Here is a 71,291-nt window from a genome sequence, read left to right as displayed (position 1 = left end):
CATGCACAACCTTGCACTTTCCAACAGCACCACTCACCTCACCATACATGCATGCTAGCTCGTCATGACGTACGCCGGCCCCACCAACGAGCGCCAGGCAGCGAGCCATCGCGCGATATATCGTTTGATACATATGACTTCAGCTTGTGTATTTTAATTGCTAGCTATAATTAACCGACCGTCCGAGTTTCACCACCCCGGCGAGGTCGATCTCGAGGGACCTCCCTTCCTGCCGCTCCTCTTCTCCTGAACCACGGGCCAGTGGAAAAGCACCTGATCGAACCATTGGATCCTAGAAGGGCCCATTTCCTGATTGCAAGCACGGCCTGGCTAAGCTAGGCCCATTGGATCCACATACGCTGGGCCGGATTGAACATAAGCTGGTATGCACTACTCCCTCTATCTACTTTTTATAATCATATTTCATATTGGCACACAGACCAAGGATAAGTAATTCTACTTATCATCCATTTAAACATGCTACTAGTCATTCCTTGTAAACAAGCAATTCATTAATATTTACATTTCTCAATACCCATGTAGCCAATCATGTGTGGAAGAATAGAGAGTCACGCATTAAATCCGAGAAAGTCATTAAGATGATAAGTTGTTGGATTGAAATATGACTATCAAAAATAAATTTTTCAGATTTGGAAATATGACTATCAAAAGTAGATGGAGGGAGTATTAACTAGTCCAACATTAGTACGAAAAAAAGTACATCTGACGTTCATCATCTTGGCACCGAATTACAAAATCATTTCCCATGTCCTCCTCTGTTCCCCATATGATGGAGTGTGCGAGATTGATGGGAGAAAGCGGCGCGAGCGGCGGCCGGCGGATAAAGCAGCGCGGGCGGAGATACTCCTTCCTCCTCTCCAGCTCCCTCCTCTTCCCCCTCCGGTCCGTCTCTTTCTCTCTATCTCTTCCCCTTCACCGCCAAGTGCTTGTCGCCCCCTCCCCCCCAATTTCGTCGCATCGAGCAAGGTAGCTGCTCCCTCCTCTTCCTTTCTCCTCGCCGTCCTCGACCTCGCCTCCAACCGCCTCTCCAACTCCCTCCCACCATCCACCTCCTTAGATCCGGCGACAAACGACGGCTATGACGCGCCGCAGCGGGCTCACTTCCCTAGATCGTGCACAAGATTCACGTCGTGCAGTAGCTGGCGGGCGTGGCGTCAGCGACGGCTAGCTCTAGCTTGAGATGTGCCGGTCCGGTGAAGAAGACGGAAGCGGCGGTGGACGCGGTGGCTTTGGCACGAGCGTGGATGTGACGCCGGAGAGAAAGTTCCGCGGGGTGAGGAAGCGGCCGTGGGGAAAGTACGGGGCGGAGATCCACGTCTCACAGCAGAGCGCGCACATGTGGCTCGGCACGTTCGACACCGCCGAGGAGGCCACGCGGGTGTACGACCACGCCGCGCTCCGCTTGCGTGGGCCGTCGGGCATGACCAACTGATGAGTGCTGATGAGTGCCAGTTGATAAAATCGCCTCCTGGCCGGCTCTTCCGTTCCGTGTCGCGGAAGGAGGTTAAATACTGCAGTGTATGCATGTTTTCTCCTTCGGTCCCCTGATCGATCTCAGGCCTTCTTTAGTTCCCCAGTAAACTTTTCCCAAAAACATCACATCGAATTTTTATATATGTATAGAGCATTAAATATAAATAAAAAGAAAAACTAATTGCACAGTTTGCATGTAAATCGCGAGATGAAACTTTTGAGCCTAATTAGTCCATGATTAGCCATAAAAGTGCTACAGTAACCCACACGTACTAATGATAGATTAATTAGGCTCAAAAAATTCGTCTCATGGTTTTCAGGTGATTTATGAAATTAGTTTTTTTCATTCGTATCCGAAAACCCCTTCCGACATCCGGTATGACACCTAAAAATTTTCATTTCACAGACTAAACAAGGCCTCAATATGCTTCTATCTCAATGCCCGCGTTCGTTCTGCCTCTGCGTGGGCAATCTATACGTATATGTGCGTCATCGACTGAACTATTCAGCCGCTGACACTCGGGACTCATCTTTTCGCTAATGTTTATGCTTATCATCTAAAATTGAATTCAAAACTTTAAATTTGGACAGCGGTGTATATACCCATTAGGAAGGATGGGTCGACTGACCTAGCTATGACCCGTGTTGTCCCACACCCCAAGACCCCCACCCTCTTATAGTAGTAATAGGCCATCAAAATTAGATATAACAAGGTGTGATGCCCAATAGATTAGTCCGTCTCTTCACAACACATGCACACCGCAAACAATGATCGAGGCAGTTATACGATTGAACTATAAATATGACATGTGTTGTGTTCGATTACTCTTATCGAGTGAACATCTCCGTTCTCCATCCTATCTATATTTTAAAGCTGCGTCCGCCACTGAATTTGGAGCTGATTTTTGGGTTTTTGCATCGAAATTTATTTTTCAGCATTTGCTTTTAGATCGTTAAGAACACGTATATAAAAGTTTTATTTATAAGTTACTTTTCGTTTACAAATATGCCGTTTAACTTATCTCTTCTCTATCTCTACTATTATAAAAATTGAAGATGTTTTTGCCGAGATTTTGGTACGTCATCTATGTATGAGTCGGTTTTTAAGTTCGTTTGTTTTTGAAAATACATATTTTTATAAACTTGATCATACTGGAAGAAATTTAAGAAAACAAAAACACCTAACGTTCTGAACGGAGGTAGTGAGCTGTGCTCGTAGTGCAATACTATTTCGATTACAATGTATATTGGCATAGATAACCAAACAATAAACAAACAGTGCTGTGCTTGGAAAAAAAAAGAGAAATATAAGTCAGATAGTAATAAACTATACCTTGTGTAATTCTATTTTTGAAACGGATAATATACCTTGTATAATCCAACTCTGATTTCTGAAACGAACTACAGTCGATTTCAAAACTACGATTCAAACATTAAACCGATCCTAAACAAATAAGCATAGTAATCATTCACTTTTGATAATACCGAAGGAATCATATAAGAAGAAATCTGTTTTAAAAAACTCGCATGCTACTTGAGACGATTGGACTGCAGCTCATGATTTTCTAAAAATATATATATACAAGCAAACTCTCACAGTGAATTTCATCTTAACTAAACCATATAATAATAATAAGAGTAAAATAAATTTCACCCGTTGCAACGCACAGACATTTTTTTTCTATTCTACATATAAGTAAAACAATGGAGCTGTCGATCCCGTGGAGACGGGCAGCGAAATGAGTCTATATTTAAAAATTACACATGCACTTAACTTAGGTTCCGAAATTTTTTAATTAAATCAATACCAAATTTTAGTAGTAGCCCGCACAGTGCCTTTCTTTCTTGGTTTCATTCAACATTTAATTTTGGAAATTATTCTTTTATCTTAAGGCTTGATCATTTTGTTGCCATTTATTCAACCTACTGAATTTCTTTACAAATTTAGAAGTGCAGTCGTTCTCCTTCCGTCTATTTCTTTCCATCTGCTCGTTCTTGTGGACTCCCTGTCCCCCAATAAATCAAACCCTACCTTCCCAATATAGAATTAGGGAGAAAGATAATCGACCAAAATATCCCTAATTAACAGAGAAGTTATATTGGTGTATGGTTAGATGAGGGTATTGATAGAAGAATAAAATTTCTCGATCTACATACGATGCTAGATAAGATAAGAAGGTAGGAGTTGATTTATTTGGAGATAAATTTAAACTTTAGAATTGGATTTATTTTGGGACGGAAGAAGTATGGAATAGGATCCAATATTTCATCCTCAATGCACGTACCCAATTAATCCCTAGTTATATGGGCAGCCTAGTCCATGCTTTATAAAAGATCCATCACCCTGCCAATCCATAATTATATGGACCAGTGAAAATAAATAGTGGGAAGGTAGTGTGGCATAGAGGGGAAGTGAAAGGGAGGGCAGCGATCACCTATGACTTTTGCTCCGGACAGCCAAATACACAAGCAAGGAGGACGGAGTCACTAGGTCCAATGGCCCCAACCTCCTTGCTAGCAGATTGAATGGCAACAATAGCACAACGCTCACGAAGGTAGCTGGTGGTCTCAAGTGTTGCAACAACGACAATTGACGGTGGTGTGTGAGGAAGGAGGACGAGGAGTTGAGAAAGAGAGGCAGAGGAGGGTGAGGGAGAGGGATGGGTGAGGAGAATGAGGAGGAAGGTGTGTGCGTTGCTGAAGAGATCAAGCTGGGGATGAGGCATGGAGCTGGCCGGTATATCAAGTACTTTACGAGGTGGTCTTTCTCAACACCAGCCTAAATTAATATATAAAAATTTTAACTATAAATTAATTTTTATTTCTTAATAAGATGTTTTGGCTTATTAGGGAATATAGGCAACCGATGAGACTCAAACTATCCGTCGTGTAAACATTAGTACCTTAATTAACACAAGTAAAATAAAAAATGTTCCTAGGCCTGCCTGCCCTGGTCCTACATGGAGAGCATATTAGGTGCTACTAAATAGTATAGTACATCCACAATCTCAAGGAGTACGTCCACAATGTCAAAAGAATAATGAAAAATAAATAAATTCTGAGATGTCGAAAACTATAACTTGTACCAGTACAACCGTAACATAATTAGCTCAAGATGTGATGTATACCGGGATAAACAAATGACAGATCTCATGTGAACAATAGAGTGGCCTCTTTAAGTACTTTGCCGCACAAATTTGTTTTTTTTTTATTTTCATTGTGTACAGTTTATATTGAGCTGACCTTTTCTTGTAGTGGTACATGTTGCCTACAACTATCTCAGAAAATTTTGTGATTTTTTTCATACACTTTGATGTTAGTAGCATGATAGCTGAGCACTGTTCTGTAGCACCGAATATTCTCTCCAGCGCCCTGCCGTCTGCACCTGGGACATTCGAGAAACTTCGTGAAGCTTGCTTTCAGGAGAGAGAATCATTGTCGGCTAAAACTATAAGAGCAAGTGTAATAGCACACTATAAACCAGTTATAAATATATTTTAAAGAGAAAAAAGAAGAGAGAAAAAAATAACAGGCTACAAATCTGTAGCCAGTGACAACACGGACTTCAAGACGTAATGTGTGTATAATATGTGAGACTAGGTATTAATAGTTTAGTAAGCAATTTATTGTATGAATTAGTTCTTATATTGACTATAGATGATTTAAATCCAGCAGTTGGCTGTACTATTAAACTTGCTCTAAATTAATCAAACCGTCCTAGCTACTGGTGACGTATGCTGCCTGCGTGGACAACTCATCATCATCATCATCTCTTTTAAGCTTGTGTGAACAAGCCGGCGGGCAACGCAAATTAAGCAACGCAAAGCTAAGCTAAGCTTAAGCTGCGTGGGCGGGCAGTAATAATATTATAAATCGGATCTTGCGTGGACATCGTCATCGCTAGCTTCTTTCTCCATCTTGGCCGCCCGATGGATCAATCCGTCGGTCGAATATGCTTTTTTGTTCCGGTGGATCGGCGGCCGCGTGCGCTCTTCTGCCTCTGCGTGGTTTATACGTTCGTCGACCGACCGAACTAACGTATGTGCATGCAGATCCTGTTTAGACTCTAACTTTTTTCTTTAAACATTCAATTTTTCCGTCGCATCGAACTTTTCTATACATATAATTTTTCAATTTTTCCGTCATATCATTCTAATTTCTTCAAACTTTCAATTTTAATGTGGAACTAAACACAACCCTAATATAAGCCCCCTAAGTTTATGGGAGATAAAATAAATTAAGTACAATAAGAAAACTATTAACATATTATTGATTAAATTTTAATTATTTTAAACTTTTTTTTGGAAGAGAAGAAATATATTACTCGACCAAAGAGTCTTCTTGAACTAACTAACTGTGAAATAAAATTACAAGTTTCTCCTAACCAAAATTCAGATAAAAGTCCAGGGCAAGCTTTATTAGCTAAAACATGGCTTGTTTGGTTCTAGGACCAAGGTATCTTCTTTATAACTATTTCCCTTTCTCGGTGTTTAACCTCCTTAACAATGTAAGCTAGTGCGGAAAGATCTTTCTCTTTAGATTGTATGAGCTGAGCCGCTATCAAACCATCAGTTTGTACTTTAATTATTTTAAACTTAAAGAATAGATAGAGTAACTTCTTTATAGAAAATTTTCGCACGAAATATAACATTTAGCAGTTTAAAAAAGCGTGATAATGAGAACCGAAAACAAAGATAAAATCTGTGTCTTAAGAAAAAAGGTAGATTAAAATATAAATATATCACAAAACTACATATTTAGACTAAATTTATCATAAAACTACATTTTAATATCGTATCACAAAATTACGGCTTTTTTTTGAAACACGCAAAATTACAGCTTTAGTAATAATATTATTATAGAACTATGTATTTTAGAGTTTAGGTCGAGTATTATTGATATTCTTTTAAGTTATAAAGTAGTAGTTTTGTGATAAGATTGATGTTTAATTAATATCTATTTTATGATTACATTTCTTAAATCTTTAGTGTTATAATAGACTGATAAAATTATTTGTAGTTTATGCGAAATTTACTCCTCCATATAATTTTTTCTTGCAATTGTAGCTCACCAAATTTTGCTTTAATTGCGTCGTCGCCACAATAGTCCCATTGGAAAAATAACTAACCCATTCAGCATATGGTTAATTTTTTTAAAAATGTTTTGTAATACAAATATATATATAAATTTAATATTTATAAATCAATAACTACTCCCTCTGGCCCATAATATAGCTTTTGTCCAGAGAAGCTAATTGGCACGCGTGTGTTAGCGGCACGTGTTTTATACCCACAAGACCAACACCGCTACGCCTTATCTTTTTTCCCGGCTTGACGATATTATCGTAACTAACCGTTCTTAGATAATGACTCTAATTAGCTAATGACAGTAATTAAGGTAAGATTTGTTTTTTCAAAAGTTGTTTTTACTGATAGATTGAATGAAATCTATACATGAAAGAAACCTTTAAATAAATTTAAAACTTTCTATGAAAAAATTAAAAGCCATAACTAAACTCAAAACTTCAACTCGAAATTTGAATTTTTAAGTTAAATTTGAAAACTTTCAACTTTTCATCTAAAGTTTAAAAAACCTTTCAAATCAAATTGGAAACTTTTAACTCAGATTTGAAAACTTTCAACTCTAGATTTGAAACTTTTAATTCAGACTGGAAAACTTTCAACTCAAATTTAAAAACTTTCAACGTAGATTTGAAAACTTTCAACTCTAGATTTGAAACTTTCAATTCAGACTGGAAAACTTTCAACTCAAATTTAAAAACTTTCAGCGTAGATATGAAAACTTTCAACTCTAGATTTGAAACTTTCAAGTCAAGATTTGAAAACTTTCAACTTAGATTTGAAAACTTTCAACTCTTGAATTGAAACTTTCAATTCAGACCGGAAAACTTCCAAGTCAAGATTTGAAAACTTTCAACTCTATATTTGAAACTTTTAATTTAGACTTAAAAAAACTTTCAACTCAAATTTAGAAACTTTCAACTCAAATTTGAAAACTTTCAACTCAGAGATTTGAAAAACACGTGTGCTGAAGATTAAAAGAAATCGGAAAAAACACTTAAAAAAAGAAAAATGCGCAGAGGAAATATAGTGCTAAAATAGAAAAAAACTGCATTGCTGGGGGAGAGGGTGCCAGCTGGCGTGTGTGCATCTTGCGCGCACGCGAGATATCAATCCCCGCATCTCTTTATAGTTGTACCATTATAATATTCCTATATCCTATCAAGTAATAGGTGAGTACTCCTAAATGAGTAACTAATCAAGCTTAAGGATTAAGCTACTGCATTATGTACTCGAATTAAGTGAGCAGATCAACCCCGAGCTTTACTTATGCTGTGGCTTGGCGCGCAAGGAGAACGTGTTGGTCATGCGCCAGCGCCAGTGTTACGCAACCGCTTGTTCTCCGCGGCTTAAGGCGGCGCGCGCAAACCTATAAATAAACAGGAAGACTCGCGCCGCCACCATTCCACCAAAGAAAGCAGCGCAGTGAGACAGACGGATTCGAATTGACGATCCATCCTTTCTTCCTCACCGATGAAGGTGAAGAGCGACAAGGATGCGCCGGCGCCGGCGGAGATCCGCGGCCACCCGTTCCACCCGGCGCACAAGCTGAAACTGATCACCGCCGACGACGCGGGGGCGGGGAGGTTCGTGTGCGACGGCTGCAAGGAGCTCGGCGGCGCCGGCTGCGCGCGGTACGAGTGCGAGGAGGCCGGGTGCGACTTCGACCTCCACGCGCCGTGCGCGCTGGCGCCGGACGTCCTGCCGGCGGGGCGCGCGCTGTTCAAGGGTGGAGCCGCGTCGTTCGTGCTCCTCCACGAGCCCCCGCCGACTGCGGCGCCCGACGACGGCGACGTCAGGGTCTGCGACGCGTGCGGCGACGACGTGCGCGGCTTCGTCTACCACTGCTTCGACCGCGACCTCGACCTCCACCCCTGCTGCGCGCACCTGCCGGGCCGCGTCGCTCTCGGCGGGGCCGCGTTCGAGCTCTCCTCCGGCGGCACGGCTCCCCGGCGGTGCCTCCTCTGCACGGAGGAGGGGAGCCGCCCCCACCTCCGCCGCAACTACTGGACGTACAGCTCCGACGACCTCGACGGCGAGGCCGTGCACCTGCACGTGGCGTGCGTGAAGAGGATGGCCTGCGAGAGCTCTAGCGCCGGCAGCAGCAGCAGCCACCGCACCGACGGCGGCGGCGGCGGCCGGAACATGCCGGTGATCAGGGCTCCGGTTCAGGCGGCGGCGGCTCTGCGGAAGAAGAACGGGAGGCCTAGGAGCAAGCTCAAGAAGCTCCTCAAGATCGTCGTGTTCGTCCTCCGCGTCATCGCCGGCGTGTTGTTCGGTGACCCGACGGCGATGGCCGTGGCGGTGGTGGGGTTAGTCTTCCCCAACGGTTAGGGATCATGGTCGGCAATAGGAGTACTAGGGGTTTGATTTGTTGAATAATCCCCTAAACTTTTTGAGTTTAGGATGCGTTTTTGTTTAAATTTGATTGATTGGGCGCATGGCCATGTTTGGAGAAGCCAGCGTCAGTTTAGATGCGTGTCGTCGACGTTGAGCTCGTCGCGCGCAAATAGGTTTTTAGCTAGGGATTTACATTTTGTATAGCAGTTTTGTTGGTATAATTTGTGAGAGGAATAAAATCAGAAATGCTGCGCGGTTCTTGCAGCACAAAATTGTGTGTCAATTTGTCCAGTTTCAGGGGATCTCTCGCTCCGTTTCACTGCACTCTGGTTTGCTCTGTTTTCCTCTGTTTAACTTTAGCCCATCTGTGCGCTGCTCTGTTTTTCCTCTGTTTTATTTAGGCCCATCTGTTCGCTGCTCTGTTTTCCTCTGCTTCTCTCTCTCTCTCTCTCTCTCCCTCTCTTTTATAATAAGTTCACTTCAGGTACCCCAATCTACCATCGAGTATAAAATTTGTCACTAAACCGCAATATGTGACGCGTTCCTCAACTTCTAAAACCAGTACAAATAAGATCCTAAGATGGTTTAGATAGTGGTTTCGGCTGACGTGACGCTTACGTGGCATTAACATGATACTTCAAGTTAGAAAATACCGTGAGACGCACGTATCAGTAACTATTTAATTAAAAATAAAAAAATTATAGTGAGACCCACGTCATCACCCTGTTTCCCTCCTGGCTACGTTTGCTCCTCTCTATCACCCTGTTTCCCTCTTGTCTCTGTTTGCTCCTCGTCGTCACTTCTCTCACACGGTCTGCACCGCTGTCACAGTCACTCTAACCGTATCAAAATTGTCTCCTTCTTGCGGCGATGTCGGTTATCCGAACAAGCTCTCGTGTTGCGCCCGCCGCCGCCACTTCCAGCACTCGTACGTGCTGCAATCAACAAACTTACCCACTGTTCACCAACTACTACAGCGATGGGGACCCGGCGGAGGGCCAGCGCCCACATGTGCGACTGGTGCCTCAGCGACGCCACCGTCGTTGTCGGCAACAAGCCAACAAAGGGGACATCTACGACGCCCATCGGGAATGAGGAATCGTTCTCTATGGAGTATCGAGGAAGGAGAGAGGCGGCGTCGACCGGTGGTGGCGAGCAGGAGGGCAGAGGTCCCCAAGAAAGAAGGGAGAGAAGAGGGAAAAAAACAAGAGTGATGACGTGGATTTCACAGCGGATAGTCGCGGATATATGAGTTTTATGGTTTCTTGGGACTATAAGTGCCACATCAATCAAAACCACTATCCAAACATCTTGTAATCTTATTTGTACTGAATTTAGGAGTTGAGAGACACGGCATATATGTTATTGCAGTTTAGGGTTGAATTTCACACTTGGTGACATATGAAGGGACCTAACGTGAACTTTTCTTTTTTTTTTTCTTTTACCCATTTGTGCTCGCGTCCAGGCGTAGCCGTGTAGGGCGCCAAGTTCAGGTCCAACACGGCCTACCAACGAATTTATGGATCGGGCCAGTGGATAAATGGGCCGAACCTAACTAAATATCATTCCGAATAAACTAATCTTAGACCTAGCTTGGTGTAGCATAGCACCATGAGAGATTACCAACGATTTGCTCGCGCCGTCGCCGCCGTCGCCGCCGCCGCCGGGCGGCACCTACCCGACGACGCCGTCATATCAGACATCTCGCGCAGCCTGTCGTCCAGAGCAGCGCACCGCCTCGCCGCCGCGTGCCCGCGGTGGCGAGCGATCCTGTCGCAGCCGACGTTCCTCTGCCGCCACCTCTCCCCGCGGCCACTCGCCGGCGAACGCCCCCGCGCCCTCATCGTCCAGCCGCGGAAGCTCGGGTTCACCCACCTCAGCCTCGTCGCCGTCGACCCCGCCGACGAGCTCGCCGTCCACGTCCCCGTCCGGAACAAGTACAAGCGGCCCACTCGCTTGAATCACGAGAGCCACCGCCGCAGCTTCATCCCGAATGCCTCAGCTGCCGACGAACCGCTGCCGGAGCCGGAGCCCGATCGATTTGCCGATCATCTGGCACCGGGGTTGGAAGTCGTGGACGCCGACGACGACGACGACCACGTCGCCTTCTTCGAGCGCACCGTCCCGGCGCTCGACATCTCCATCGTCGCGGCGCACGGCCGTCTCCTGCTGGCCCGCGGCCGGAGCAGCTACTACGTCTGCGACCCGGCGGCCAACCGCTGGGTCGAGCTCCCGCCGTCCACTCTCCCGCCGGAACACGGCATCAACTCCGGCCTTCACTACGACGACCTCGACGACGATGCGTCGTCGGGGACGGGGAGGCTAGACTTCACGGTGGTGCTCATCGGCTGCAGGCACCGGCGCGTGGTCGTCGAGACCTTCACGTCGGCGACCGGCAGGTGGGAGACGAAGGAGCTGCCCGAACAGGGGACCCAGGGCTTGGCACGCAGCGTCGGCGGCGGCCCCGCGTCCCCGGGCATCCACGTCGGCGGGTGCTTCTACTGGCTGACCCACCGCCGCAACCGCGGCCGCATCCTCCGCTACGACGTCGCCGGCGGCCGCGTCACCGTGGTCCGCGAGCCCGCGAGGGCGGAAGGGTCCATCGGGCGGGCGGAGCGGTCGCTGGGCTCGACCGGCGGGCGCCTCCGGATGTGCGCGTTCGACGTCCGCGACGACAGCGACGAGAGCGGCAGCCCGTATCCGCACGACGGCGGCGTGGGCGTGCACGGCGTGTGGGTGATGACGACGGACGACGGCGTCGCCGCTCCGGCGTGGCGGCGCGTGCACGAGGCGACAGTGGACGACGTCGGCTTCTACTACTTCCACATGCTGTTCGAGCGCGAGAGGCCGGTGGACTTCGCCGGCGCGTGCGGCGACTTCGTCGTGCTGGACGACAGCGGCTACAAGCTATGGCGCTACGACTACCTCGAGAGCGGCGACAATCGCAGGGTGGAGCTCTGGAACCTCAACAACCCTAAGGACGACAATCTCCGCGATCTCTACGAACGCAACCAGGTCTCCTACGTCTTCGAAGAGCTCTACGACCGCTACCACGTCTTCCCCTTCTTCGGCTAGCAAGCTACTCTCTTCGGATTGATAATACTAATTGCCCTGTTAAATAAGAGCACGGTCTCTTAAAAAAATAAATTTGAACACTATTTTTTCTATTATAATATATATAATATTTTTAACAGATATATGATTTTGTTGAATTGCTTGTGAGACTAATCTAAATATATGTCTCTATTTGAAAGACAAATATTTTGAAAATTATTTATAGTTCAAAATTTTAAAGTTTGACCTAACAATTATCCAAAACTTACTAAACCGGATACTATTAGTAGTCTAATGCCGTAAGATTAATTTTATTTGCTAATCAATTCACTTTAGAGATAACTACTTAACTAGTGCATTACTGCATTGCTTGGCTGTGTTGTCTTCGCTAGCTAAAAGAGTGTCAGGGTCGCAATGTATGTAGTTGACTTGATGTCAGTTGCCAATTACAGTCCTATATACTTCCCCCGTTTTATAATTTAAATCATTCTAGCATTTTCTGTATTTATATTGATGTTAATGAATCTTGATAAATATATATGTCTAAATTCATTAACATCAATATGAATATGGAAAATGCTAGAATGACTTAAATTATGAAACGGAGGGAGTAGCTATTTTCCTGAATTCAGAAAATTGTGTCATGTTCATCAAGAAAAAAAAATACATATTAATATGCCAATTTTGTTTCGCGGATGAGAAGCCAAGCTCCGTGTTCAGTATCAGTGCATTGTGTGTTGCCCTCAGGGGCGGAGCCACGTGTGGGGCAGCTTGGGCTTGGGCCCCACATGTGGCAAAAATTTTCAATGGAGAAACACTGGAATTTAGGTAGAATTTGCAAAAAAAAAAAAATTATAGCTATATGGTTTAGTCCTACTCTTGCTAAAATGCTGCCTCCGCCCCTAGTTGCCCTGCTCTGCTTTCCTCTGTTTCGCTTTCGCCCATCTGTGGCTCCGTGCTCGTGTCCGGGTTGAGGTGTTAAAGTGTTATAGTCGACAAGTTCAAGTCTAACACCGGGTACTCAATGGAAGAATACACATGTTGCCGTATATTGTCATTATATTTCTTCTCTTTTATTGGAGGCGAGCACGCGAATGAGCGAAAAGGCTGCGACGCACGGTCGTCTCGCGCAGGAGAAAGCGCACGTACGTTGTGTGTGGCCTCAGGTCGAGCACGAGCTTGCGAATCGTCATCGTGAGGTCGGGCAGGAGGAGGCATTGTGTTCTTTCGAGTTTGCTGCGAGCTTCGATATCTGCTTTCGCGTATCACGCACGTCGCTAATGCGTAAACGAAGGATCCGTTTCAGGTGCAAAAATACGGAAGCGATTTTCGGTGGAAAAAATAATGGACCTACTCCTTCCGGTTTCATCACTTTTGATGTTTTGAATAGGATTAAGATTAAAATTTTATAGCCTTGATTACCAATAACTTTACAACCTCGTAAAATACCAATGCTTTAAGCTAGAAGAATAAAATTATCATAATATATCATGGCAAAATATTTTTTTTATCAAATATCTTGGTGTTTGAATGTCCTGAAGATGAAGATGAAAATTAAGTGTTTCACGTAAAACGAGGTTGTAATAACGTGTGATTAATTGAGTTTTAATTATTTTAAACTAGAAAAATAGATTAATCTGATATTTTAGAACAACTTTTATATAGAAAGTTTTCACACGAAACGTACCATTTAACAGTTTGAAAAGCGTGCCACGAGTATCCAAAATTTAATCCAATTGTTGGAGAAAAGAACAGGGTTAGTATTACATATTTGCTTATTTGATTATATTTATATTCACTTGTTTGAACTAAATGTTGAGCTATTCCACAATATCAGAAAATATCAAGGGCAATTTGTAAAACTACCAAAGCAATAGGGGTATCCAATTCACTACCACCACCATAGGCTTTTAATGGAGTATAAATATTTAATTTAAAGGTACTAGAACATTATTTATATAAATGTCAAAAATTTTAAGTAATGCTGATATCAGGACATACGTGATATTACGATAAAAGAGAAGGTTGACAGAGAGTTTTATACCGTTTCAGACTACTAATCAGTAGTAGCTCAACCCCTGTTGGTCGAAGCTGGTGTTACCATTATATAATCAATCTCTCACAAATATAATGGAAATAAGAACCTAATGTAGTCTCTATTAGTATAGCGGCATAGAACACCGTAGAAGCAATATCTCACCTATCCTATAAATATAGGAGGTTTAGGATGGTTGAAACCACCAACCAATCGTCATTCTATTACAAATACCTCTATATTCTACATCTCCCTTCTTGTTACATGCAGTGGCATAGCTAGGATTTAGAGTAAATGTGATCTATCTATATGTAATAGGTCAATTAAAAGGGTAGGCCATTATACGATTTTTATTATATTAAGTAGCATATATACTATAGTATTAATCTCGAGCAAATTTTTAAGTGGTCCATGGTCCACAGTGCCACCTAGCTAGCTACGCCTCTGGTTACATGTACCCCAAATCTATTCACCTCTCAATTCCTAAATTAGTTTTCATCTCTTATCGGTAAGGCATTAGGGACGTCCAATCAGCTTATCGAGTATAGGACAAATCAACGCGTGTACACCCTGATGGGGTCCTCTCGGGTGTTCGTTTGGTGACATCTACCTCCCCTGTAATGACGTGTCTTCGGGTGCATATGTGGGTCACACATAACGTGCTTAAGGTGTAACGCTGTTATTTGGCGTCAACAATTATTTTATTCTTACACTGAACAATGTTATAAAAAAACAAACAAAGGGTTTAATTGTTATAGTGCATATACTTTCGTCGTATATACCCATTCCTTCTTATGCAAGCTACTTGATTTTTAATTGATGCAACAATAATTATAACGTATGTATGTGCGTACACACAATCACCCACCAGTAGTTCTGCCGTTGGACACAAATTCCTTCGAGTTCCCCGGAAGCGTTTGGCGTGCAAAACAAAACAATGTATTAATTATTGCGATTATCAAACGTACCGCGGCATGCATAATTGAGTACTGCAGTTGTATATACAAAGATATACTCCTTCTGATCCTAAATATTCGACCTTTACTGTAAGATATTAATTGTCAAAGTTATAAAACTTTAGCCATCAACTTAGTTTTCGAATTTCGAATAAATTTATGATCATAATGCGTTGGACCAATTTTTTTCCCTAGACAGCAGAGATACTTATGTCCTAAAAGGCCCGTAATCAAATAATAATACTAATTGTTCAAGAACAGCTAGAGAGATTTGCTGGCCACCGAAATGATATGACTAACCGTCTAATCGTTGGGCCAGAAATTTCCGAGTTTGTAATTCTGTTTTTGTGAGTACTCTACATAAGTTTCACTACCTTGGCAAACACGCCAGCATGGTTGCCTCTGGTTGACAATTGGCCAATCCGCCACTTGAAGTTGTTTAAGCTGCTTGTATCTGCCGAACCAATGGGCCAGACGAACTAATTACTCTGTATTTTACGTATTTAATCGCACCGATCTGATGATAGAAATTAGCCGGCTAGATGGACACGGTTACAGCTAGCGGTACAGTATACAGTACAGGCACAGCTGGTGTTTGTTGTGATATATATCCATCCATCTACATACATAGACATGCAAGCGGGTCAACCTATTTATATATCAAATTAAACCACGGGTTTTCGCATCGTCGGCCGATTTATCTCACTTAAAGATACTAGTGGGTTGATCTATAAGTTCATTTAGAGGTCTCATTTATAGATAACTCGTGGGCTAATCCACGGGTTACCCAATAATTTTGCTTATAAATGGGTTCGCGGGTTAGTCCACTTACATTCCAATGCATATATGTACATCTATGTATATAAGAAATATACATTCGAGATGTACAGGCGACGACTTGACTGTGTGGCAGCATACAGCGCAGCTAAAAATTATTCCAGCTGGATCGCGAAGGATGAGACGAGGGGAGATGCTTTCAGTAATCTATAAACATTATGAGACATTCTACATATATATGGATCGGACACGCTAACTGAATTTCACAGAAACGGTCAAGCATTCGATAAACCAATACTCCCTCGAAGCAAAAAATTTACACTTCTAGCGTAAAAAAGTTATGCAAATTTAATTAGGAACTAGCTAGTAATCTGTCGACAGTTTTTAGGCTCAAAACTTTCAAAATTTTAACCATATGATTTGTCATCAACAGTTGAAATGGGTACACACAAGTACAAACCACTAATCTTAGCATCCAAGTTGATTGAACGGTAAGAAATTGGTCAACATGTATAATGGAAAAATAATTCAAAAGTAAAACACATGCTCTTGAAAAAAATTACAAATACTAATTTTATACAAATGTAACTACCCTGTAACTATCATGTAACTACTATATAACTAGGGTATAAGTACTATATAACTAGTATATAACTAGCGTGTAACTACTATGTAACTAGAGTGTAAATGCTATATAAGTAGATTAACAAACATGAAGTTGTGCTGGCTTAGTGGTTTGAATGCTGCCCTATGTATGAGCAAGGCCAAGGATCGATTCCTGTCCACGACACATTATATGCTGTTTTTTATCTTGTTGCACGCACGAATCTTGAAGCGGATCTAAGGGCTGAAAATTTGACAGTTTTCTTTGAAGAAAACTGTCGCAAGTTTTCTAGCAATTCCATTTAATTAACTAGCAAAATAGAAAACATCTCATTAATTCCGTATGCATGTCCACACCCTGTATTTTTCACAATTTGATCCTTTTGAAAACTTATTTCGCAAATAGACCCCTGAAAAAACTTATCCCAAAATGATCATTTTTAGAGCGCTAGAGCCGCTGGCGCCATCCTCCTGCCACCGTGGTGAGGCGGTGCTCAGGTGGCAGGGGGAGCGCGCCAGAGTGGCTGCCCCCCCCCCTCCCTCCCCCTGAAATTTTTTATTTTTTATTTATTTTTTTCGATATTTTTTCACTCTTAGGAACATACAAAAATCAACCATAGAAAACATGAACTCAAATGAATGAAATATGTGACTTGTAGAATTTTTCCTCTCCTCCCCTTAATTTCTAGTGTAGAGGAGAGAGAGATGTGCAACTTTTTTATTTTTTTGATATTTTTTTCATACTTAGAAACCCACAAGAACCAACCATAGAAAAGTTTAATTCAAATGGACGAAATATGTGACCTGTAGAATTTTCCAAAGCTCTATCGAAAAGCTTTTCGCCTAAAAAACACAATCTTGCAAGCAGAATTTGGATGTTTTAATATCGCCGAACCCAGCAAAGCGGGGGAGAATCGAATGTAACTTTTTCTGTAGATGTCCGTGGATATATTATTTGCCTGATTCTGAGTCCGTATGAAAAAGTTACCCTTGTTTTAAGAAATGACACCCGAATGTAAAAAAAAAAAACTCAAACCCTCACTTTTTCGAAAAAAATCTCAAAGAATGTTTGTTGATTTGAACAAAAAATTTTGGTGTGAATTAACACAAAATTATTGTTGATTTTATATTGGAGATTTGTTAACACATGATCTTATAAACTTTTATAAGATTAGCTCTAATCTTATCCAACAAAACTATGTGTTTTATTTTATTTATAGGATTTTAGCCCTAACGTGTTCCCATAAAATATAAAAAAAATATCCATCATGGTACGTCTGTTCAAGAAACCCTTCTTCTTACCCTTCTCATACCTAATACTCCCTCCGTTTCAGGTTATATGTGTCTAGATTCATTAACATATATATGAATCTGGGCAATGCTAGAAAGTCTTATAAGCTGAAATGGAGGGAGTAGCTTTATACAGAAGCCCCGAACGACTCTATTTTTATCCTACCTTATTTGTCTCATAAAAACTTCATCTTTAAAGCATCAATGCATTGGAAATTTGCTAAACTGGGGATAAATATATTGAAGTTTGTTAAAGCACGGTCTTGTAGAACTACATAGTGGGGTAGCTACTATATGATTTATTGAGATTCTTTTGGAAAAATGTACGCAAGTGAAATAGCAAAACCGAAAATATAATATCGTGCGTAATTGAAATTAGAGTGAATTGCACTTTGGGCCATGTTTTATTATCAAAGTTTCACTTTAGACCACCCTGTACACAATCTTTTCACTTTGGACTAAGTAACTTTACCTTTGTTGCATAATAGACCACCATAACTCTTTGTGCTAGTGATGTCTAGACTCTGGCGTCTCTTTTGATAAAGGTATGGCAAGCATTTAGACATGAAAATTTGCTTGGAGTCATCAAAGAACTGAAGATGTGGTTTAGGGTGGTTCATTGTGCAACAAAGATAAAGTTATCTAGTCCAAATTAAAAAGATTAGATAAAGGGTAGTCCAAAGTAAAACTTTGGCAATAAAACATAACCCAAAGTGAAATTAACTCTTGAAATTATTAAAACTAGCTGGGTGGCCCGCGCAATTGCGCGGCTAGCAAAAAAAAATCATATATTTTTTTAAGTATGATTTTACTAAAAATTATTAAATAGCTATCTCATTGTTAAAACTTTGAAAGACCAAACCTTATCATCCTCGTGTTTCTAATTATATAGTTTTTAAAAATCACACCAGTTGCTACCTCTTATGTCATCTCCTTCCTTATTTGCTTACTCGATCTATCACTATTTCTATTCATTCTTCTTGGAACCTTTAAAAATTGGATTTTATAGTTTTTAGAGTTTATTGTCACGTTGGGTTTCGTTTTTATAATTCCTAGATGTCCCGTCAAACATTGCCATTATACTCCTCTACGACCCGTCCACTATCTTCTCTTTATTGTTATTGAGATTTTAAAAATCGAACATATTATAGTTTGGGTTCATTTTTACTTTCTAGAAGTCCCGCCAAACCGTCAGCGGTTTTGCCATTGTACTCCTCTATGCCTCGCCCGCTGCCTCCCTTCTTTATTGTCATTGAGATTTTAAAATCGAACATGATTATCATTGTTTTTTTTAATTTTTAGAAGTTCTGAACCTTTAAAAATTGGACTTGTAGTTTTATTTTTTATAATTTTTAGAAGTCCTATCAAACGATGCCACTATGCCCCTCTGCAACCCGTCCGCCGGCTACTCTTTATTGTCATTGTGATTCTAAAAATCGAACATAACTATCGTTGCAATTCATTTTTTATTTTCTAGAAGTCCCGTCAACCGTCGGAGGCTCTGCAACTATACTCTTATATACCCCGCTCGCTGCTTCTCCTTTTTATACTCATTGAGATTTTAAAAATTGAAAATGGTTATCAATGTGGTTTTTTTCTTTTTTACTTTCTAGAAGTCCCGGCAACCGCTTTACTTGTTTGCTTCACGGCCTGCCTGACATCCCTCCTTTTAATCGTCATTAGGATTCTATTTGGTGTTTTATTAATAATTTTTATATGTCGTATCAACCGCCACCAACTCTACTCTTTTATAGGCATGTTACTTAATTTATCTCGTCATTATTTTATATGGTCTTTTCTTTCAATAGTCTTTATTTTTATGATCACAAATTTTAGTTATTTATAAATTTTATTCCCAATTGAAATCTTATTTCTTTTTCTAATTTCAGAATTTATTTTTTTCTAAAAGAATTATTGAATACTATATTGCGTTCTTTTAATGTTTTTATTTTTTTATTTTCAATTTCATTTGCTTTAAAATTGTATTTCTACTTGAACTCTCTTTTAATTTTTCTAATTTTGGATATTATTATATTTTTTTATTCGAAATTTTAATTAATCTCGTATTGGGTTCTTATATGGATTCTTCTTTCAATATTGCTTATTTTTAATTCCGAATTTCAGCTAATTTTAAATTGTATTCCTACTTGAACTCTTCTTTATTTTCTTTTGCTAATATTTTTATTCCGAATTTTAATTAATCTCGTATTGGGTTCTTACATGAACTCTTCTTTTAATATTCCTTATTTTTAATTCCGAATTTTAGCTATTTTTAAATTGTATTCCTACTTGGACTCTCATTTTCTTTTCTAATTTTGGCTTTTATTTTATTTTTATTTCGAATTTTGATTAATCTCGTATTGGGTTCTTATATGGAAACTTATTTCGATATTGCTAATTTTTAATTCCGAATTTCAGCTATTTTTAAATTGTATTTCTACTTGGACTCTCCTTTCCTTTTCTAATTTTGGATTTTATTTTATTTTTATTTCGAATTTTGATTAATCTCGTATTGGGTTCGGAAACTTCTTTCAATATTGCTTATTTTTAATTCCGAATTTCAGCTATTTTTAGATTGTATTTATTTTATTTTTATTTCGAATTTTGATTAATCTCGTATTGGGTTCTTATATGGAAACTTCTTTTAATATTGCTTATTTTTAATTTCGAATTTCAACTATTTTTAGATTGTATTTCTACTTGAACTCTCATTTTCTTTTTTTTTTCTTTTTCTCCGATTAATATGGGAATTTCTAACCCCCACAGCTCTACTTGAACTCTCCTTTTCTTTTTTTTTCTTTTTTTCTGATTAATGTGGGAATTTCTAACCCCCACAGCGAATGTGGTGCCTCCTTTTAAGGTTGTTTTAATAATATAATAGATAGATAGATAGTTAGATAGATCTTTGCCACACGCACGAATCCCAAAGCAAATATGATAATAGAGGTTGTAGATACATGTTCACTTTCATTTAATTAACTTCCCCTTTAGAGATTAATTATCGTGTGACTTGGCATGCAAGAAAAATGTGTAGCTTGCACGCTACCTATATATCCAACGATAAGCAAAACAGAGCCGCGCGGCGAGCCCCAGTTACAGCCTTACAGGCGAGCGCGCGCGCGCGACTACCGATGTCGAATGGCACGCCGGCGAAGATTAAGCACAAGTTCCATCAGCACGAACTGAAGCTCGTGACCGCCGCCGCCGACGACAAGGAGAGGTTCAAGTGCGACGGCTGCAACGGCAGCATCGGCGCCGCGTGCGCACGGTACACGTGCAACTCCTGCGACTTCGACCTCCACACGTCGTGTGCGCTCGCACCGCTCGTCCTGCCGGAGCACCGCCTGTTCGACGGCTGCAAGTTCCGTCTCCTCCGCGAGCCTCCCCCGCCAGGTCCCGGCAACCGCCGGGTGTGCGACGCGTGCGGCGGCGACGTGACCGGGCGCGGCTTCGTCTACCACTGCTCCGACCGCGACCTCGACATACACCCCTGCTGCGCTACCCTCCCGGAGAGCGTCGCTCTCGACGGCGCCGAGTTCGTGTTGTGCGACGGCGGCGGTAGGAACGTGCCGCGGCAGTGCGCCTTCTGCAAACGAGACGACGGTGGCTGCAGCTGCTCACGGACGCTGCGCCGCAAAGTCTGGACCTACCGCTCGTGCTACGACGGCGAGGCCATGTACCTGCACGTGGCGTGCGTGAAGGAGATGGTGCAGGAGATCTTGGCTGCTGGCCACGGCGGCGGCGGCGGCGATGGTGGCGGCAGGAGCATCATCAGCGTCTCCATCCTGGAGAAGACGATGAAGAAGCGGAAGCGGTCCAGGACTGGCAAGGCGGTGAAATGCTTCCTCAACTTCGCCATCTCCGTCATCGTCAGCGTGCTGTTCGGGGACCCAACGGGATTGGCGGTGCCTCTCGTCGGAGCCTTCATCTCCAACGTCGTCTACGGCTAGAAAAGCTGAGTGCTGGTCTAGTGTTGTGTTGGCCGGTAACTGATGGAACAAGATACGTTAATTACTTCTTGGCGGGTATTACCTCCATAAAAAAAACAATGAATCTAGATATGCTCATATCAAGGTTCGTTCTACATAGATTATATCCCATCTCATATTAGTTTGGATTCTTTTTAGAACGGAGAGAGAGTATTCGTGGGTGTGTTTGCCTCTGTGATCATGTAAAGTCGATGTGATGGATTTCATGGGACAGGATTTTACAATCAAATTGTTTTTTATATATTAGGTACGCCCTTCATTTCAGATTTTAAGATTTTCTAGCATTGCCCGTAATCATATAGAAGTTAATGAATCTAGACACATGTATATGCCTAGATTCATTAACATGAACGAAAGAAAAAAAATCTAACATTGTGAAATGGAGGAAGTATATATACAATAATTTGCCTTTTTGTTTGATTTTGTGGCTAATTAATTGTTTGGTTTGTACGGGGAAATGGGTAATTTTTGCTTGGTTTATTTGATTTTATTTCACCGTGGCCGCTGGTGGAGAAACCATCTTTGGTCGGTCGGCCGAAATCCACAATAGTCCCAGTTCCGCTAAAAACCGGGACTAAAGATGATCTTTAGTCCCGGTTGGTGGCTACAGTGGACATATTTGATCTTTAGTCCTGGTTGGTGATCATCTTTAGTTCCGGTTCTAAACCTGTCAGGCCTTGTGAGGCCCCCCGGGATCTTTACTCCCGGGACTATAGATCCTAACTTTACTCCTGGTTGGTGTTATCAACCGGGACTAAAGATCTAGAAGATTTTTAATACCGGTTGGTAATACCAACCGGGACTAAAATTCAACGCTTAATATATAATCCTTCTTCCCTATCCTCTCCTCCACAACCGCCTTGCACTTATCCTCTCAGATCGATCTCCCTCTCCTCCTCTCCTCCTCCCCCTCCGCCTCCTCCCCTTCCTCCTCCCATCCCCGGGCCTCTCCTCCCCATCCTCCCTTCCCATCCGCTCAAATCGATCTCCCTCTCCTCCTCCCCTCCTCCCTCTCAGATCGATCTCCCTCCTCCTCCCCCTCTGCCTCCTCCCCTTCCCCGGCCCTCTCCTCCCCTCCTTCCTTCCCACGCAACAGGCGGTCGGCTGGGCCACGCACGGGCCTAGTGGCGAGCGGCGGCAGGTGGCAGCCGCTGCCGGCATCTTTTTTGTTTTTTACAATTTGTGATTCACTAAGATGTATAATTTTGTGATTTGTTGCATGATATGAGATGTATAATCTGTGATGTATTTGGTTTGTGTGTAATTTTTTTAAGATTTGTGATGTATTTGATTTGTGTGTATAAGTAACTGAAGATTTGTGACGTGAATATTTTGAAATGTTACTTTGCTTTGAGGTTTGATTTGGGGATATGTATCACACTTGATTTGGGAGAAAATATAGGGATTAAACTCTAGCTAAAAGATAATGAAAAAAAAGAGACCTAATGGGACTAACACTACCCTCTCTTTAGTCCCGGTTGGTGTTACCAACCGGGACTAAAGATAAGGTATCTTTAGTCCCGGTTATTTCAACCGGGACTAAAGATGGGCATATTTAGTCCCGGATTCATAGTCCCGGTTGAAAACCCGGGACTAAAGGGGTTACTAACCAGAAGTATAAATGGTTTCTCCACCAGTGGCCGTACTTTTTTCCTCTCCATTTTATTGCTTCCTTCTTTCCAAAGAAAATGTTAATTAACATCTGCTGCCTCATGCATAGTCTCATCTCATACACTAACACTACACAGTCCCTCTTAATTTAATGCATTTGGATTGATATGAGGACCCAAGTATGTTACATTTTCGGAATCCATGCTTTATATTTAAAAAGAGTTGACCTATATATGTACTTCTCTTACGGTATTCTCCTCCTTCACGCTGAGCCCCATTTTTCCTTGGCCCACGGAAAAAAAAAGTACTGAATTAGTGCCGAGTGTTCATCACGTACCAAAGATAGACATAACCCTTTTAACTCTATTAACGGGCATTTTACAACGGTGCTGGATGCCTGGATCTGTTCCATTTTGTTTGTAGGGCACCCAGGATCAGATAATACATGACAGTCAGGTCAATTAGCGTATCCGACCACCACATGCAGCATATAACATGACAGTTCACACCACATATCTAGAGTTGACCGAGTATATATAGTAGGAATGTAGGATGAACACGACAATACTAGCAACTAACATGAACGTACGTTACGTATAAGTTACATTAACGTCCTGTCTCTCTTTCTTATGTAGTATAAAGACGCGTGTTGACTCTTTAATTAAAATCGAACTACTATAAGTTTAATTAAAGTTTATAGAGAAATATAAGTAACTTTTGTAACATCTAATAAGTTTAATTAAATATAGTATTAAATTAATATATTTTGATAGAATTTCGTTCGGTGTCGAAAATGTTGTTAGAATTTTATAAATTTGATCAAACTTGAAACACCACAACGTCTTATAATATGAAAACTGAGGAGTAGACAATAATGCTATACGGTGATGACGCTAGTGCAAGCGCATCAGCGATGGATCAGCTGGCGTGCGTATGCTTGCTTGCGTGTGGCCGTACTGTGGTAGTCCAGTAGTCGTTGTTCGTTAGCAAAGCCGACCGGTCGACAGCTGGTAAGACGCCGTTGATTTTTAATATATCATTTGACCATTCGTCTTATTAAAAAAATGTAATTATCATTTATTTTATTATGACTTGATTTATCATCGAATGTTCTTTAAGCATAACATAAATATTTTTATATTTGCAAAAAAAATTGAATAAAACGAATGGTCAAACATTGGTTAAAAAGTCAACGACGTCATACATTAAAATACGGAGGAAGTATATACGGAGAAGTTATATATATGTTGCGTCAGGAATAAATTAACTGCACTAATATAATGCACGGTCTATAGATCCAGTCCGGATGACATACATAACGAAAACACGCTCGCTACTACAGCTCGGATGGACTGTTTCCAAGACTTCCTTTCCATTTCGGGTGCTGGTGGGACATCGGTCTTCCTGAAATCCCGACGAAAACCAACAGATTTTGAACAAAATTGATAAATCAAAGTTTTGTATTCGAATTTTCTAGGTCAACTGATCTTGCGTTGAAAACCGATCATCGGTGCTACCGAAAGTAGCAAAGAAACTAACGAAATTCTAAATGACAACTTAAAAAGCATGACCGAAGTGAAAACCGGTTGGTTTTGTCGAGAAACCGACAATTAATACCAAATTTATTTATTTATTCAAAAATGTGAAAAATAGAGGGAAATGTTAGAAAACTGGGAAATATTTCTAAACATCAATCCACATGTAGAAAGCAACATTAACCTCATCCTTCTCTTCGGTCAGCTACTGGGGTATGGAGGGATCGATCGATCAGGGATTCTTCAGGTCACATCATCCCTCCATTATGTTAACTGGGCTAGCTAAGTGCGAAATGGGCCTATTACATGGAATTTCTCCTAGGAAAGGCCTTTTTTTTTTCCTTTTCCCAAATCATTATCTTTTTTTTTTCTCTGTACAGTTCACAAAAAGAATGTAATTCACCATTCTTTTGAAAAAATTATATCCCAATATATTCAACCAATATCATACTATTTATAGTGATTCATTTGATTTTTAACGTTATTTATCAACTCAAATTTGAATTTGGATGAAACCTATCGAATTTCCAGATGGCAACAACTTCCGAGCCATATCAGAATCTCGATGTTTCGTGGAATTGGCCTGATTTCGTCGTAATTGTGAATCCTATACATAACTAGTATATGCTACATCCGTCTTAGAATAAATTATTTTTCTTACTTGAATCTAAATATAGTGTAAAAAAGTAAATTTATTTTGGGACGGATGAAATATTTCGCTAAAGAAAATATAGGTAAGAAAATTTGTTAATCTTGAATTAAAAAACTTGGAGCAAACTTTTTGGTAGTTTCGTTAATTTGGGCTAGGCCAGGAGCTTCACCTAGTCTGGCAGGCTGATCTTAATTTTCTTTTGTTGAAAATTAAGATATATCTTTATGGTGTAGGTTTTGTAATCCAAGACTTATATCCTCTAGCCTTAGGTCAAGCCTGGTTGCCCAATGCTCAATGTTTGTGTTTCTTATCGTTCTCACAGTATGTTTGGTCTCATCATCTAACATATCTTATTTGCATTGAGAAAATTCCCTATGTACCCCTAAATAAGTTACCCAATCTCTTGGATGCCTCTGAATTTACTCGATGCCTTTTATACCCTGAATTTTTTATTTGATCCTCAACCGTTAGATTTAGTTCCGTTCACTATTCAATTTGGTTGAAAGTTACCATAATACCGTTGGGGTTAGAGTTGGAAATTTAGCGTGTGTTTGGCAGTTGGCTTGATAAAAATTAAAATATTCATGACTGCACGGTATGTGTTTTATGAGACTAAATAATTAATGCATAAAATTTTTAATATAAATGTGGAAAAAGAATTTTAATGCATTTATTATCTTTTTTATAGCATTCAATGGATCTTTTTGGTGATCTGAGAAGTACCAATGCAATTCATCTGGAGCATCCATACAAAAATATTAGGAGCATCGATAGCACCCATTAACAGGAAGAAAATGAAAAGACATTTATTCACCATCAACAATACAAGATTAACAATTCAATTCATACCATCACCCACCACAAATCCATTTCAATAGCTGAGCAATTGACAAACCAAATTAGCTAGAAAATTCAATTTATACCATACACACACAAAAAATCCATTACTTTGTAAATGATGAGCATAATGTCACAAGAATCATAAAAGTACACCACCACATTACCACAATAGCAAACAATCTTCACAGTAGCAAAATATGAGTAAGTTGCTAACACTTTAGCACTCTTCAGGAAATGCATTAGCACATTGAAGAGTTCACAAGTTAAATTAATTGACAGTAAAAAAGAAAACTAAATCAACTAGTTATACCCATAGTTTTGTTTACTTAGTCCATAAGTTTTCTTTACTTCTAGTGCTCATTGTAGGGCTCTTACTTTTACTCCTTGTGCTCATAGCTAGGCTGTTAGGAGCAGCAATATCAAGTGGTGGCCTTTCCTTTGTCTTGCTCTTAGAGCCATTTTAGGTGCAAATAGGAGCGTTTATCCTCCAAGGCATGGTAGTGCTACAATCATGTTAGAAGGCTCATGTTGGTTGGTTGGAGTCGGTAAGTGATCTAGACCTGATCAAAGAGAGTTGTAAATAAATTGGATGGTGTAGTATAAGTGCCTATCCGATTTACTTGAACCTGAGCTATTGCTCCTTGTCCTATTGTCCTTTTCATTGCGTGTTGTACTATTTTCAATCTAAATTCATTCATCTTAGGATATATGTTTTCTACTATCATTGGTAGATCGTTTTTATCATAAGTTGCTGTAGGAAGATGTTATGGTATTCCATCTGATACCATCGATTCATCCACACAATCATCCTGAGATTCATCCTCAAGTCCATCCTGAGATTTATCCTCATGTACGTCCATCCTAAGATTCATACTTGGATTCTTCACTGACAACCCCTTGAAGTCTAGTTTTTTCAGCATGACAACATGCTGCAACCTCATCACCATCATCTAAGTACATGCCTTGCTCATCAACACCAACATGTTTAGCCATAGGATAAGGGTTTTCTAAGTATGTGTTGGATGGCACAAGGGCATAAGAAGGTTGAGTGCTGCTGCTAGGTTGGCTGAAATTCACTTGAGATGAGGTTCTCAAAAGAGGAGTATCAAGCACTTCTACGCTTACTTTAACAAGAGTGTGGTTGATCGAACTCATCAACATTTTCATTAATACCATGCAAACGGATAATCAATGGAATCACCTTGGTATCAACAAACTTTTCAATCATTTCCATCATATCCTAGTTAGTTGTGACATGATGAGAACTTCAATGAACCATATGCACAATAGCCAACTATAACAGTTTCATTTAGCCCTCCATGGATATAACTTCATAATATGACCAACAAAGTCTTTGCAGAACATTGCATTTGAGTCTACCACCTTACTGACATAAACCAATCATATTCCACACTAGCTTATTTCTGATCCCTCACCTAGTTTGATTTTCAACAGATATGTAGTTAAGGATTCCATCCTGTGGATGAGCATAATAGTTGCCTATCAATTAATCTATCTATCAACCAAATTGAATCCTAGATACTCATAAACCATAGAAAACTTATTCATGATAGCTAATTAAGCCAATTACCCCAAAGAATGATATGAAGGAATAGTTCTAGACCTTGAATCTTCCATTCGATGCGGATGTGTGGTGCACCAACTTGACGGTAAAGTGCACTGAGTGAACTTCTCTTGCAGAGAAAGGGGATGGTCGCCTCTAATTCGCTCTCTCTTCTATCCAAGTGTTTGCACTTACCTACACAAATTGAACATGAAAATATCCAAAATACAAGAGGACTCGCTTATCCACTACTACTACCTAAGGAAGAAGAAGATTTCAATGTAATGAAGAAAAGGACGAGAAGAAATCAACCTGCTCCTTGCCAAGGATGGATGATCCTCAACGATGTGAAGGAGAGTGGGGGCGTTGAGAGCTCGAGCGTTCGGGGGCCGGGAAAGGGACCTCGAGCACCGACAGGATGGCAAGCCACCACTGCGACAGAAGCCGTCGTTGTCGATCAGATGCGGAGCTACAACCATGATGGGAAGGGGAGCCACCGCCACCAACTATTTTGTGACAGTTAAAACAACACGAGAGACTCCTACTGCGATATATTAAAATAATAAAGTTACAAATACATATGTACAGGGAGAGAATTACAATAGAGTGTCAAGCCATGATTTCCAAACTGGTTGGTCTAACAAATTTGCTCTGTGCACAAGCAGAGCAAAATCTCTCTTAAAGAGATTCTTCCCACACTGGAAAGAGATCGGGATATTATAAAAGAAAAAAAAATCATTTATGCAAGTCCAGATGTTCCAACAAGAGTGACCAATTACTTCCACAAAGAAACTTTGCATGGAAATGAGTATCATGTTGAAGAATTGAAGATTGGAATTCCAATGTATATTGAGATAATTCCAACATTGATGTGCAAACTGGCAGGTGAAGAAGAGATGAATGGTATCTTCAAGATGATTATGAGAGGACATAACGCATTCAGGTCCATCAGGAATATTAAGATTCTTCTTTTGAAGCATAAGTCTAGTATTTAATCTTTCCATTAGGAGGAGCCATAGAAAAACTTTGATTTTTATAGTGCACTTACTTTTCCAGATTGTGGTGATTGCTGGGGAGGGAATGAAGTTTGAATAGAAGATATCATAGACTCTTTTTGATTGAAACTTTGGTTCCCAAAAGTAAGACCAAGAATCCTCTTGCTCAGACCAGCTGACGCTCTCTAGCGTTATAGCCAGAAGTTGAAACTCTTGCAATGCTTGAGTGTTGAGAGGTAGTTGAAAATTCTCAGAGATCTTGTTGATGGAAGGCAGAGACAGATATGTCCTCACTGATTGCAAATGAAAATAGTGATGGGAACTGAGATTTTAGGATATCATTACCCCAATGGTCTTTCTAGAATAAAGCTATGTTTCCTTGATGGATTTGAAGAGTGGAGATTACCCTGAATAGAGGAATTAGCTGGAAGATATCTTTCCACCAAAATGAGTCGTTTTCATACATAGGTTGTGGAGGGAGGGGTTTGTTATGATAATATTTGCTCCAAAGAAATCTGACCTAGGGGAGATTTCTCTTATTGAAAAATTTGTCAAGATGCTTCATAAGAAGTGCAATGTTCTGATGTTCCAAATTGATAATACCCATACATCCTCTATTCGTTAGTCTGCAAACAATATCCCAAGCCGCAAGAGAGTGAGATTTGGTTTGGGGATCTATTGTTTTTCTCCAAAGGCAGTGTCTTCTTGCACAATCAATATGCTCAATCACCACCGCCACCAACTGGATGCAAACCTCCGCCAACGCAACAAGAAGCTGAGCCAAGGCTACAACGGGATATGGACCTTCGCCGCGACGAGATGTATAGTTGACGTCGCTGCCAGGAAGCGGAACTCGACAACTAAGAAAGCACGGATTGTGATGTGAAGTCTCTATGCATGTGCTAGAGTATGATTTGGAGATCGGAGATGAGAACATGTGTTACCTAGGGTTGTTATGAGCATTTTCATAATTTTTTAAAATACTAACAAGCTAACACATGCATGCACTCGCATATCTGAAGAATACCTAAACGGTAGGGGCGTGTAAGGGATCCAATAAAAAAATTAGGGTATGGAAGATATTGAGTAAATTTCAAGAGCATATGTAAAGGATTGGGTATCTTTCCAAATGCATGTTGGGATTTATCTCATTTCCATTTGCTTTGATGCCGTATCATTTCTTCTTTTTTACAGAGAAAATACTGTGTCCTCTCGTTTCCTCGCTCTCTCCTCTTGGATGGTCAGCTCATAACACCAAAAACCCACCATTTTCTTCACCTTATCCAAAATTATTTTTACTATGTACAACTCAAAAAATATAGATTTGAAATATTATCTCATCCTGAATATTCGCCTAAAATAACATTTTGTCCAGCATATGAATGGCGAAGAATGGTAATGTGCCCCTCGGGAAAAAAAAAACTTTACCATAAACTGTAAATAGGATAGAAGAGTACATCAATGACAACATGAAATGAAATTATTCGAAACATGCATAAATGAACGAACCAATCTTTGTTCAAAATATTCCAAACCCACCACAAGATTAAAAATAAAACATTCGGGTTTATACGAAGAAAAAAAAATCATAGAGAAGAACAGTCTACACGTGACGCACTCGTTGACTGTTGCTAATTAGCAGCACACTGTTTTCCACTCGTCTTCTACCCGCGGAGAAGACCGTCAGGGCCGGCCACCGCGGCGATCAACCCCATCGGATTCCCGAAGATGACGGCGATTATGGCGCTCACGATGACACCCACGATCTTGCTGAACCGCTCGAACCCGCCGCTCCGCCGCGTCCTCCTTGGCAGGCTCTGCAGGGCGCCCTCCATGAGCGGCGCGCCGGCGAGCGCGATCTGGCCGGCGCCGCTGCGGCGGCGGTAGCTCGCCTCCCACCTCCGCACGGCGAGCTCCTTCACGCACGCCACGTGGATGAACACGTCCTCGCCGTCGAAGCGGCCGCGGTAGAACCAGAACGTCCTGCGCGACTTGTCCCCGCAGACGCCGCAGCGGCGCCGCGACGACGACGACGACGCCGCCTTGGTGAGCTCGAAGACGCGGCCGTCGCCGTCGCCGCCCCCGCCCGTGACGATGCGGTCCTCCAAGCTCGCGCAGCACGGGTGGAGGTCGAGGTCGCGGTCGGCGCAGTGGAAGACGAACCCGCGCACGTCGTCGCCGCACGCGTCGCACTGCCGGCTGGCGGCGGCGGGCGCGGGGGGCTCGCGGAGGAAGACGAAGGTGCAGCCGCCGCCCTTGAAGAGGAGCGGGTGCTGCAGGGTGGCCGGCGGGAGGGCGCAGTCGGTGTGGAGGTCGAAGTTGCACGGCGCGCACCTGTACCTCGGCCCGTCGCCGCCGGGCTCCTGGCACCCGTCGCACCGGAACGGCGCGCCGGCGGTGGCGGCCAGCGTCAGCTCGTGCTCCGGGTGAGCCCAGTGGGTGAGCTTCGCCGGTGGCTCCTCGAACAGCCTCATGGTTGAATCTTGAATGAATTAATCTTGCTTAATCAAGCCGCCCTGATCTCTAACAAATTCAAAGCACAGATTGTATGCGATCAAGAATATATTCGAAATATATAGCAAGGAAAAGTTGAGATTTTAAGAGGAAGAAACAAGTAGATTCTTAAATCTAGCAAGCTCTAATAGGTATTTATAAAGATGATTTCACTGAACTTAATTACCAAGCGTACGTACTGCCTGCGTGTTATTTTATAAGTCAACTGATCATTAGCCAGCAGAAATGAAAATTTCCCTGTAGTTTCTGCGAAGTGTTTGCCGTGTCAAGAAAAAAAGTGTGTGTATTTATCCAACGCGGCTTACTCGCCTGAAAGTCTAAAATAGTGCCAAATTAAACGCGTAATGTATATATTCCTCCAAGAGAAAAAAAACTGTAAGTCAGTATGCCCAGGGCAATGAACACCAATCAACTAATTAGAAATACATTTACATGTCTTGATTGAGACCATACGCATTGCATTGCAATTGATGTCCCTCTTCTTACACGTATGCGTATAAGAACAGAGATTAATAAAGCTCTATTTTATACGTTCGGTAGCTTGGCGACCAAGTAGCATATATATACCTGTGTGAATCTGTGATAAATAAAACCGTACTCCTTGGTCGTCGGATGTAGCGGAAAATATACGGTGGAAACATATATGTGGTGGAAACTATCGTTGGGTCGAAAAATGGACGTTTGTGATAACGTGGACGTATCTCGGACGTCTATTTCTCGATCCAACGTTAGTTTTCAAGTTTCCACCAAATATATGATTTCCATCACATATTTTCCCCCGGATATAATATATAAACGTATCTATGTACGGTGGCTATGGTCGGATGTAGTATGTTGCACGTACTAGCTACACATCTTAGACCATACTTAGCTACTATACTGTACTTTTTGATCTCTTACGTACTTTCGTCAGTGCCTGACTGACACTACTGGAAAACTAATTTTCGCTGGGTCAACCCAAAATCACAATAGTCCCGGTTCAAAAAAACCGAGACTAAAAATGATCTTTAGCGCCGGTTGAAAACCCCATAGCCATTCTACGATCTTTAGTCCCGGTTGGTGTTACCAAAGATGATCTGTAGTCCTGGTTCATTCCCTGTCAGAGGCATGTCAGGGGGCCGAGAATCTTTAGTCCCGGTTGGTGCCACCGACCGGGACTAAAGATCACCACTTTAGTCCCGTTGATATTACCAACCGGAACTAAAATTCAAGGCGCAGTATATAATCCCTAGAACTTATCCTCTCCTCCACAATCGCGCAACCACTTCCTCCCACAGATCGATCGATCCTCCCCTCTCCTCCTCTCCTCCCCTTCCTCTTCCCCTCTCCTACACAGATCTTACCCCTCCTTCCCTTCTTCCTCCCCTCTCCTCCTGGTGGTGGCAGGCAGGCGCCCGGCGGCGGCTGGGGCTGCGCGCTACGGCGGGTAGGCGGTTCTTGCGATACCATGTTTTAAAAATCAAATTTAATTTAGTTGTAATTCGTATTATAGTTTTAGTCACGAGATACTATATCCATCTTGTAAATTCTTTACAATTTCAGTTTAAATAAATAAATAAATATATATATATATATGAAATGTATTTGGGAATATATTATGTGCACACAAGTGTATCGACTTTTGAGATCGCGACTATGGTATTTGTATGGTATGGGGACCGTTGCAACCAAGGTATATGTGATGTGACCATCAAGTATATGCATACACCTAAGCATGAGAAATATAAAACATGGACAAAGAATACATAGAGTGAACAGAGGATCTATAAGATATTAAAGTCCAATGAGTTTTGGAATCCAGTTCGACCTCCGGAGACAGCACTGACTTCAAATGAATCTAGCGCCTTCATGCGAACTCCGATTTGGGTGATCTTAGACTTCGTGAAAAGCTTATCTCGCTACCTTTCAAACGCAACTGGTCTCATGTCCAAATTTATCTCGAGTCAACGGGAATCGCCAAAACAAGACAGTGCTATTCCTGAAACAGAACTTGGGCCTTGGGCCCTGTAATAGACTAGACCCATCTCGGAAGTGTCTCCCTCCACCTCCACGAATTAGCACTTAACCCTAGCTTTATTTTCCTCTATAAATAGCTTTGTACATCCTCAAAAACATTTGGGTTTTGTTTAGTTGAATTTTGCAGAGTGCCCTTCACCTTGTCTCTAGTCATCGCTCGATTAGTCGGTGACTATTGATTCAGAGCCCCCAATAGTTGGTGTGTTGATTTGCCGGGTCGATTAGATCTACTATTTCAATCGCAACTATTCCTTTGTGCTTAATCACCTATTCACAATATTTAGATTGCATCTTATCTTGTTCTTGTAGTGTTCTCTCGTTTGCATTGTAAGGATCATCAACTGCGCGTCACGGTTGGTACGACATCATTTGTGGTGTAGCGATTGCACGGCGTCCTGGACTTGTTCTGGTTGGTAGCCACGTCGCAAACGTCGCACTCGATCAAAGCGAGAGTTATCCCCTCACCAGAAGATCGGGCCACGAGAAAGAGCGTCATCAATATGCGAGATTGAGGTAAAAAAGATGGAGACCGGGATTTTATACAGGTTCAGGCCCCTTATCTGACAGGTAATAGCCCTACTCCTGTTGGCCGAAGCCGGTGTTGCTCCTTTATTCATTTGAATCACATAAGTACAATATTTGGGATAACCAATATAGCTGTTATCGACTTGGCGGCTAGATAACCAACTCGTAGTCGACGGTGGGGTAGTCTTCCTCCTCGAATCCACACTCCGCGAGATCAGAGATGGCATTAGATCCCTCTTGCCAGCCTTCGTAGGCATCGGATGGGTATGTCTAGGTTTATCTCTGATATCGATATCCAGCGTCTTGTCTTGGCGTGTGTTGGCTTGTATCGATCTATATTGATCTGTTGTGTCTTGTGGCTTGTCCTCTCTCCTCCTACCTCTCTCCTCCTAGGGGGCTCGTATTTATACGCATAGATGCCCCCATTGTCCAAGTAGAACTAGGGAGATAAATATGGATACGATCCGAGTAGTCCTTGTCGTTTCCGTACGAAACTCTATTTATCCTTCCTTATCCGGAATTCCTTCTATATACGAGGTTTGTTTTCGTATAAGACATGGTATGTGGTGGGCCCTGCCGAGCTTAGTCAACTACAATTAGATATGTGGTATCTATAACCCTGACAAAGTGTATACACTCCGTGCACACCAATTAACAAATATCATCGAAAAATCTAGAAAAAATGGGTATACACTTTCAATATATAGTATTATATCTACATGTAAAATCTTAACATCAAATTTAATACATTTTAGGCGTAAAAAAAACAAAAAAATATGATAGTACTAAGACTACAAGTCTATCTTAATTTTATCTTTTTTATTGCTCTTTATGTAAAATAAATTTAAAGGTGTGACTTTATACGTAGATATAATACTATTGAAAGTACATGTACAAAGTTTTCTAAAATTTTTAGTGATATTTGTTAGTTGATGTATACGGTATAAAAACTTGCGTCTATACGATACATTCCCAATGTATCTCTCAGTACATATATTATCCCGTCTCACTGTCAAATGTTTCCGAATCCAGTTAATTATATCCGTCGTTTAATGAACAGGGCACCTAATTTAGTTAGTACTACTAAAACAGCAGTTAATTAAATCAAAGCTTTCATGCAAGGCATAAAATTTTCTACACGGTCTCGAAATCTCCAATTCCATATATATCTTAGACCATTATTTTTTCTTTCAAAAATATGTTATATCAACAACTTTAAAATTTACATAACATGAAAGTGTTTAAAAATATGAATTTAATGATGTAACACACATGGCATTAAACACATTATAATTATTAATAAACCATTATTAAGATTGATTTTCATATAAGAACAAAGCCGTCTTATAATTCGAGACGGAGCTGACTGTACTCCCTCTGAAAAAAAAAATCTTAGGAATGAATCTATTGAGTTTTTTTTAGCACAGAGATTATATATAAGTAGACTGCGAGTCAAGATCTCCGGACCTTGGTCTAACTACACATGCTGGCAAAGCAATCCATATGATAGGGGGCCACGTCTCGTTTGTTAAGTTTCGTAGCGACCAAGCAGTAAAATGTCTCCATCATCAGTCTTTACCGTGGTCTAAGGAGATATTACCTCCGTCCCAAAATAAATATAGCCGCAGATATCCGTGCCCCACGTTTGACCGTCCGTCTTATTTAAAAAAATTGTGAAAAATTTAAAAGTATTTAGTCACACATAAAATACTATTCATGTTTTATCATCTAATAGCAATAAAAATACTAATCATAAAAAATTTTCAAATAAGACGAACGGTCAAACGTTGAACGTGAATAGTATAAAACTACACTTATTTTGGGACGGAGGGAGTAGTATGTGGCGAATGAGTAGTGCTGTACATCCGACTGAACCATACAACTCTCATACGACTGCGTCAAACCAACCAATCATAGGAGTTCATAAGCATTCACGTGGACCCAATCAAAATAAGTTAAAATTTATCATGTGCGGTCGTATGAAGGTCGGACAGATGCAGTCGTACGCACAGTCATTCCGGTGGCGAATCTAGCTCGCACGTTCCCAGCTGGGCGTACGTACGTCGTACCAATCATTAATACAGGCCCTGTTTAGTTTTTAAATTTTTTTTCCAAAAACATCACATCGAATCTTTAGACACATGCATGAAGAATTAAATATAGATAAAAACAAAAACTAATTGCACAGTTAGGGGGAAATTGCGAAACGAATCTTTTGAGCCTAATTAGTCCATGATTAGCCATAAGTGCTACAGTAAACAACATGTGCTAATGACGGATTAATTAGGCTCAAAAGATTCGTCTCGCGGTTTTCAGGCGAGTTATAAAATTAGTTTTTTCATTCGTGTCCAAAAAACTTCTTCCGACATTCGGTCAAACGTCCGATGTGACACCTAAAAATTTTCATTTCGCGAACTAAACGGGGCCACATTATTAAGCTTTCACTGATACTAATTTAGAACAAAACAAACAATACTATACATACATTGTCGTTGACTTTCTCCTTTTAAAATTCTATCATGTAGCCCATGGGGTTTGCTGCTCCCGTAGGGTATTGCTAGATTTCATGCGTACGTCACTACTAGAAAAAGCATTTTTCCCAACGTAGAGGTCTTATTTTCGCAGTCGGACATGACATTTGAAGCCAAACGACCGCCTACAAAAATATAAATCGGGGTGAAAATAGCTGTCCGCCTGATTTTCGCAGGCGGACCACTTAAGCGGCGCCTGCGAAAATCAATTTTCGCATGCGCATGTTAGGTGGTCCGCTTACAAAAATCGTACCTACCTCCTTATCCTCTCCTCCCCCGTCCTTATCCTATCCTCACCTCTCCTCTCCACCACTCATTTCACTGCCCCCCTCACTCTCTCTCTCACTTAGAAAAAATCTCCTCTCCACCCCTACCTCCGCCGCCGGCTGGCCCCCCACCTCCGCCGCGGCTGGCTCCCTCCTCGGCTCCCTGCCTCCGCACGCCGGCGACGACGACGACCGCGACGCCGCGACGCCAGCCGGCTCCCCTCCTCTCCCCACGTCCGCCGCGGCCGCCTCCCTCCTCGGCTCCCCACCTCCGCCGCCGGCGACAACGACGACCGCGACGCCGCCTCCGTGCGCCGGCGACGACGACGACCGCGACGCCGGCTCCCCTCCTCTCCCCACGTCCGCGCGCCGCTGGCCGGCTCCCTCCTCTCCAACGTCCGCGCGCCGCTGGCTCCCCACCTCCGCCGCCGGCCAGCTCCCTCCTCGGCGACGACGACGACCGCGTGCCGCCGGCTCCCCTCCTCTCCCCACGTCAGCGCGCCTGCGGCTCCCTCCTTTCCCACGTCCACGACGAGCGACGACGACGACGACCGCGCCGACGACCACGATGGGCGCCGACGACGACGACGGGCGACGACGACGACGACGGCGCCGACGCAGCAGCTCGGCTTCTCCCTGGCCGGCGGTGCCCGTGGTGAGGCCGGCGGTAGCGCCCGTGGTTTTTTTTTTTATTTTTTAGATGATTTTCGCAGGCGGGCCACAGGCCCGCGTGCGAAAATGGTCTATTTTCACAGTCGATGTGTTAGCGACGGTCCTCCTCCCCGCCTGCGAAAATTGTTTTGGGCCGCCTGCGAAAATTCTTTTTCTAGTAGTGCGTATAAAAATTTTAAAATTTTCAGTAACGCAAAATTACACACATTCGTATGTCATAGTATGCAATGTGAAATTTTATTTATTTTAAATTGCAATTTTGTTCTTATATTCGGTTTTACTTTAATTCTATCTAACTTTTACTCCCTCCATCCCAAAATGTTTGCCGCCGTTGACTTTTTTAAAAATGTTTGACCATTCATCTTATTAAAAAAATTAAGTAATTATTAATTCTTTTCCCATCATTTGATTTATTGTTAAATATATTTTTATGTATACATATAGTTTTACACATTTTATAAAAGTTTTTTTTAATAAGACGAACGTTCAAACATGTTTAAAAAAGTCAACGGCGTCAAACATTTAGGGAAGGAGGGAGTAATATTTTTGCATGTGATTTTGTAAACTTTTATGAATCATAAGTTTCTTTAGTATCAGCTTCAACTTTTGTAGTTTAGAATAATATATTGTTCAACCTTCCATTAATGAAGAATGAGTGATGAGAACCATGTTGGATTCCCATCCAAAGGATGGATGAAAAAATGACTGATTTTTTTGAAAATTTCGGGCACCTAAAATATAGACACACTGCTAGCCACTGCTGAAGAAACCCACTATAGTCCCGTTTGCAACCCAGCGCTAATACATGTGTGCACACATAGTAGTTAGGCAGAATATCGCGTCACATATCCATTGCTATTTATTTTTCAAATTTCTCATCGTCGGATCGTCCCAATTTGAGTTGAATATGAATGTGTTTTGCACTAATTCACAACGGATATCATTTTGATTATTTTCGCACTATCTCCCTACCCACGGAGGAGACCATCGGGCCCTGCAACCGCGCTTATCATCGCCATGGGATTCCCGAATATGACCGCGATGATGACGCTCACGACGACGTTAACAATCTTGCAAAACCTCTCGAACCCGCCGCTCCGCCGCGTCCTCCTCCGGGGCACGCTCTGCAGCACGCCGTCCATCGCCGGCGACGAGCTCGCCAGCACGATCTCGCCGCCACACCGCCGCCGCGCACCGCCAGCGGTGTCCGTCCTTGACGCACGCGATGTGCAGGTACACGGGTTCGCCGTCGTCGTCGTAGGTCCGGTACGCCCACAAGTTGCGGCGGCGGCCGCTCCTCTCGCCGCACGGGCCGGCGCGGCGGCGCGCACTTGCGGAGCTCGAAGTGGCGGCCGTCCTGCACCACGACGCGCCTGCGCAGGAACGTGCAGCACGGGTGGAGGTCGAGGTCGGGGTCGTCGGAGTGGTAGACGAAGCCACGCACGCTGTTGCCGCAGGCGTCGCAGATCCTGCCGCCCGCGGCGGCGGGCGCCGCCGGCAGCTCGGCGAGGAACGCGAAAGGTGCGACGTACCGGTAGCCGGCGCCGTCGTCGCCGGGCTGCATGCAGCCGTCGCAGCGGAACGGCGCGCCGCCGGTGGTCACCAGCTTCAGCTTGTGCGCCGAGAGATGCTCGACGGAGGATCCTCGCAGAGGGGGGGGGGGGGGGGGGGGGGGGGAGGGTGTCTCTATTAGTTCAACCAAACAAGTCGAAGTTGGAATGATGAAAGCTGAAGCTTTATATGGAACACCATGGAATCCAAGCTCTCTTAAGAGGGACATCAAACTCAAGATCCAGCCCCTTGAATTGTGGCTGCGACCAGTGATCATTAACCTTGTTCACAAAGTTCTGGAAATCCATGTTTATTCTATTCTTTCGGTCCCTCTCACGCTGCTCTTCTTCAATTTCATCAGGATCAAGAGCTGATCTCCTATTCCCACCAAGAGTCTGAACAACATCCATCACCTCAACATAAAATTGAACATCCTTTGTCTTCTTGTTTCCAACCATAATATGATTGTGCAAATGGAAATGAAGGAGTGTAATCATTTCTTTTTCTGCTGGCTGGAAGAAGGCATGCTTTACATTCCCATACATGATATCCACACGCTCATCAGCCCTTGAAGTAGAATATCTAAAACCATTGACATGGGACTCAAGAGTTCCTGTAAGCTTCCGCCCACGTCTACCAAATGCAGACCTTATCCACACATCAGAAAGTCTCACTGGCTTGTTTCTGTTGCTTGCCAACTGGAGTTTCTCCTGAGTAACAAGGGTGGCTCTTTCAGCTCTCTCTGACTCCCTTGAAGCAACTTGCCGCCTCAACGTTTTGATTTGCTGAACAACTTCACTGCTATGTCGTGGATCTTTCGAGCGGAACGTGATCTCCTTCAAGTAGATAGCCCCTTGCGACTTCAGATTGCTATCGTTTGAGAATGGCATGCCAGGCACATTGAAGAAGATGCGGATAGTGCAAGTGCGGTTGTCTTGGTGACTTGTGACACTCTTAACAGTAGAAACATGGAAAGGAACCATGCTGCCATAAATAGGTAAGAGGACAGCTTCATTCTTCTGATCTACTTGTATGACCAACTCTCTTGCATATGGAACATCATTAACATTCTTATATGCAACAAGCTCATTTGATGACCTTGAGGGACCACGCCCATCACCAGAACCAGAGCCAACCCCAGCAAGCCTTCTAGCAGTCTCTTCATTCTTTTGACGAGCAAGTTCAGCCTGGTGTTGTCTCCGGAGCTCTTCCTTGGACATCTCCTGGTTGTCTGACCTAAGTGTGGCCTTTGTTGGTGGCAATGCCTCCTTTGCATTAACCTCCACCTTTTTGACAGGAAGAACTTCATCCTCGTCATTAAACGAATAAGCAACATCCTTAAGAAGCTTGGAGCATGATGCTGTTAAGTTCTCCAATGGCACTAAACATGTATCAGCCAACAAAAGAGAGTATTGTTTTGTCTTCTCACTCTTTGTTTCTGCTTGAAAACTGATGAAAAAGCCATCTTGATTGTCTCAAATCACCTGAAATCATCGAAAGCAAACTTTCATATATTCAACACTAATATTATACTGAGGGTGAAATTAACAATGATACGACTATGGAAGTACCTTCTCCAGTTTCCATTTGATAGAACCTATTATCTGGTTACTCTATTTTACTAAACCTAAGTTTCAACAAAGAATCATAGTAGCTAATTCTTCCAATTACCTAGGTTGTGATGTACTAGTCTACTGAAGCTCTCAGTTAACTTATCCCCATTTTATGCAAGAAATTGAATTTAACAAAAAAGTAGATGCAGTAATCCAGGCAGCAAAGCACAAAGTATATTCGTATGTGAAGTGTAAAGATATGCAGTGTTTGCTCCTCAACATCTCTTATAAATAAAACTATTTAAGCAAGGGCAAAGGTTCTAAAATATAGTTTGAACACAGAATGCTATTATACCTCTTAAATGTTTGCTCTTAAGAGCACGAGAACATAACTTTAAGCTGCTTCACTTATTCTAGATTTGTTAATGGCATAACAAGGCAACAGACAACCATGATCCTAACAAAAATGCATGCAACAGTGCAACATTGTCACTGCAATAAACTATTTACATTGTTGTACCACAGCACCAAACAGATATTTATGTACTTCATTCCTGCAAACCCAAAAAGCTGTCTACCATAGATGTAATACCACAATACTAATTCCATCACATCTTCACAACAATACCAACAGTTAAGCACATTTAGGAAACCGCAAACAAACAATCATCTTATTCAGTAAAATAGGAAAAAAAAAGGTCATGTATAGTTCCATGTTAAGGTCAAGAAAATAGTACATACTAGTTGAGGACCTTTGGATATTCCAAACTTTAACATAGACAAGTTTACTCCCTCCGTCCCAAAAAAAACTAAACCTAGGAAGGGATGTGACATTTTCTAGTACAACGAATCTGGACAAAGGGCTGTCCAGATTTATTGTGCTAGGAGATGTCACATCCTTGCCTAGGTTAAGTTTTTTTGGGACGGAGGGAGTACGTAATGAAGCCAGCCTATATATAGTTATAAAGCAAAACAATAAAAAATGCAATGACCGTACAAGATATATATCAATATAATTCGAATTTCAAAACAAGGATTTGGTCAGCCTAATTCCAGCCTGAACAAATTTATAATATAGAACTGATAACCATAAACACAAACAGTTACCCAAAAAGAGAGAAAAACAACGATAACATTTTTCTTATGACAATAATCATGTTGAGAGTTCAGACATGCCTACTTTCTCTCACAATATGTACATACATACACATTTGCAAGCTGCAACTCAATAATGAAAAATTAATAAATATGATTTGCTTTTGCAAACAATGCACCAACACAATACTGAAAACGAATGGATTGCTACAGCAATCAATACAGCAGATATAGCGTAGTATACATTCATTCATGGAGTCACATCAGCTTTCTTTGGCAGTTATTTATTACTAATTTTGTGGAAACGGTACGTACGCAATTAATACGTATAAAATTACCATATTCTGCACCCAACAAGGTTTATGTTAATGCCCCTACTTTCAACTTTTGCATCTAATCGTCTTGTTGTCCTAAGATACCTTCAAATAAACCAGATAGGACACAAGTTTTTTGGGAGAACCAACTTCCAAAATAAAAAGTAACTGCTAAGAAACATTACACAAATGACAAATTCGAACCGAATGCTACACGTGGCACTGCGATGGAGCAGCCTTATACTCCCTCAGATTATTTCCAAACATTACTCCACAAAACCAGTGAACCTAATAGAACTCAGCTCCCAAGTCAATTCTTTCATCCTCCCACAGCAGACACGGAAGTCTAATGTTTACAAATGAGAAATACAGCTGCAAGCAGCCCAAACCCTAAGTCCCTAAGGCTTCAATGATCCTATAGGCCCCTCGCTACGAAAATACAGCAATTTTCAGAGTACATCTCTTGTTCGGTAAAAAAAAAATCCATTCCCGTAAACCCTAAAATGGCCACAAAAAAAAAAATCCGTCTAGAGTTGCTCGCACCTACGGCCCACCACGCCATCCCCATCCCCATCCACATCCCGCCGCTGCACCGCGAGCGGCAACCCACGGAGCCCACGGAAACCCCCTACCGAGATCTCCCACGCGCCTCCACTGGATCGACGGGATGAACTACAACCCCTCCTACTAGGAACAACCAAATCCCTCGACCGCACGACGAGCCCTCCGCAACCACCCCGATTCCTGCCTCACCCGCGGCTAGGAGCGCGGCGGAATCGATCGGACCAAAAAAAAAAAAAAAAAACCTAGGGCTTACCCGGGGAGAGGATGGCGCAAGCCCAGCGGGGGGCGACGGACGGATCTCTCCCGCGCCCAGAACGACGGCGCCCGGACGCGCGCGTGGGGCGAGGAGGTCGAGCTCCCCCCCACCACCGGTGGCGGCGAGCCCCGGCGAGTCGGCGGCGGCGGCGAGGTGGAGGGGGTGCGCGGGGTGAGGAGGAGGGCGAGGGTTCGGGGGTGGGGGGTGGGTGGGGCTCAGGCTTAACGGGGCGCCCGACCGAGCGGAGGAATGGACGGCCCGGATTCGGCGAGGCGGGTGGCGCTGGCACCCGATCCGCCGTCCATCTGGGATGCGCAGCCTCGCGCTCGCCTCCGTTTTTTTTTTTTTTTTTTTTTTTTTTTTTGCTTGCTTCTTCCCTCGCTGGGAATCTGGAAACCCCCGGGAATGGAGGGGAATCCGGGGCGCGGGCTCCGTTTGAAAGACGCGGGAGGGGATCGCTCTTTTCGCATCGGTTCTCTCTCTCTCGGAATTTTAACGTAGTGTGTGTGTTTGCTTATGTTTATAGTTGTGTAAATATATTTTTTAATTTTAACATGTTGAAGAAACTAAGGCCCCCATCGTTTGGCTTATTTGGGGATTAAGGCTGTGTTTAGATCCAAAGTTTGGATCCAAACTTCAGTCCTTTTCCATCATATCAACCTGTCATACACACATAACTTTTCAGTCACATCATCTCTAATTTCAACCAAAATCCAAACTTTGCGATGAACTAAACACAGCCTAAGCAAAATTGCATATTTGCAAACGAAAAATAATTTGTGAACAAAACTTTTATATATGTGTTTCTAGGTGGTGTTTGAATCTCCTGAAGATGAAGATGAAGATAAAGATTAAGTGTTTCACGCAAAACGATGTGGTAATAATATGTGATTAATTGAGTTTTAATTATTATATAAACTTAAAAAATAGATTAATCTAATATTTTAGAGCAACTTTCATATAGAAAGTTTTCGCACGAAACGCATCGTTTAACAGTTTTAAAAGCGTGCCACGAGTATTCACAATTTAACCCTCTCCTTACATAAGAAACGAACAGGGCCTTAGTGATCTAAAAGCAAAAACTAAAAAATAAACTTTGATGAAAAACCCCAAAATCAACTCCAAATTTAAGGTTGAAAATTTAAATTTTGGCTTATAAGTATAAGCAAAAGCAAAAAGATAGGGTTGTAATAAAGATAACCAGTTTTTCTATGGCGTTTTAAGACGTACTTATATCATTTTGGGTAGAGAACACTTCCACTACATACAGAATGAAGCGATAGAGTAATGCACAGTTAATTAAGTATTAGCTTTCAAAAAACTTATTAAAAAGATGATAGAGTGACCGACAAATTAACTCTATGTAATGTTATAACATGACAATAAAATAGTAGTAAAACTTTCAAAATAGCCATTTCCAGGGTAGATTCCAAAATGTGAAGAGTTGGAATTAGAACAACCGATACTATACTTCAATAAAGGAAGTGCTCACACATATATTCCTTTGGATCATTGGGTGATTGGGCGGGAAGAGTATGTATTGCAACAAAGAAATACTTCATTTGAACCAAACGAATTCTGGATGACTTTTGCAGAAACTGAATCAATTCGAATGAAAATCCTACGTATTGCAGAATATTTTAAATCATATATGAAAAACAATCATGTGAAACTCTTGAAGCCAAAGGATTAACCCTCCTACAAAGTAGTTCTCTCAAATTCCCGTGACATAGGTTATTCCATAGGTATTTCGAAGAAAAATAAGCATCTTGACTTTCCCGGCCCAAGCAACATTTTTAGAATTTCTGTGTGTTCATAAATCATGTAGGTTTGTCAACCTTCATGCCACAAATCACAAAGGATACTTAAAACAAACAACTTTAAGCCACAGCAAGAACCAAAAACAAAAGGGTTCTGAACATGATGGTTAGGTTCCTTATTGCAAGCAAATTCAACCCAGAAGCCTCTTAATCGCAATAAGTTTCTTTAGAGAAGTCACTCTCAAGTCAAGGACGAAAGCTGTTAGCAACATATGTTACTTCATTCCATGTAAAGCCATTACAATGGCTCCATTTCAGCTGCAGGGATCGAATCACTGGCGTAGACAGGGTGGAGCACATGCCCAGCAACAGGATCAACATGAACCCATTTCCTGCCAGTCAGCTTGTTGCGCTCGAATCGCACATGTCCTTCTTTCAGACAGAAGAGAGTATGGTCCTTCCCCATGCCAACATAGTTCCCAGGATGGAAGCGGGTTCCTCTTTGGCGGATGATGATGTTTCCTGGCTCCACTTTCTGAAAAATGATGCAAATGCTGATGTTCAGGAACAGTTTAGATCTTTTTCACCTTTTTGTTCTAATAAAAAAAATGACAAGTTGCTTCAGGAGTTCAGGTACGGGATCAGAAGGGACACACAAATCTCCAAAGTCTGATTACTTTTACGTGATTAAAGAAAGTACTTTGTACTGTCATAAACAATAAAAAACATGAAAGTCATATGACAGATCTATCTTGTACCTCTCCGCCAAACTTTTTAACACCCAAATACTTAGGGTTAGAGTCACGGCCATTTTTTGTTGATCCAGCTGTCTTTTTGGTGGCCCAACGCTTAAAAATCAAGCTCAATCCTCCAGATGACTCTGCAATGAGGTATATTTTGTCATTCAAACAGCCAAGCACCTTATTCAGAATACCACAAATACAGACTCAAGTCAATCAAGAGTCTCAGACTGCCTAAAGCCAAAGCCATTACCTGCGGCGCTAGTGTAGACCGAAACATTTGAGATCAATTCTTTGACATTTCCTCTCCTGAAAACTGATGAAAAAGCCATCTTGATTGTCTCAAATCACCTGAAATCATCGAAAGCAAACTTTCATATATTCAACACTAATATTATACTGAGGGTGAAATTAACAATGATACGACTATGGAAGTACCTTCTCCAGTTTCCATTTGATAGAACCTATTATCTGGTTACTCTATTTTACTAAACCTAAGTTTCAACAAAGAATCATAGTAGCTAATTCTTCCAATTACCTAGGTTGTGATGTACTAGTCTACTGAAGCTCTCAGTTAACTTATCCCCATTTTATGCAAGAAATTGAATTTAACAAAAAAGTAGATGCAGTAATCCAGGCAGCAAAGCACAAAGTATATTCGTATGTGAAGTGTAAAGATATGCAGTGTTTGCTCCTCAACATCTCTTATAAATAAAACTATTTAAGCAAGGGCAAAGGTTCTAAAATATAGTTTGAACACAGAATGCTATTATACCTCTTAAATGTTTGCTCTTAAGAGCACGAGAACATAACTTTAAGCTGCTTCACTTATTCTAGATTTGTTAATGGCATAACAAGGCAACAGACAACCATGATCCTAACAAAAATGCATGCAACAGTGCAACATTGTCACTGCAATAAACTATTTACATTGTTGTACCACAGCACCAAACAGATATTTATGTACTTCATTCCTGCAAACCCAAAAAGCTGTCTACCATAGATGTAATACCACAATACTAATTCCATCACATCTTCACAACAATACCAACAGTTAAGCACATTTAGGAAACCGCAAACAAACAATCATCTTATTCAGTAAAATAGGAAAAAAAAAGGTCATGTATAGTTCCATGTTAAGGTCAAGAAAATAGTACATACTAGTTGAGGACCTTTGGATATTCCAAACTTTAACATAGACAAGTTTACTCCCTCCGTCCCAAAAAAAACTAAACCTAGGAAGGGATGTGACATTTTCTAGTACAACGAATCTGGACAAAGGGCTGTCCAGATTTATTGTGCTAGGAGATGTCACATCCTTGCCTAGGTTAAGTTTTTTTGGGACGGAGGGAGTACGTAATGAAGCCAGCCTATATATAGTTATAAAGCAAAACAATAAAAAATGCAATGACCGTACAAGATATATATCAATATAATTCGAATTTCAAAACAAGGATTTGGTCAGCCTAATTCCAGCCTGAACAAATTTATAATATAGAACTGATAACCATAAACACAAACAGTTACCCAAAAAGAGAGAAAAACAACGATAACATTTTTCTTATGACAATAATCATGTTGAGAGTTCAGACATGCCTACTTTCTCTCACAATATGTACATACATACACATTTGCAAGCTGCAACTCAATAATGAAAAATTAATAAATATGATTTGCTTTTGCAAACAATGCACCAACACAATACTGAAAACGAATGGATTGCTACAGCAATCAATACAGCAGATATAGCGTAGTATACATTCATTCATGGAGTCACATCAGCTTTCTTTGGCAGTTATTTATTACTAATTTTGTGGAAACGGTACGTACGCAATTAATACGTATAAAATTACCATATTCTGCACCCAACAAGGTTTATGTTAATGCCCCTACTTTCAACTTTTGCATCTAATCGTCTTGTTGTCCTAAGATACCTTCAAATAAACCAGATAGGACACAAGTTTTTTGGGAGAACCAACTTCCAAAATAAAAAGTAACTGCTAAGAAACATTACACAAATGACAAATTCGAACCGAATGCTACACGTGGCACTGCGATGGAGCAGCCTTATACTCCCTCAGATTATTTCCAAACATTACTCCACAAAACCAGTGAACCTAATAGAACTCAGCTCCCAAGTCAATTCTTTCATCCTCCCACAGCAGACACGGAAGTCTAATGTTTACAAATGAGAAATACAGCTGCAAGCAGCCCAAACCCTAAGTCCCTAAGGCTTCAATGATCCTATAGGCCCCTCGCTACGAAAATACAGCAATTTTCAGAGTACATCTCTTGTTCGGTAAAAAAAAAATCCATTCCCGTAAACCCTAAAATGGCCACAAAAAAAAAAATCCGTCTAGAGTTGCTCGCACCTACGGCCCACCACGCCATCCCCATCCCCATCCACATCCCGCCGCTGCACCGCGAGCGGCAACCCACGGAGCCCACGGAAACCCCCTACCGAGATCTCCCACGCGCCTCCACTGGATCGACGGGATGAACTACAACCCCTCCTACTAGGAACAACCAAATCCCTCGACCGCACGACGAGCCCTCCGCAACCACCCCGATTCCTGCCTCACCCGCGGCTAGGAGCGCGGCGGAATCGATCGGACCAAAAAAAAAAAAAAAAAACCTAGGGCTTACCCGGGGAGAGGATGGCGCAAGCCCAGCGGGGGGCGACGGACGGATCTCTCCCGCGCCCAGAACGACGGCGCCCGGACGCGCGCGTGGGGCGAGGAGGTCGAGCTCCCCCCCACCACCGGTGGCGGCGAGCCCCGGCGAGTCGGCGGCGGCGGCGAGGTGGAGGGGGTGCGCGGGGTGAGGAGGAGGGCGAGGGTTCGGGGGTGGGGGGTGGGTGGGGCTCAGGCTTAACGGGGCGCCCGACCGAGCGGAGGAATGGACGGCCCGGATTCGGCGAGGCGGGTGGCGCTGGCACCCGATCCGCCGTCCATCTGGGATGCGCAGCCTCGCGCTCGCCTCCGTTTTTTTTTTTTTTTTTTTTTTTTTTTTTTGCTTGCTTCTTCCCTCGCTGGGAATCTGGAAACCCCCGGGAATGGAGGGGAATCCGGGGCGCGGGCTCCGTTTGAAAGACGCGGGAGGGGATCGCTCTTTTCGCATCGGTTCTCTCTCTCTCGGAATTTTAACGTAGTGTGTGTGTTTGCTTATGTTTATAGTTGTGTAAATATATTTTTTAATTTTAACATGTTGAAGAAACTAAGGCCCCCATCGTTTGGCTTATTTGGGGATTAAGGCTGTGTTTAGATCCAAAGTTTGGATCCAAACTTCAGTCCTTTTCCATCATATCAACCTGTCATACACACATAACTTTTCAGTCACATCATCTCTAATTTCAACCAAAATCCAAACTTTGCGATGAACTAAACACAGCCTAAGCAAAATTGCATATTTGCAAACGAAAAATAATTTGTGAACAAAACTTTTATATATGTGTTTCTAGGTGGTGTTTGAATCTCCTGAAGATGAAGATGAAGATAAAGATTAAGTGTTTCACGCAAAACGATGTGGTAATAATATGTGATTAATTGAGTTTTAATTATTATATAAACTTAAAAAATAGATTAATCTAATATTTTAGAGCAACTTTCATATAGAAAGTTTTCGCACGAAACGCATCGTTTAACAGTTTTAAAAGCGTGCCACGAGTATTCACAATTTAACCCTCTCCTTACATAAGAAACGAACAGGGCCTTAGTGATCTAAAAGCAAAAACTAAAAAATAAACTTTGATGAAAAACCCCAAAATCAACTCCAAATTTAAGGTTGAAAATTTAAATTTTGGCTTATAAGTATAAGCAAAAGCAAAAAGATAGGGTTGTAATAAAGATAACCAGTTTTTCTATGGCGTTTTAAGACGTACTTATATCATTTTGGGTAGAGAACACTTCCACTACATACAGAATGAAGCGATAGAGTAATGCACAGTTAATTAAGTATTAGCTTTCAAAAAACTTATTAAAAAGATGATAGAGTGACCGACAAATTAACTCTATGTAATGTTATAACATGACAATAAAATAGTAGTAAAACTTTCAAAATAGCCATTTCCAGGGTAGATTCCAAAATGTGAAGAGTTGGAATTAGAACAACCGATACTATACTTCAATAAAGGAAGTGCTCACACATATATTCCTTTGGATCATTGGGTGATTGGGCGGGAAGAGTATGTATTGCAACAAAGAAATACTTCATTTGAACCAAACGAATTCTGGATGACTTTTGCAGAAACTGAATCAATTCGAATGAAAATCCTACGTATTGCAGAATATTTTAAATCATATATGAAAAACAATCATGTGAAACTCTTGAAGCCAAAGGATTAACCCTCCTACAAAGTAGTTCTCTCAAATTCCCGTGACATAGGTTATTCCATAGGTATTTCGAAGAAAAATAAGCATCTTGACTTTCCCGGCCCAAGCAACATTTTTAGAATTTCTGTGTGTTCATAAATCATGTAGGTTTGTCAACCTTCATGCCACAAATCACAAAGGATACTTAAAACAAACAACTTTAAGCCACAGCAAGAACCAAAAACAAAAGGGTTCTGAACATGATGGTTAGGTTCCTTATTGCAAGCAAATTCAACCCAGAAGCCTCTTAATCGCAATAAGTTTCTTTAGAGAAGTCACTCTCAAGTCAAGGACGAAAGCTGTTAGCAACATATGTTACTTCATTCCATGTAAAGCCATTACAATGGCTCCATTTCAGCTGCAGGGATCGAATCACTGGCGTAGACAGGGTGGAGCACATGCCCAGCAACAGGATCAACATGAACCCATTTCCTGCCAGTCAGCTTGTTGCGCTCGAATCGCACATGTCCTTCTTTCAGACAGAAGAGAGTATGGTCCTTCCCCATGCCAACATAGTTCCCAGGATGGAAGCGGGTTCCTCTTTGGCGGATGATGATGTTTCCTGGCTCCACTTTCTGAAAAATGATGCAAATGCTGATGTTCAGGAACAGTTTAGATCTTTTTCACCTTTTTGTTCTAATAAAAAAAATGACAAGTTGCTTCAGGAGTTCAGGTACGGGATCAGAAGGGACACACAAATCTCCAAAGTCTGATTACTTTTACGTGATTAAAGAAAGTACTTTGTACTGTCATAAACAATAAAAAACATGAAAGTCATATGACAGATCTATCTTGTACCTCTCCGCCAAACTTTTTAACACCCAAATACTTAGGGTTAGAGTCACGGCCATTTTTTGTTGATCCAGCTGTCTTTTTGGTGGCCCAACGCTTAAAAATCAAGCTCAATCCTCCAGATGACTCTGCAATGAGGTATATTTTGTCATTCAAACAGCCAAGCACCTTATTCAGAATACCACAAATACAGACTCAAGTCAATCAAGAGTCTCAGACTGCCTAAAGCCAAAGCCATTACCTGCGGCGCTAGTGTAGACCGAAACATTTGAGATCAATTCTTTGACATTTCCTCTCCTGAAAACTGATGAAAAAGCCATCTTGATTGTCTCAAATCACCTGAAATCATCGAAAGCAAACTTTCATATATTCAACACTAATATTATACTGAGGGTGAAATTAACAATGATACGACTATGGAAGTACCTTCTCCAGTTTCCATTTGATAGAACCTATTATCTGGTTACTCTATTTTACTAAACCTAAGTTTCAACAAAGAATCATAGTAGCTAATTCTTCCAATTACCTAGGTTGTGATGTACTAGTCTACTGAAGCTCTCAGTTAACTTATCCCCATTTTATGCAAGAAATTGAATTTAACAAAAAAGTAGATGCAGTAATCCAGGCAGCAAAGCACAAAGTATATTCGTATGTGAAGTGTAAAGATATGCAGTGTTTGCTCCTCAACATCTCTTATAAATAAAACTATTGGAGACAAGTAAATATGAATGTGACCATAAGAAAATACCAATGTACAATGCCACAAAAACTCCATAAATTGTGGAGATCGTCAAGGCGATTTTACATGTATAGTCATATTTAGAGTTGTAGACCTGAGCAAAATTAGGAAAGTAAACATGACCTCATCTCATTCTTTGGAGAACTATGAAAAGGTCAAATATATCCATAACCAGAGTTTGCTATTTCAATGAGAACTATGAACAAGAATGCACCAGTTCCATAGAAAGATGTTTCATAATCTCACGCAATTCATGGATTGCTGAAGATACTCAAACCATAAATAATGTTTACTATAGCTATATTTACTATCACTACTATACAGTTCATAACGGGTACATATTATAACTTCAAACACAGAAAACTTATTGGAAAAAACTTACTTGATTGGAGCAAGCAAAATTAGAAAACTGAGGAGCAAGAAATTTCAAGTTTGATTGAGACAAAATTTCTAGAAAAAAAAAATCAAATATGCATGTAAAGGTAAAGACTATACATCAACATATTGGGTTGTGAAGATTATAAAAGTTGCCCCCTGAGGTTTCTGGATTGAAAGGCTGAACTAAACCTGCTTCTTGTGGCCATTGGCCAGCACGGCCAGCACATCCTCAGGATACAGGGGGAACGAACGAATAGCCTTCTCAGGGAAGCAATGCAAGGCTGGCAGTTCACCAAGCGCATGCATTCTACAGTCACTGCCATTTCCTGCCTAAGGGGCAATCCATCGAACAGTTGGTGCCCGCATGGACTACATACACTGACTCAAAAAGCCACCTGCCCCCTTGACGATGGCAAGACCAGAGATTCAGAAACTCAAACAGGCTATAAAAACTGTACAATAGCGAAAAATAGGCAGAGAACTGCCAATTCCCTCATCTACAAAATAGCCCAAATGATGAAACAAACCATTTTTTCCCCTCTTGGCAACCGCAAACTCCAGAAATTCATAGTCAACCTAAAGCCATCCAACATCGCCATGGCCAAACAAACGAACAAACAAGGGTTTGCGAAGTCCCCAAATCGGGGAGCTCACCAGCAGCAGCGGACGGGAGTCTCCTCGGATCCAACAGTGGCGGCTCAACAAACTGGATCCAACAGTGGCGGATCCAGGAATGAAAAATGGGGGGGGGGGGGTGGGCTCAACATCCTGGGAACACCGGCATAAACACATAACGTCTCAAACAATATTACAATAGCATAATATTACGTTGTACTCTAAGGCTGCGTTCGAGCGCAGGAGAAAGGGAGAAAGATTGTTTCATTTTCCGCGCGTATGCTTCACTAAACGGTGTGTTTTTTGTAAAAAATTTCTATAGAAAAGTTGCTTTAAAAAATCATATTAATCCATTTTTAAAGTTTAAAATAATTAATACTCAATTAATCATGTGCTAATGGCTCACCTCGTTTTGCGTATCTTTCGAATCTCCTCAATTCCCTTCTCCTCAAACACACCCTAAAAGAAGTTTCATATGGAAACAGAGAGATAATGAGAAATATCAGTACATCACAACTTCATTCACAAGACAATTGATTATTTTCTCACGTGCGACGCGGATTATCCTTCACGAGGCAAAATCTGTACATGAGAGTATGAGACAAAACATTGCATACCTTGTATTTTGCAGCCGTCGGGCTAAGGGGCTACCTGCTGCTCGCCTGGTCCTTCACATGCTGCCGTGGCGTCGCCGGCGCCGGCCTGCAGACTCCGCCGCCACTGGCCTGCGGCTGCTCGCGCTCGCGGCGCCGCGCGCTTCGCCTGCTGCCTGCTGCCTCGCCGGCGCCGCCGCACGGGGAGCTCACTGCCTTCTGCTAGGGGATTTGGGGCTGGGGGATTGGGGAATTAGGTATTGGGCCACTTGGGCTGGGCCGCTGGGGGCTAGATGTGGCATGTGGGCCTGTAGCCTAATTTCTAAGGGAATTCCTTTTCTAAGAGCAAGTTTAATAGTATAGCCCACTACTAGCTCCAATTCATCTATAGCCAATCTAATAGCCAACTCATACAATAGTTGCTTACTATAATATTAATGTATGGTCCCATCTGTCATACACACATTACGTCTTGGAGTTCATGCTGCAGCTGGCTACAGATCTGTAGCCCGCTACTTTTCTATATCATCTTTTATCTTATTAAAATATATTTATAGCTGGCTAATAGTCTGCTATTGTATCTGCTCTAAGTGAGCCTGGCCCAACTGCGTTCGTCGACACAATTTCACGCTTTCTTCAACCTCCAGTCATCCAAAGACCTTAAACACCTGCCGTTGGGGAGGGTTTGGGGATCCCCATGCTTACCCATACCCTCACCCACTTCAAACCTTACTCGTTCTTACCCTCCCCATATTCATTGTCATCTAAATTACCCATACCCGTTGGGGAATGGATAAAACTGATAGGTGTGGATAAAGAGAGTTGGGTAATAGCCATATCATTTAAAAGGAAAATTAGATATGAAACCCCACAATTTAAGGTACAACGAAGCTGTTAATAACAGGAGTACATATGCTTTCTGCTACTAGCTGATTAAGTGAGTTAAAAATGAAACTAGACCGTGAAAAGTACTGAGTTTGAAATATTCGACTAGTTGATACAATGTGCTAGGTAGGTCACTAGTAATTGGCAACTGATCCAAGTGCCTCAATCATCACATCACATCTTCATTCAAGTTGATCTACAACTGCTTGTTCTTGAGTAAATGACACATCTTCTGCTATCATCTGTTCCAAAAACTCATCTGCTCCAGAAAAAAAAAGTGATTAGCAAATTCATCAAAATTGCAATACAATATTTTACTCTTTTATTGGAGATCTGTACTTGGTATATAATCCCTCAGCTAATCCTGTGTACAAATCACACCTTCAAGTGTTTTAGGCAGTAGACTGCACCTCTTCTCATCAAGTGCTTGATTAGCTAAACTGAAGCATGATTCAGATGCTACTGTCGACATAGGAACACTTAAGATATCACGAGCTATTCGAGAAATAATTGGATATTTGGAACCATACAACTTCCACCAAGCCAAGATGTCAAAAGAAGTATCACTGATTCCAGGATGTGGAGGATCATCAAGATAGACATTGAGCTCTGATGTTGTTTGCTGGCTTGAGTTGCTATCTTGGATATACTTTTCTAATCCTACTATGGTAGAAAATAAGCTCAACGAGGACTCATGTGATTGTGAACTGCACTCCTGGAAATTTTTTGAAGTGTCAACAACTGATGAGGATTGCATTGTTGCTTGCTTTGAATACTCATCAAATAATTCACTAAAGCATCTCCTCATATGTTCAAATTTCACATCTTTTTCAGAAGGATAAAGCAATCCATAGAAGTACTCAATAGACTTCAATTTGTAGCGAGGATCAAGAATGGTTGCAATAGATAATAACTTGTTGCATGTCTCCCAATATTTCTCAATTTTTTCTGCCATTGGCACAGCCATTGAAGCAATAAAGTTATCATCACTCAACTTCAATTCTTGCAGAAAAATATATATTCCACAAAAATCATTGAAGTAAAGACTTGCTGTGGAAAATTTTGAGCCAGAAGCCCTCAGAGTTGCTTCATAAAAGACACACAAACAATCTGTTAGTTTAGTAACATGTACCCAGTCCTCATCTGATGGGAAAAACTTGTCACATTCTTTCAATCACAGAAAAGCTTCACGGAATTTAATGGTTCTCTCAAGCATGTGAAAAGTTGAATTCCATCTGGTTGGAGTATCAGTTTCTAAAGATAACTTGGGAGCATTCGCTTATTGGGTAATCAATTCAAACTTTTCCAATCTTGATGTGGATTTGTTGATATAACTAATTGTCTCTCGAATATTTACCAGAATGGGGGCAATTACTTTCAATCCATCCTAAACTATTAAGTTCAATATATGCATTGCACATCGGATTTGAAAGAATTCACCTTTTAAATGTAATGCTTGCTTGGGTAAGAGGATACCAAGTATTTCCCGAATCACTACATCATTGACTGAGCAATTATCAAGAACAAAGCTAAAGAGTTTTCTATCCAAATTCCATTCATACAATCTAGCTATGATTGCCTTAGAAATGACAACACTAGTGTGTGGGGTTTTGACATGCACAAGCCCAAAATTTTTTTTGTGCAATTTCCAATGAGCATCAATGTAATGTACTGTCATGCTCATATAGCCTGTCATTTCACTCATTCAGGCTCTGATTTTTATCCAATATTTCATATATCTTCCTTTTTCCCTCCTTATATAACTTAATGATATCATCTTTCACAGCAGTTCTATGCATTAACTTAAATTGAGGTTGCAGATTATAAATGAATTGCCTTGTGTAATAATACTCAGACATACAAAATGGATAATTATGGCAAACAACCATTCGAGCAAAAGTCATCACGACTTCTTTGCTGATCAAAAACAGGAAGTTCTGCCTTTGAAGTAGTTTTCTTTTTCTTTGACCTTTGAAGCTCTGGGCAAACATGTATGTGATAACACAAATGACTTGTTCCATTCTTGTTGCCAGTGACTAGATGGGCAGAACACTGTAAACATATTGCCTTAGTATAACCATCCACTAATGACACTTTAAAATCCTTCCAAACTTTCGATCTGAACTTTCTGTTGTCTGAACTAACATATTTACCTAGCTCAATTATTCCCTCAACTCTATGGTATTGAATCGACGAAAGTACTGTATTAGTAAATTCTAAAGCAAAATCCACATTAAACACACTATAAAAGATTGGAGTTCTATTAGCACGAAAAATAAATAAAGACGATTAACTAGAAGTGTGAAGTAGAAACATTACCCATCATCATGCCGCTCGTCAGATGATTCATGTGAAAAATTTTGCAATTCTAGATTTCCATCGAAGCTTTGAATATCACCAATGGAGCTCATTTGAAATAAAATTCATTCTACTGCCTAAAGACATACCACATGAATGGTTGTCAGTATAAAATAGCAGCATCTACAGGTACAGCAGGTCCTCTCCACTTACTGGAACTTCCGGCCGCATCATGATCGTGGCTGGGATCTCCCATTAGAATCAGCAAGATGTTGGATGCAACAAAGCCAAGAACTTGCAGGAAGACGACACTGCCAAGATTTACACATATGCAACCAAGATTACTTCTAGGGTTTGACGCTTTGAGCAGAAGAAAGATTTCACAAATTGAAGCAGCAGATGAGTCAATCGAAGCAGTACCTTGTAAAGGGTTCTTCTCCATTACCGAGGCTGCAGTCACTGTTGCCGGATGCTCACCGAAGCCGCCGTCGAAGCTGCCGCCGCCGTCATCGCTTAGATGAGGTCGATTGGGGATGGGTAACACGGGGAAAGTGGGTAGCACCCTCCCTATACCCTTTTACTTTACGGGCATACCCGTATCCACCCTATTTCTAATGGGTAAAGGATCTTTTGTCCATACCCTACCCGTTTTAGGTGGGTATGGGTTTGGGGAATGGGTAAGGGTACCCACCGGCATGCATTAGGCTCCTACTCTATCATTCATGGCGAAAATTTTGAAGGAGGGCGGAGAGGGGGGGCATAGGTCCAGAGAGGGTAGGACGGCGGCGGCGACTAAGGCAAACCGGGGCGCGTGTGTGTCCGGTGTGGACAGGTCTCCGGATGGGCTTCGCATGCTTCAGAATGGAGCGCGTGAGGATGATGGGTCTCCCTGTTGAATTTGGTAAAAGCTTATTCAAATTTCAGTCAAAATCTGTTAAAAGTTAAAAATTCTAAAAACGTCGGTCCCAAAAATACCCCAAAACACAAAATTTCGTAAATTTCCTCCGTCCGTGTGTTAATATGGGTCATTAATGCAAGGATGGAGGGTTATCATAGCAAAATATCATGAGGAGAAGAAACAAGAGAAAAAAAAAGGAGAAAATAGCTTTGTGGCTTGTGCTAGTTTTTGTTTGCACACGTACCTTTTTTTCTTTCTAATAATGTTGCACATGTACCTGAGCTATAGAATTATTCATGCCAGTGTGTATGGGAGACTTTTAGAATTCCTTTGTTCTGCGCCATTTATTTGCTTTTAGTTTGAGAACTCAAAGCATTATTCCAAATGGCCAAAAACTATTTTTACGTGCGGTTAAGCCGTCTATTTGCTCGAAAGTGCCTGCGAAAATCCGATTTTCGAATCCAATTTTCGTGTGTGGGTGCTTATGTCATCCACATGTAAAAATTAAATTTGAAAAAAAAATAAAATTCCCAAAAATCAAAACACTAGCTAGGTGCGGTCTGCTACTACCACCGCAAAATCTGTGTGCGGGATGGCCCTGCCGCTACCGCCGTCACCCCTCGCCACCTTCACTGGGCGGGGGAGGGCCGTCCCTTGCGCATCTATGGCGGGGACGGCGCGCCTGCCGCCCGCCTCTCCCACTTGAGCCAGCCGCTGCTTGCTGCCACCCGTTGTTGCCTAGTCGCCTGTCGCTGCCACTCGAGCCAACCGCTGTCTGCTGGCTAGTCAGAGAGAGGAGAGGAGGTGATAATTAATATGAGGAGGAGGGGAGGTGAGAGACAGAAGGAGGAGAGCTAGGGGTGAAAACGGAGCGGATATTATCCGATCCGATCTGCTCCGAATCCGACTGGAGTGAGGATATGGTAAGAGTTTTCAGATACCCGTCAGATGCGGATTTTATCATGCAAATGCGGATGCGGATATGGTATCATCGATATCCGGTGGATGCGTATTATCCGATTTTTGAATCGGATTATCCGAATGACGAGTTGGCGGATAATCTGCATGTTTCAGGCCAAAAAGCTACACAATTGAGCCCATTTAAATAGGCCAGCACATCTAGCCCATTTATGTTGAGTGTTGACATAATCCTAATCCCCCACTGTCAGCCGCTGGCTCTCCTCCCACTCTCACATGCGTCGGCGCCACCATTGCGCCACAGTCCCGACGCACACGTGCGCCGCACAGGCCAGTCCCCGTCCCGGCGCCGCACACGCGCGACGCCACCGCCGCAGCGCCGCGACTACCCCGTCAACTGCCCGTCGCAGTGCCTCCTGCCTGCCATGTGCCATCCTACGACGCCGCCTCTCCTCCGGCGGCCAGCGCCTCCTGCGACGCCGTCTCTCCAGCGACCAGCGCCAGCGCATCCAACGACCATTGCCACTCGCCAGCGGCCAGTGCCTCCTACGACGTCGCCTCTCCTCCAGATCCAGTCCCTGTCGTCCCCATCCTCCCGCTTGCTTGTCCCATCCACCGTCGCCACTCTCCAGCGGCCAGCGCCTCTACCTCCCGGACTCCCCGTTGCTAGCCACCGTCGCCTCCCACCGGCTCCATATTAAGTATTGTGTTCTTTGACTTCTTTCTCTAATTTGAAATTTCAATTTTGGGATTTAGAAATTTAGAGATGAGATTTGGGATTTAGAAATTTAGAGATGAGCTTTGCTTTAGGTAATTTAAGTCAGTAGCAATGTCTAATTTGATTAATTTAGAGATGAGATTTAGCGTACTGTCATCTTGATCTTGGACTATTGAACATGTTAATTTGCTGGGTCCCTGATGGTGATGTTATGGCATTTGCCCGTTATTTTTAAGCAATGCAGTGAAGTGAGGACTTATATTATGTTTTTGGTTGTTTATATTATGGATGTGTTTTGGATGTATTTTCCTAGAGAGTTGACACCATGTTTAGATGTTGTTTTTCCATCGTATTACTGCTCATTGTATTGCTACCCTTTTGTTGTATGGATTGAATACAAACTTAACATCCGATAATATTATTCCGTTTCCGAACCGACTCCGCGCCAACTCCACACCAAATCCGACGTCCGAAATAATCCGCTCCATATCCGTATCTGCATGTCATCCGCAACCGCTCCGCATCCGCTTTACAAAAAAAGTATAGGATATGGTATGACCATTATCCGTCCGAATCCGCTCCGTTTTCACCCCTAAGAAGAGCAGATAAGGAAGATGAGTTAAGAAAATTGAAGTATTGAGTGGGAAAATAGGAGGTAAGTGAGATTTTTAGGCGGGCTTTTAAGAGGCCTGCCTGCAATCTCATACAACCGTTTAAGAGACCCGCATGAGAAAATGATCTTATTTTTACATGTGGCTCCATAAGATGTTCGCGTGCTAAATTAGATTTTTGCAGGCGAGAGCCATAGCGAAAATAGAGCTCGATTTTTATAGTGCGGCCGGTTATGATTTACCTACAAACCTATATAAGGGCCCTCGTGAGTATTTCATCTCTTGATGGAGCGAATATGGATTCTATAAATCAGAATAACGATGTTTTGATTGGAAGGAACTTAGTTAAATAGATATATAAAGAAAATACATCCAAAATGAGCCTAATTAATTAAGAGAACTACGAGACATCTACTACATTCATTTTTTAATAGACGATGCCGTTGACTTTTTGTCACACGTGTGACCATTCATCTTATTCAAAAAATTTAAATAATTATAATTTATTTTGTTGTGAGTTATTTTTTCACTCAAAGTAATTTAAGCATGATTAATATCTTATAGATTTGCAAATTTTTAAATAAGACTAATGACGGTCAATTTTTTAAATAAGACGAATGATTAAACATGTGCTTAAAAATTAACGGCGTCATCTAATTAAAAATTAGAGGGAGTATAATTTAACGTGACAGACAAGTCGGATGCATTATTGCGATATGACTAACCAATTTTGTTTTCACAATATTAACCATTAATACTACTAACACTATACGTACAGATCGACTTGTAAAAGCATCGAGTCGACACTCGACAGCGATTGAAGCTTTCTTGTTCGCACGCATATCCACAAAAAATAATCTTTCAGATTATTTTTGGTCCAATTACACTGGAGAAAAAAATATTTTTTCTGTCGATCTGGACATACAAAAATATGAGAGGTTGCCGTACAAACCTATATGCATCTTTTAGCCAGAAGACTTTCGGCAAATATGCAATATTTTCTTATAGAGATACAACCGTAGTTACACGATAATCGTTTTAACACAATAATACGCTACATATCAAGAGCTTATTGAACTCATGGAGGCAAGTGTACCAGCAGCACAATAATAACAAAACATGGTATATAATGATGTTTGTCATTGTGCACGTGCATCATACAAAGATGATTTCAGACTAAAACATAGTTTTAAAAGATGATTTCAGACTAAAACATAGTTTTAAAACAAGTTGTACTCCATCCGTTTCAGGATATAAAATATTTTTGACTTTCGTCAAAGTCAAACTATTTTAAGTTTGACCAAGTTTATAGAAAAAAATATTAATATTTTGACGCAAGATAAATTTATTATAAAAATATATTTAATTATTAATTTAATAAAACTAATTTAATAATGTAAAATTACTATATTTATCTAATTTAGCTAAACCAAACGTCTTATAACCTGAAAAAAAAAAGTAGCATTTATGGTAGAGTCTAGCTCAGAGCACCGTAGCAGTCCTTTGTATTCTATGACTCTCAAGCCAGGAGCACCTCGTCGATCAGCCTGTCGAGGTTCTGCATAGACCGGTCGCCCTGCTGCCCCGACGCGACGGCGCTCTCCCTGAGCTCGGCCACGCGCCGCCGCATCTCCCTCCCCTTCTCCCCATCCATGGCCTCCCGTATCAGCGCCTCCACCTCGCCGCGCCGCACGTCGTCGGGGATCTCCGCCCCGATCCCCCACCCCGTGCGCTTGTACCGGCAGTTGGTCTGCTGCTCGGCGAAGAATGGCCAGCACACCATCGGCACGCCGCCGACGATGCTCTCCAGCGTCGAGTTCCACCCGGAGTGGGTGAGGAACACCCCCACCGCCTCGTGCTCCAGCACCTCCGCCTGCGGGCACCACGTCGTCAGCATGCTCCTCTCCCCCGTCGCCGCCGCGAACTCCGGCGGCAGCGCGGCGGCGTCCCCCTTCACGAGGTCGGGGCGCACGTTCCACAGGAACGCGTAGCCGCTGCCGGCGAGCCCCCACGCGAACTCCAGCAGGTGCTCGGCCGACATCACCGTGATGCTCCCGAAGTTGACGTACACGACGGAGCGCGGCGGCCGGCCGTCCAGCCACCGGAGCGCCTCGCCCTGCTCCTTCCACAGGTTGGACCCGACGCCGGCGACGGGGCTGTCCGCCGGCAGGTTGTTCCGCGCCGTCAGGTGGAGCGGGCCGACGGTGTAGATCGGCGGGAGCAGCGCGGACATGGCGACCATCAGCGGCGCGTCGAGCTCGTCGAAGGTGTTGAGGATCACCGCCGACGCCAGTGGCATGGTCGCCGTCACGTCGATGAAGAAGTTGAACATGATGTCGTCACGGTCAGTGCTCCGCACGAAGCTCGGGAGGTCGCGCAGGCGCAGGTCGGCTGGCATGCCCGGGATCCAATCCATCTTCGTGTCCAAGTGCCCATTGCTGAGGTCAGCCTCGCCTGTAAAAACATGTACAAATTTGCTATTTTTTTTATTACACAGGAGACGCACACACCCCACCAGGGTTTAATCCTTCGGTCTGTACATTTCTATCGGATGGCGCCGATATTCGGTCCGAAGTTTCCAAAATTTTGAACAAATTTTAGTCAAATTTAAACAAAATACTGCCAAATTAAAAAAATAAAAAAATTTCAGCCAAAATAATATCATACTGAGAGGTTCGAAATGACCAAAATTTTCAAAATTCTGAAAATTCTGTTTCAGAATTTGAACCCTACACACGTAATATCACATTCATACCCTATGGAATGTGTCCCCTAATATATCTTTAAAGAGACGGAAATCAACAATATATAGTATCTGATTTTACTTAGATTTTGTTAAAAACCCATCTTCATGTGCGTAATATTTATGGGCGACATGATTTGAACCTTGGTCAATCGCTTATATTATTTTTAATATAAATTTATTACACACAAATAAAAACCTGTATGAGCTAGAAATAATATTTATGTATGAATAATTTTATCCTATTTTAGTTAGAGAATAATATAATTTTGCTATTTAGGGAGAGAATTAGGATGATGTGTATTTTTGAGGGGGAAGAGGCCGCGGTCGAGGAGGTGTTTGTAGTGGTAGTAGCCCATGAAACCGCACGCGCTGGCGGTCCAGAGCGTGGCGCAGCGGAGGCCGAGCTCGCGCGCGGCGAGGATGGCGAAGGCCATGGTGCTGTCGGCGACGACGCAGGTGACGCGCCGCGCGTCGCCGGCGCCGGCGCCGGCATCGGCGTCGGCCTCCTCGTCAAGTTTGGCGAGGAGCGCCTTGAACCTGGGCAGGCAGGTGGTCCGGACGGAGTGGCACAACGCCGGGACGTCCTGGGTGGCGTCGGCGTCGGACGGCGGGAGCCCGTCGTCGATGGCGGCGAACCTGAACCCGGGGGCGCCGTCGAGCGCGCCGGCGCCGCGGGCGCGGAGGAGGCGGCGGTGGTTGAACTCGTTGTTGACGAAGGTGACGTGGAACCCGCGCGCGTGGAGCAGCACGGCCAGCTTCAGCATCGGCGTGACGTGGCCCTGCGCCGGGTACGGGACCATCACGGCGTGCGGCCGCGCCGCCGCCGTCGCCATCGTCTCCTCCGCCGCCGAGAAGGACCCCATCGCCGGGACCGGGCGTTGAAGCTAGCTTTGTTGCGCCGCCGTGTTGTGTTGTGTCACAGTGTCAGTGTGTGTGTGGTTGATCGATCCTGGCTCGTTGCAGGTGCTATATATATACAGCGGCTTCGCTGGTGATTTGGTTAAGTGAATTATTGCGTGATGGAGATTTTGCTTTGTTTATGTACGGCGGATAGTTTGTTGGGATTTTGGGGCTAATTTATGTGGCCTTTTTGAGTTATTTGGTTTGTGATGGGGATATGATAAATATGTGCCCAGGAGGCAAGGACCCATGTGAGTGTACTACTTGATTAATTGTTGGCTCATACTCTCCCTCTGTTCCAAAATATAACAACTTTTAGCTATTAGGATTTATCACAAAATATAACAACTTCACCACCAACATTCTCTTACTAACCAATCACAACCCTCTACCACTCACTCCTATCTACTTTCTTAATAACTGTTTTCAACCCTAAAACTTCTTAAAATTCTGGGACGAAGGGGGTACTTGATATATACCTTCGCTGTATTCAGTATTTCTCTTTAACATAATGGAATTAAATCCGGCATTTACTTACGAAACTACATCCACTTATTACATAATCTATTGACTTAATTAACTTATTGAAGTAATAATAAAAAGAGCCTTCATGTGCCCCCTCACGACCTACAAATTCTCATATTAATGAGAAAAAAAAGAAAAAAAGAGTTCTTAAAAAATTGCAATTAAAATGAGCTAAAAATCGAAAAATTTAAAAAATAAGGAATATATGAATAGGAAACTAGAGTCCATACCGATATACATTTTAGCAATAACTAAAATTAGGAACTAAAAAATAAAAAAATAGAAATAGAGGTTAGAATTCATATAGAAATATAATTTATTGCTGAAATTTGGAATTAAAATAATAATAAATATTGTAAGAAAAGTTTAAAGAGCATATAGAAATACAATTTAGAAATAAAAAAAATATCAAAATAAGAAATATTGAATGAAAAGTCTGGAGAGCATATAGGAATTTAGAGCTAATTGAAATTTGGAATAAAAAATAATAAAATTAAAAGTAGAGTTGAGACCATATAGAAATACAATTTAGAAATAATTAAATTCGAAATTAAAAAATAAGGAGTATTGGAAAAAGAGTCTAGAGCCCATATAGGAGGAATACAATTAGCAATAACTAAATTCGAAATTAAAACAAAATAAGGAATATTGAAAGATGAGTCTAGAGTACATACAGAAATACAATTTAAAATAATAGAAATTCGGAATTAAAATAATGAATATTGTAATAAAAATCTAGAGTCACATAGTAGTACAATTTAGAAATAACTGAAATTCAGAATATAAAATTAAAAAATATTGAAAGAAGAGTTTAGACTACATATAGAAATAAAGTTTATAAATAACAGAAAGAAATAAAGAATATTGGACGAGGAGAATATAATTTACAAATAACTAAAATCTAGAATTAAAAAATAGTTAATAACTAGCACGTGTATGCAATACAATATGAATATTACACATTGGTTCATTTGGTCAAGTTAGTACATAATTTAAAGGAAAAAGTACGAATTACCCCCCTCTGAACTATTGTGGTCGTCCGAATTACCCCCCCGAACTACAAAACCGGACATTCTTTACCCCCAACTATGAATACCGGATGAATTACCCCCTTGACCTAATCCGCGGTGGTTTTGGTCTACGTAGCATACACGTGGCAGTCCAGTCAGCATTCTATTTATAAAAAAAAATTTGGGACCCACCTGTCATAAACTACTATCTCTTCTTTCTCTCACACTCTCTCTCTCACTTCTCTCTCTCACTCCTCCTCTCTCTCCTCTCTCTCTCACTGTAAGCGACGGTGGGCGGCGCCGCGGGACAACCGGATGAGGAGGCGGCGGTGGCACGGGACGACCAGACGAGGAGGCGACGGTGGCGGGGGACGTGGAGACGGCAGCAGTGGGTGACGCGGGGCGGCGGGACAAGGAGGCGGCAGCATTGCGGGACGGACGGACGGAGGCCATGACGAGGAGGCGGCGGCCGCCATGGAGCGCGTCCCACAGGTTGCCGAAGCCCCACCCGCCGCCGACGTGGTCCCCCCGCCAACCGCCTCACCGCCGCACTCGCCTCGCCGCCGATGCCGCCTCGCTCGCCTCCTCTGTCGCCACGCTCGCCTCGACGCCAACCGCCTCGCCGCCTCTGCCATCAACCGCGCTCGCCTCGCTGCTGTTGCCGCCTTGCTTCCTCCGCCGCCGCGCTCGCCTCCTCCGCCACACCCCGCCGCCGCTCGCCTCCTCCTCTTCCTCCGCCGCCTCCTCGCCTCGCCTCGAGCAGCGTGAGCTCCCGCTGCCGCTCGCCTCATTCGCCTTCGCCGCCGCTGCCTTCTTGTCTCGCACCCTCGTCCTCCCTACGCGTACGCCACCGAGAGGGAGAGGGGAAGCCGCGCCGAGCTCCTCATCCCCCACCGCCGCTGTCTCCACGTCACGCGCCGCCGCTCCGTGTCCCCCGCCGCCGCCGCCGCCGACGAGAGCGAGGGTGGAAGCCGCACTGAGCTCCTCATCCCCTGCCGCTGCGGCCTCTGCGTCACGCGCCGCCGCCGCCGTCTCCGCGTCACGCGCCGCGGCCGCCGCCGCTCCGTGTCCCCCGCCACCGCTGACCCCGTGAGCCGGTGAGAGAGAGAGAGGAAGAGTGAGAGAGAGAAGTGAGAGAGAGTGTGTGAGAGAGAAGACAGTGTAGTGTATGACATGTGGGTCCCACAATTTTTTTATAAATAGAATGCTGACTGGACTGCCACGTGTACGCCACGTAGACCAAAACCACCGTGGATTAGGTCGAGGGGGGTAATTCGTCCGGTATTCATAGTTGGGGGTGAAGAATTTCTGGTTTTGTTGTTCGGGGGGGGGGGGGGAGGGGTAATTCGGACGACTGCGATAGTTCTGGGGGCTGGGTAATTCATACTTTTTCCTAATTTAAAACTATGTTGCCATTTTAATATATTTTATAATAATAAAATATAAAATATATATGCTATTATGTGTGAAAAATATAATGAGGACCAATCTTCCTCCCACAAAAATTTATTTCCCTTTCCAATGCTCAACTTCTTTTCAATTCTTTCCTCTATTACTTTTCAACCCATATAGTTTAACCTTTTGAAATACATCGGAATGCCAAGATATCTAAGAAAAGTTCCAATATGACACCAAAAATATTAGAGTATTGTTCTTGACATTCTTTTGCTTCACCAAAGCAGAATAATTCACTCATATGAAAATTATTAGAAGACCGGAGAGCATTTCAACCACATACATTAGTAACTTCTTGTTCTTAGTATTATCTAAGTTGTAGTCCATAAAAATGAGTGTATCATTTGCATATTGCAAAATAGACAAACCATCATCTATCAAATGATGGACTACTCTAGCTATTTGACCATTTGCCCTTGCCCTTGATCAGCAAAGCTAAGATATCAACAACTCTATTAAAAAGAATTGGAGATAAAGGATCACCTTGTCCTAGACCCTTCCATATTTGAAAATTTGGTCCTACTTGATCATTAACGTTGATACCAATGCGCCCCCTTTGAATAAAAGAAATGACACCATTTAGTAGAGAAGCCTTTCATCGTAAGGGTTTGTTGTACAAAAGACCAATTTACTTTGTCATATACTTTCTCAAAATTGATCTAAAAATAACCCCATTTTTGTTTTTTCCTATGCAACTCGTGAATCGTTTCATGTAAATAACTACCATCTCCATAATATTCTTGCCAGGTATAAAAGCTAGCTATCTACATTGGGCTTATTACATTTTGGGACACACCAATAATTCTATTAGTAGGAACCTTTGTAAATATCTTAAAACTGACATATAATAAACAAATCGGTCATATTTTTGTATCTTTATGGCCTCTTTGGATTTAGGTAACAAAATAATTGTATTGAAATTTAGCGAAATTTAGGGAATGGACCGTTATGGAATTCTACGAATAAATCTAAAAAGTCCGCCTTTATAACATTCCAGAAGACTTGAGAAAATTCAGCGATTTTCAGGACCCGGAGCTTTATTATGTTCCATTTGAAAAATTGCCTCTCTAACATCCTTTTTAGTAAAATTTGTTGTTAATGCTTCATTTTCCATTTGAGACATATACAAGATATCATCCCTTCTATGCTCATCTAAGGTGAAATGTTATTCCTCAGATGGCCCAAACAAAACCCTTATGATATGTTGTAATATGGTATCTTAAATTTGCATCACCACTTATTATATGGTCACCATCCTGCAACTGAAAAATTCTTGTTTTTCTATATTTACCATTGGCAACCAATTGAAAATATTTGGTATTAGAATCTCCTTCCAACAAGTCCTTAACTTGAGCCCATTGGGAGGAGGCCGACCGAGGGGGCCTCGTCGGTGCTGTTGATGCCTTCAGGATAGATGATGAGGCGGGGTAGTGGTACGGTGGCGTCAGCGGTAGTGTTGACGGTCGTTAAGTACTAATTTGGACCGTCAATCATCTTGACAAATAAAGATAAATAATATTTCTTACACGTATATTTGTTTCAAATGATATAGTTACACTTGTCCTTGGAGAATATTTCTTACGTCCCCTTCCACCGACAATGGGACATGGATCCTCTGTAGTACTGCAGTAGCAGTAGTAGACGCAGACATGTGGGCCCGGTCCCACCTGTTAGCCACTACTACTGCAGCTGCAGTACTGAAGACAATCTCCACTGCCTAGCTAGCCGGTGGACTGGCCTCTGGAAGACAATCCCCACTGCCTAGCTAGCCGATGGACTGGCCTCTGCCTTGTCCAGTGGCACCAAGGTCGCAATGGGGTCTCCTCACATGCCGTCGATTTTTTTCATGACTGTTTAGTTTTTTTTACCGTAACATTAATTTGTTGCATCTTAATATCGTGGGAAATTGCATACACCCACAAATTCCGTCTTTGTCTTTGAGAGCTGGAATCTACTCCTAATTTGTGTGACTATTCCCTCTCTGATTTCATCCATCAGATTTGTTTGTGGAGGCTATTCACTTACCCTTTCTAGTTGTCAAATTACCATGCCGTCCGCTAGTTGCTGACGTTAATGTCGACTTGGAATATTTATCATGTGAATCCTATTTTTCTAATAATACATAACTATCTTTTTTTATATAAAAAAAGTCATACTGCAACACTCACATATACGCATGGACACTCACCCCTATAAGTACGCACATATTTTCCCATAACTGTCTTTCTACAACAATACAATGACCACATATATTTAGCATTTATTATAAGATTTGGTTAAAATTTTAAAATCCTACTGTCGGTTTTGTATTACAATGGATTTACAAAATCATAAGGTTAGAATATTACGGTATTACTTTTCATACAAATCTATGTTTATGCCACTTTCATTTCTTTTTAAACTAACTAATTAAGAAATTATTGATGATCGGATTTTTAAAATTTAAACGAATCCTATGTTAAACATCAAATCAAATGTTTATAAGGGAGCGTTTCATCCGTTAAAAAAAAACTTACCGGCCGGATTTAAATTTGAATGTAGCTTGTGTGAGTTTTGTTATATTCAGGAAGGGAGTATATCCGTGAGATCAGAAAACGTAAGCAGCATATGGAACAGGGAACGACAGACAAGCATATCGATCTATTTCGTGTGGGTCTCCATCTCCCATATCACCACGTGATCGTTTGTCGGCAAAAATCACGTCTTGCTCATGCCATAGTCAAAACTTAGTCTATGCACCTGCGGATCCGCCATAAGAAAATTGCAAAGAAAAATAATCATTTTTACTATTTTATTTTTTTTACTCCTACAAGCATCGAAACCATCTGAACTATTTCGCTCTGAAATACTTTTAAGCTCATTGTAATCTAACTAAAATGATACATTTTATTCCGCAGTGATCTTTCTTTTTTTCTTTTAAGCAAGCCGTAATTTAGGTTAAAATTAATTTCGTGCGATGACAATAATTAACCATTGTGTTGCATATAGTAGCTTATAAGTTATAAGCATGAGAGACTAGTTTTATATAAGTGCTTAAAACTGACTGCAAATTAAATTATCCTGAAAATAATTAAAAATATTAGTTATAAGGGCAACATATCCTATATACACCCCTGCTTTCATGCACTTGCGGAATGTACACCGTCCGACCTTAATCCGAAGGGCATGATCCAAGATGGCCATTTTTCTACATAAAATTGCCCGCATCGGCACTGCAAAAATTTTGTACCTTACCCCTCTTTCATTTTCTCTTCTCCCATCAATTAGGTTTTGCCAAGCATTGTGCCAAAAGTTGTGGATCACCTACCCCAAGACTGCTATATTAGATCTGCTCCTAACTAAATTATTAGTTATAATGGCATGGATATAAATTCTATTACACTTGTATTGGTAACTTGGCAACCAAAGCAGGCCCTATTTCTAGTCGAAATGGAACATATTCTCCACAGAAGGCTCCCTGATGTCAAAGGCTTGGGGGTTTTATTCTCCATTCTCTCCTCTTCGTTTCCTTATCTCCATTATCAATTTTATTCTCTATTCTATCCTCTTCATTTTCCCCATAATTTTTATCTTTACCGCCTTGATGTCAAAGGCAAGGTCTATAACACCCAAGACACAAAAACAGTATTGGACTAAAACCCATTTAGTTGAATCACACCTACACTGCAACACATTGCGTTTTCATCATCTCGCTTGAGGCAAAAAAGAATTTGCCCTCGGTGTTGCTAGTAACGGCCGTGTCACCTCATAAACCGTTGTCCATCTAATCTAAGCTAACCATGGCCTGCCTTGGATTGCTTAGCTAGCGCTGCTGCTGCTTGCTCGCATGGGCCAACCAAGGCCCAAGGCCTGCCGCTGCTGCTGGGCTGCTAGCTTGCTTGCTTTTCTTGTTTTTTTTTCATACATCCTCCTTGATCTATAAATGACGGCCCACTTCTTCTCTTCCTCCCCTTTGCACCGCAGCACTGGTGCTCCAACGCCGCTCATCCTCACTGTTATGTCGCATTTTGCTTAAGCACCGCCGTCGATGCCGCACTTCAGCCGCCATTCCTCGGCGGCCCGAGGCTTGCCTAGCCTGGCTGACCCCTCCACCATCCTCCCCTCTGGCCCCTAACCTCAGCGCCTCAACATCCTCTTTCCTAAGCCCCAAGGCCGGAAACCTCGTGTCTCGTCACTCCGCTACCCTCGCTTTGTCGTACCGCCGCCCGACTATGTTTTTTTTTTTAGAAAATGGATTAAAATCCGGTCTCTACATCTATTAATGGATGTACACAGCCCGACTATGTTGTCACCTCCGACATTACAACACCAAGAACCAAGCATGCCCTTACCCAAAGACCATCGACATGCCATCGCCCATTGCCATCATCGACCCGACAACCCCCTCCCTCAGTCCCTCCCCCCGCGCTGGCCGTATTCAACGACGTCGCCATACCATGGTGACCCTGCTAGCGAGCTCGTTGCCCTCTCCTCCTGGTGTCATGGTGTCATCGCTGTGTATTGTCGTGCCTCCTTGTTGCCGCTGACCCTTATAGTGGGGCATAATGGGCGATCGCCCAAGCGATCATATCCGCCTCCCCTACCTCTGTCGCTCCCTCCTCTCCTTTTTCTCTTCGTACTACGCCATAAATATTTAAATTTAAATTCAAAATTGGAACGGGTATGTAAACTTTTAACCTATAAACTTTGAATCTATAAACTAATATTTGAATTCAAATTCAAATTTGAATCGGGTATGTAAACTTTTGACTTATAAACTTTGGGTCTATAAACTTTAGGTGTATAAACTTTAGATATATAAATAAATACTATATATAGAAAATATTTGAATTTAAATTCAAATTTGAATCGGATATAATTCAAATTCAAATTTGAATCGGGTAAACTTTTGACTTATAAACTTTGGGTCTATAAACTTTAGATGTATCTAAATACTATATATAAAAAATATTTGAATTCAAACTCAAATTTGAATCGGATATATTTCAAATTCAAATTTGAATCGGGTATATAAACTTTTGATTTATAAACTTTGGGTCTATAAACTTTAGGTGCATAAATTTACTAAAATATGAAAGTAATGCGGTGCCAAAAAAGGACGTGGAGGGAGGGAGGGGGGAGGGGGGCGATCGCTACCCCATGGCCACGGCGATCGATCCGCCCATTAGAGTTTCCGTCCTCGAAGAGCTTTGTCATGGCTTTTATCTCCCTCTCGGCCTATACTCTTGGTAACAACATGCGATTTGGAGTCATTTGGTGAACATATCATAGTATTGGACAAGGTGGTTACATACTTAAATTTACGTATATGCAAACATGCAAAGTGTATTATTGTAGTTGCATATTTTTGTAAGTACTAATTAACTTATATTATCACAATATATCTTGTCAATATTGTTTTTATATTTTTATTTACCAATTTATATCACATGCATATTCTAGGTGCAATTGTACTAGGTGTTAAAAATACTTCCCACACACACTACAGAAGAATTTTGTTACTTATGGCATAAATAGAATACATGCACACATATATTGATGAGTGCACTCCTTTAACACATATTCAAGAGACTGTTGCACCAATAAATTCGTAAATCTGTGATATCACTAAACTATATATCATTCTGAAATTGAAAACACGTCCATATCTATGTAAATAAGGATATA

The 71,291-nt window shown here is 42.0% G+C and overlaps 6 protein-coding genes and 1 pseudogene across 10 annotated transcripts; 2 read left to right on the top strand and 5 right to left on the bottom strand.

Moving 5' to 3' along the window:
• The first annotated feature begins 8,015 nt into the window (after positions 1-8,015).
• LOC127783158 (uncharacterized) lies at positions 8,016-9,141 on the top strand. Its single transcript, XM_052310396.1, has one exon. It carries the CDS (start codon positions 8,049-8,051, stop codon positions 8,907-8,909), a length of 861 nt encoding a protein of 286 aa, XP_052166356.1. The 5' UTR covers positions 8,016-8,048; the 3' UTR covers positions 8,910-9,141.
• An 11,585-nt stretch (positions 9,142-20,726) lies between these two features.
• On the top strand, positions 20,727-21,891 carry LOC127783165 (uncharacterized). The gene has a single exon (XM_052310404.1). The coding sequence runs from the start codon at positions 20,762-20,764 to the stop codon at positions 21,578-21,580; it is 819 nt and encodes a 272-aa protein (XP_052166364.1). The 5' UTR covers positions 20,727-20,761; the 3' UTR covers positions 21,581-21,891.
• Positions 21,892-30,320: 8,429 nt separating this feature from the next.
• Positions 30,321-31,435, bottom strand: LOC127782988 (uncharacterized). Its single transcript, XM_052310284.1, has one exon. It carries the CDS (start codon positions 31,288-31,290, stop codon positions 30,481-30,483), a length of 810 nt encoding a protein of 269 aa, XP_052166244.1. The 5' UTR covers positions 31,291-31,435; the 3' UTR covers positions 30,321-30,480.
• A 6,675-nt stretch (positions 31,436-38,110) lies between these two features.
• Positions 38,111-42,893, bottom strand: LOC127781253 (FACT complex subunit SPT16-like; annotated as a pseudogene).
• A 1,642-nt stretch (positions 42,894-44,535) lies between these two features.
• On the bottom strand, positions 44,536-50,969 carry LOC127781254 (uncharacterized). 3 transcript variants are annotated; one of them, XM_052308183.1, is made up of 4 exons: positions 47,820-48,019; positions 45,427-45,524; positions 45,192-45,313; positions 44,536-44,968 (listed from the first exon to the last, which is right to left on the bottom strand). In XM_052308183.1, exons 2-4 carry the CDS (start codon positions 45,503-45,505, stop codon positions 44,732-44,734), a joined length of 438 nt encoding a protein of 145 aa, XP_052164143.1. In that variant the 5' UTR covers positions 45,506-45,524; positions 47,820-48,019; the 3' UTR covers positions 44,536-44,731. The 3 variants fall into 3 exon arrangements, with proteins under 3 accessions (XP_052164143.1, XP_052164145.1, XP_052164144.1); XM_052308185.1 differs by lacking the exons at positions 45,427-45,524; positions 47,820-48,019 and adding an exon at positions 50,577-50,968; XM_052308184.1 differs by lacking the exons at positions 44,536-44,968; positions 45,192-45,313; positions 45,427-45,524; positions 47,820-48,019 and adding exons at positions 49,585-50,118; positions 50,342-50,463; positions 50,577-50,969.
• A 2,545-nt stretch (positions 50,970-53,514) lies between these two features.
• LOC127781582 (zinc finger BED domain-containing protein RICESLEEPER 2-like) lies at positions 53,515-56,401 on the bottom strand. Of its 3 annotated transcripts, none has more exons than XR_008019030.1 (5): positions 56,264-56,401; positions 56,057-56,154; positions 55,865-55,980; positions 53,885-54,631; positions 53,515-53,804 (listed from the first exon to the last, which is right to left on the bottom strand). XR_008019030.1 is itself a non-coding variant. In XM_052308556.1 (5 exons), the coding sequence occupies exons 3-5, from the start codon at positions 55,893-55,895 to the stop codon at positions 53,728-53,730; spliced, it is 813 nt and encodes a 270-aa protein (XP_052164516.1). In that variant the 5' UTR covers positions 55,896-55,980; positions 56,057-56,154; positions 56,264-56,401; the 3' UTR covers positions 53,515-53,727. The 3 variants fall into 3 exon arrangements, 2 of the variants coding, with proteins under 2 accessions (XP_052164516.1, XP_052164517.1); XM_052308556.1 differs by having other exon boundaries at positions 53,927-54,631; XM_052308557.1 differs by having other exon boundaries at positions 53,927-54,493.
• A 4,043-nt stretch (positions 56,402-60,444) lies between these two features.
• On the bottom strand, positions 60,445-62,660 carry LOC127782602 (7-deoxyloganetin glucosyltransferase-like). The gene is made up of 2 exons (XM_052309872.1): positions 62,036-62,660; positions 60,445-61,442 (listed from the first exon to the last, which is right to left on the bottom strand). Exons 1-2 carry the CDS (start codon positions 62,595-62,597, stop codon positions 60,508-60,510), a joined length of 1,497 nt encoding a protein of 498 aa, XP_052165832.1. The 5' UTR covers positions 62,598-62,660; the 3' UTR covers positions 60,445-60,507.
• Positions 62,661-71,291: the final 8,631 nt, after the last annotated feature.

The sequence above is a fragment of the Oryza glaberrima genome, chromosome 8 (genome assembly GCF_000147395.1).
Source record: "Oryza glaberrima chromosome 8, OglaRS2, whole genome shotgun sequence".
Lineage (NCBI taxonomy): Eukaryota > Viridiplantae > Streptophyta > Magnoliopsida > Poales > Poaceae > Oryza > Oryza glaberrima.
This window is presented reverse-complemented; position numbering and strand designations above follow the sequence as displayed.

Excerpts from the sequence above, each read along its gene's own strand:
- LOC127783158 (XM_052310396.1), top strand. The coding sequence starts at position 8,049 with ATGAAGGTGAAGAGCGACAAGGATGCGCCGGCGCCGGCGGAGATCCGC.
- LOC127783165 (XM_052310404.1), top strand. The coding sequence starts at position 20,762 with ATGTCGAATGGCACGCCGGCGAAGATTAAGCACAAGTTCCATCAGCAC.
- LOC127782988 (XM_052310284.1), bottom strand. The coding sequence starts at position 31,290 with ATGAGGCTGTTCGAGGAGCCACCGGCGAAGCTCACCCACTGGGCTCAC.
- LOC127781254 (XM_052308184.1), bottom strand. The coding sequence starts at position 50,655 with ATGGCTTTTTCATCAGTTTTCAGGAGAGGAAATGTCAAAGAATTGATC. Across the intron at positions 50,464-50,576 it reads GGTCTACACTAGCGCCGCAG|AGTCATCTGGAGGATTGAGC; the intron begins GTAATGGCTTTG and ends ACCTCATTGCAG. Across the intron at positions 50,119-50,341 it reads TTAAAAAGTTTGGCGGAGAG|AAAGTGGAGCCAGGAAACAT; the intron begins GTACAAGATAGA and ends ATCATTTTTCAG.
- LOC127781582 (XM_052308556.1), bottom strand. The coding sequence starts at position 55,895 with ATGAATCATCTGACGAGCGGCATGATGATGG. Across the intron at positions 54,632-55,864 it reads GACGAGCGGCATGATGATGG|CAACTCTGAGGGCTTCTGGC; the intron begins GTAATGTTTCTA and ends TCTTTTATGAAG. Across the intron at positions 53,805-53,926 it reads ACTGCCTAAAACACTTGAAG|ATGAGTTTTTGGAACAGATG; the intron begins GTGTGATTTGTA and ends TTTCTGGAGCAG.
- LOC127782602 (XM_052309872.1), bottom strand. The coding sequence starts at position 62,597 with ATGGGGTCCTTCTCGGCGGCGGAGGAGACGATGGCGACGGCGGCGGCG. Across the intron at positions 61,443-62,035 it reads CGGCCTCTTCCCCCTCAAAA|GCGAGGCTGACCTCAGCAAT; the intron begins ATACACATCATC and ends ATGTTTTTACAG.